At 46.5% G+C, this 72,089-nt stretch overlaps 1 long non-coding RNA gene and 1 other non-coding gene across 2 annotated transcripts; one reads left to right on the forward strand and one right to left on the reverse strand.

Moving 5' to 3' along the window:
• Positions 1-1,446: 1,446 nt before the first annotated feature.
• Positions 1,447-41,558, reverse strand: LOC129385421 (uncharacterized). The gene is made up of 4 exons (XR_008612956.1): positions 41,420-41,558; positions 33,045-33,251; positions 10,618-10,810; positions 1,447-1,475 (listed from the first exon to the last, which is right to left on the reverse strand). It is a non-coding gene; the product is annotated as an uncharacterized lncRNA (long non-coding RNA).
• Positions 8,599-8,787, forward strand: LOC126534966 (U2 spliceosomal RNA). Its single transcript, XR_007600432.1, has one exon. It is a non-coding gene; the product is annotated as a U2 spliceosomal RNA (small nuclear RNA).
• Positions 41,559-72,089: the final 30,531 nt, after the last annotated feature.

The following is a 72,089-nucleotide window of genomic DNA, read 5'->3' on the forward strand; positions in this document are numbered from 1 at the left end:
AATATTAGAAGTTATTGCATAGGCTGTATATACGCCATGGCCCCCATACACCATTTAGTTTTTCCATGTGCGTCTCAATAATTTGATACTGCTGTTTATCATCGGAGTGAAGACATTCATGGGCCAGTATAATATTGGCGCTCTTCCGACGCCATTGGACGCAAGAGCGTGGGGCACAAGGGGTCCGTTGTGGTATCGAACTGTTTCAAATCAGACGACATAATGTTAGTCCTTCATTTCCCGTCATAACACAGCTCAGCCAAAATGGAGCTCGATGTTGTCGGGATGGGTTTAGAGGTAGCAATACGAATGTAAAATGTCAAGTTAAAGAGCGCGTTCAGAATTCAGTTATCGTTGGTGTATAGCTACATTTGGCCCTCTAGTCCTCGTTACCATGATAAACTGAATATAGTCAGACGACCTTGCAATGACCATTTTTCAGTTTCTTATTGGAATGTCTATATCATGTGAGAGCTGTAAAATGGGAGGTGTCTTAACAAAAATATTCCTATCTCTGCTAACATTGTACAAAAACTTCGTATACTCTGTAGCATAAAGCTCTGTTGTACAACGATCATATAGTCAAGTTTAAATTTAAAATCGTACAGGTTCGATTACGGTATGCTGTTGCATTCTGTGTTTTCGCGTATGAAAGACCTAGGGTATTTATCGTTAAATAGTTGGATTTACTCTTCCTATAAAGCAGGCACTCTCATAACCACAGATCTATATTTCTTAGTTCTTTCTTAAGCTTAAAAATGTTTCTTTCACACCGAAGCGCTGAAATTTAGATGTTGACGGAACCTTACCTTGGTCCGAAAATACGACACATGCTTGCAGGTGAACATAACTTATGTGGAAGACTATCCAGTTCATTACGAAAGATTTCACACCAGACTAATGCCGAGCTTAGTATAGCGTAAGATTTAAGGTTCGATTAACGATGCCATAAAAAAGATTTTGTTTCCATTCCGTTAGTTTGCCGGAAGATGTAACACACCAATTGCAGTGGGTGATGCCATTGTTAGGGAAGAAAAAAACAAGAAGAGCACAAGACCAGACGCAACTTCATAAAAGACCCGCCGCGGTTGCTCAGTGGCTATGGTGTTGGGCTGCTGAGCACGAGGTCGTGGGATCCGAATCCGGGCCACGGCGGCCCCATTTCTATAGGGGCGAAATGCGAAAACACCCCTGGGTGCTTAGATTTAGGTGCATGCTAAAGAACACCAAGAGCTAGAAATTTCCGGAGTCCTGCAGTACGGGTGCCTCATAATCAGAAACTGGTTTTGGCGCGTAAAAACCCATAATTTAAATTTTAGCTTCATAAATTATCAACCAGCTAGGCCAGGAAACAGTTATTATATGATTATGTCAGAATTTATAAAATATTTTCTGGATGCCTTTTAATTATCTCTACACTGGGGAACATCACCAGAGTGTACTTACTGTTCTGGATGTGCTCCAAAGTAAAGCCTCTGAAAGAGGAAGAAAACTTTTATCTTTTGCAATGCGCGCAGGATGACTTCTGATGCAACAACTACCATGCCCTAACTTATGCATATTAGTTTACATCAACTATATTCCTAAATCAGTCGAAGTGGACATGACGGGCTGTTTTTTGATGTCAGTATGAAAATGCATAGTTTGCCTTAATGTCAAAGTACTCATGACGCCAGCTGTGTGTTAGGCAACTATACAAAGTAGGGTTCGCAGTTTTTCTCAGCCGCCTAAATTGCAGTAGGCATTCGCTTACTAACTAAAATAAGAAGCTTGAAGTCATGCGCGCATAGAGTGACATAACCACATCTCAATCCATGACCGCGCACACCAGTCATCGAGCGATAGCCAGGAACACAGCGGCAACAACGACAGCTCAGCTGGACGGGCTAACAGGCCGGGTGACACGCAATGGCGACACAATTTTTTAGCGTGCCGATCTTCTCTGTTAGAAACACGCAGCAGCGATGGAAAAATTCCAGTGCCGTTCTTCTTCTTTACAATCACGCCCTCCCCATACCCGGTTCAAGAAGGAGCCATTGCGGCGGCCTATGTTGACGCCGAAACGATGGGCACGCAATAAAGCTTGAAAATGCCTACGGAACAATTTCACGTCCACGGCGACGGTGGCCACTTGGACGCGTCAGTGACTGGACGATGTAGTTGACGGGCGAGGTTAGGGCAAAGACGCGATAAGGACGATAAGGACGATAAGTAGTTTGGAAGAGATGCCAGGGATCGTAGGTGGGACCTATAGTCATACGAAGGATTCGGGCTGGAAGGTAGGAGCAGATTGACCATCGTCACGTCGAAGCTTCTAGCGGGATTGGTCTCTGGTACTGAGCGAGCAAGCGAGCTTCGGACATTCTTCGGTATGCTTAGCGTCGGTAGAAATAGCAGTGCACTCTAAACCATGTGGATGACATGGAAAAATTGTGTCTATGGTACAGGAAGGTTCATGACCATAAAGAACAAAAAATGAAGACAATGTGGTTGTGGGGGTATGTTGGCTTGTGTTGTATTCGCACGTTACGACCGGTATAAGAAGGTCCTAGTTGAAATAATCCGAGGAAACATACACGGACAGCACATGGCCGAGAGTGCAGTTGAACGGTTCTGTCAGGCCATTTATGCGGGGGTAATAGGTGGTGCTCCTGCGATGTATAACGTTGCATTGATTAAGGAGAGACTTCACTACTTCAGAAAAACAGAAGCGCCCTCGGACACCCAAGTGTTCACGAGGAGCTCCGTGGCACAGAATGAGGTGACGGAGTATAACAGAAGCGACGCCGTACGCTGTGGCCGCTGAGAGGGCAGCGGTTTCCGCATGTCGCGTATGGCGATGGAAGAGGGCCATAGAAATCAATCTCGACACGTTCAAAGGGGCGGACAGGGCATGGAAGTGGCTGCAATGGAGCGGCTGGATGATGAGACAATTTGCGACGTTGTCAATCAGGGCACTAGCAGACGTGTGTGCTTACGTAATTGTTCATGCTCCGCTAGTAACACCAAACTGGAAGACGCGTGTACGTCTTCGACACACCGCCTTGTCCACACACTGCGGGTTGGTGTCAAATGAAGCGCCGATATCGCTACGAAGTTGGCACGGGACCACTAGGAGAGAATTGCGCTCATCGCAATGGTAATTTCGGCGATAGAGAAGTTCATCTTGAAATGGGATATGTGGTGTCTCACGGCAGAGGGCACGAGACACCGGTAGTCCGTCAGGAATATTCAGAAGGTTCAAAAGAGGGGCTATGCATTTGCCCTTTTGCTGCTCTGGAGCCAAGTCGGGCGTGTGCAAAAGTAACAGGGCCGGCGTCAGGGGCGAAATCTATCAAAGTCGGGTGGTATTGGTGAACGTGACAAAATGTCAGCGTCAGAATGTTTGCACCTGGAGCGGTGGACAACCCTGGTGTCAAATTCCTCAAGACATAGGGCCCATCGCACGAGTTGCCAGGCAGGTCTTTGAGGGACGACACCAGCAAAGCGCATGGTAGTCTGGGGCGACATAAAATAGTCCACCATAAAGGCAAGGCTGTAATTTGGCAAGAGCCCACATAATGGATAAGCATTCCTTCTCACTCACAGAGTAGTTCACTTCAGCTTTGGTGAGAGTTAGGCGGGTGTAGGCTATGACGTACTCGCCAAAGCCACGGTTTTGTGGTGCTAGCGCTACACCCAGACTGGCACCGCTGGCGTCAGTGTGAATTTTCCTAGGAACATTCGGATCGAAGAGATGTAAAATTAGTGGCGAGGTAACTAGTCGACGTAAAGTGGCAAATGCGGTGCCACAGTTTTCTGACGAACTAGAAAGGTCACTGGTGCAGGCAAGAAGCTGCGTCAGGGGCGCAATAACGATTGCGAACGCTCGTACAAAATGGTGAAAATAGAGGGAGAGGCCCATGAAGTGACGCAGTGCCTTAATGGTCACTAGCTTAGGAAACTCGGCCACAGCTTGGAGCTTACCCGGCTCAGGAAGCAAGCCAGGTTTGGAAACAGTATGACCCAATATGTTTTATTGTGTTCTGGCGAAAAACACTAAGTTAATCTTCCGGGCCGCCTGCGTAAGCCAAATTAAAACTTATTTCAAGCGCTGGAACTGTATCGGGAAGTCGGGTGCAAACACAACATGGTCTCAATAATATAGGCACGTTTACCACTTCAGGCCATGCAAAATAGTGTTAATTATTCATTGAACTGTTTTGAGCTCATTACAAAGGCCGAAAGGCATGGCGTTAAATTCATACAAGCCGTCCGATGGAACAAATGCGCTCCTACTGCGATCAGCGACCGACATGGGCACCTGCCGGTATCCCAAGCAATGATCTAAGAAAAGAAAAATTTGTCTCCTTCTAAGTGTTGTCTATGTGCCGCAAAGGATAGACATCGTTTCCCGTGATCTTACTCAAACGACAATTATCGACGCGAAATCCAATAGAACCATCTTCATTTTTAACAAGAACAATTGAGGATGCTCATGACCTATTTGGTCGCTGAATAACGCCGCGAGTTAGCATGTCGGTCACCTTCTCTTCATTAAACCATCTCTCTGTAGCCGACACGTTCTAAGGTCGCTGCAGCAGAGGACCATCAGACCAAGTTTCGATGGTGTGGGAGATAGCTGTCGCTATCCCAAACCCAAACCCAAAGAAGTAGTGCGGCAATCAAATGAAGCTCTGATTCAACAAAAAGACAGAGAAATTCGCCGTGCTGCTTTGGAGTAAGGCTACTGTCATTGGATGCCATAAAGTGGTGCGGTGAAGAACTCAAAGGCACAGAGTCTACAGTGGCAATGTAAGCGACACTTTCCGTGCGCATTGAAAACTAAGTGAGCCGGCTCAGCACCACCGATGTGCTCGTGGCGTAACAAATGTAACGGCAGTGACGTTGAGTTCCAAACACACATGGAAGTGGCACCAGCACGGAAATCAAACATAGCGAGGGGCAGAACAACGGTTCAGCGACGGGCAAAGTGGTCAGACGGCATAAAAAGTGCACTACCGTCATACAGGGAGTCATACGGCAAGGGGACGATCACAGATGAGCACAGAGGTGTGCCGGTGCCTTCTGTGACAAATTTTACGGGAGGCTGCTCTTCCAACGATGTGTCTCAAAGAGGCGAGAATGCAAGCTCGGCGCTGACGCAGTCACTGCGCCATTATGGCTGGAAAGAAAATTCCATTCGAAGTTGACGTCGTGAGAACAAGAGGTGAGAAGAAAAAAAAAAATCAGAGCCATTTTACTTTGTGAATGTGGATGACCAACGAAGCTGTGTATGTGGGCCCCTTACTGGCGAATTGTCCATTGCCGTGTGTCAAACGCCGTATGCACATATATGGAAGGTGAGGCGTGACTAGCCCCTCTTCCACGATGTTGAGCTTCGGAAGATGATGAGGCACCGAGGGGTATGCATACCTATATTGAGCTGAAAACGTGGCACGATATTTTTTATTAAGGTAGCTCACCACCTTCGAGGAAAAAAATTACAATTGCTGTCCAAAAGTTACAATCATATTTTTGTCTTGTAAAGATTAGGCAGTGTGGAAGTTTAAAATGGTGAAATTGCTAAAAACAAAAAAATGTATTAACGGAATTGTGCCAAAATATGCATGTTGCGCCAACACATAAATACAAAATGGTAGGTGCGAGCCAAACGCGATTTGACAGGCATGTAATGAGGACAATATCCTGTACATCTAATCCCCACAATCACCACGTCTTTAAGCTAAGGTGTGTTATCCTAAAGAGACTGATAAATCTGATATCCGGCAGGTTTGTTTTAACACTATTCACTGTGGAATAAAAGTAAAAGTAAGTGCTCTTTTTCAGTCATTCTGCTCGAATGCACAGTTCTATATATGAAGAAATAGCACACAAAATGTAATGCGCCAATATTTATTAGAAGGAAAGTTATCACTGTTCGCGTAACTGCAAGATGCAAAAAATGTTTTGAAAAAAATGGTTTTAAAATTTGTACCGACTGTCTATGTAATCAAAACATTCAATATGTTAAAATCCACAAGGCTCATAGTTCGGGCTCTTCATGGCAGCGGCACTATGTTCATTTTTAGCGAGCTGAAGTACGCATTTATTTTCTTGCCCGTCTTGCAACTCCAGCTGACTCACGTGCGGGCTTCCTCACACGGTGACAGTCACTGGTCAGGCACGCCTCCATCGTGCAGTGGCCAGGTTCGATGCTTGCCTGCTTCAAAATGTCCATTATGCCCCTGTTTCCGTTACTCAACTGAGTGACAGCATCGTAGAAACGAAACAAATAAATGGGCATGCTTACCTATACACCTTTCGGAATCCTATGCCAAACCGTACGTTGAACACTCGTTACTACTTCGAGCTTTCGCGCGCAGGCACTTCTTTAAAAGTTCATCGGAACAAGAATATACTGTACACTATACAAAGGAACAGTGCACACGGCTTTCAGCTTATGGATGATTTCGTTAAGAAGTCCTCACTTGGGCTTGTAGCCGTCCTTTGTGAGTTATTTCACCCGTTTGAAGCCGCACGCACCAAATATCAACTCCCTGTGGGCAGAGGCCATGACTGGGGCAGTTGTCCATAGAGCTACACTGGAATAGGCTTGCGAGTGTGCCTTCATTGCTATGGGAGTACCAACATTAGCTATGATGGCAATTCCGTAGTAATTTTGCAGCCGATCAATCAAGAAATCAGCCAGTTTTCATTTGCCTCTAAGACCGCGCTCTGTCTTCTTTAGACTATTTATGCCGCAGCCGACCCGTTTGTGCACATGTCCTATACATTCAAGCTTCTTGACGATGTCCTTGCCGTAGATATCTTTCACGGCAGCAATGACTTTCGGAGTCGCCGCCACCATAAAAATGCACGTACTTGTGTTCCCTTGTTGTTTCCGACCTCTTAAACATGTGATATAAGTAGACTGCTTCCATGACGCGAGCAGTACCAGCATAATTGGCGTGACAGTTCATATGATCGGCTTTCCATTCCAAGTATTCCTGGCTTGAAGTACTCAGTTTACGTCTCAATTCGATAGCTCTACATTTGATGGAGTGACCTTTTAGATCAATCACTGCCAGTATCGACAGAAATAAATGACACACACTCATTCAGTGACCATTGTCCGCGCTTCTGCCTTGTATCATTCACTAACCCGGAACACTCCTTACTCTCGGCAAGATCACGCACTTCGCGAGCACTATTAGCCATAGACTTCAATGAAACCATTTGAGCAGCTTGAGAAAGCTTTGCGGACTTTTTCTTGTATGTAGAATGCCAAGGAGGCAGCGGCATGTTCACGACTTTCCACAATGTGACAGCACCTTTCTGTCATTTGCCAAGCTGTCGCACGGCGTAGACAAGGCGGATATTGTTTTCCACTGTGCGGCCAGTCTTTTTTGAAGACTGTGACGAACATTCAAAGCCACACGAACCACACAAAGGAGACACCTCAGCCGGTTCGTTCATCGAGGTTTAGCGAAGTGCTCTTTCATTCCGGACAGGCCGAAGAAAAAAAGGAAACGGAAGAAATGATTTCGATATCTATGATTATGCTACCTTCGAGAGGGTAATCTTGCAGTGGGATGTTACCATCCTGATGTACATTGCCTAGGTTTTGGGCACTCGCAGAAAAGTAGCGTCCATGTGCTCCACGGCAGTCCACGCTTGATATGTCGATACCCTAAGAACTTGCATTGACGGTTCTCTTTCTTCCGGTACTTTGCAACATTTCATGAATTACTACAACTTTCTCCTTGAAAGGCTAGAAATGAATCGGCGAGCTCGAAATGGCGCACGAGGAAGCACCGATGGCACAGACAACCCAGACGCAAAGGCCACCTAATGCAAACGCGTGCAACGTAAACGACATAGTGCCGCAGCACCCCACAGCCCCTGTAGTGAAAAACTTTATATAAATCGAGAACATCATGCCCCACAAAATGCTCTCGAATGCTTTGGAACGTACTTAAACAAATGAACACTACGCAATATGTATACGAAGAGACATTTAGGATGAGATGGCAGATGCTGTTGAAAGCTTCAGTTGCGGGTTCGGATGCTTCTAGGAGAGGTTCGAAAAATAGTCTACTTTTGAACGGCTTAAGGTAACAACATATTTCTTTTTTATAAATACTTTTGAATAGATAGGGATATTCAATATGCTAAATAAAAAAGGAATCATTTTTTTTTTCAAGAGAATTCGTTTTGAAGGTCGTGACCACTTAACGGATCCCAGCGCCTTGAACAGACACCCACGTTACCGCACTCTGAAGGCAACCACTGCTTCGCCATAAACAACGCGGTCGTAGACTGGTTGACATCCCGCTGTGCAGTAATGCTTGTGAGGTCACTCGAAAACCACAAGCAGTCACACACAACACAGTCCACACAAAATTGGTTCCCCACAAACTCCCTCTGAAACTTGGCCGAGGCTCCGGCGAAACTTTTGGAATTTGCGGGATTAGGTCCATACGCACGGTTCGAATTTCTTTCCACCTCGCGATTCTGGCGGGCAAGTTGATTACGGGACCGCCACCACCGAAGAGCCGAAGGAAAGGAAAGAAGATACCCAAGTGCTTGGAACTCCGACAAAAGGAGGGCGGTGTGAACGTAGACTTGGCCGACGAGGTTCGAAGTGTAGTATCTTTTCTTATCAGCTTAATATCTGATGCGCGTTTTATTTCGGGCTAAAATATTAAGTTTACTTTGGCAAGTTGGCGTAGTGCATAACGCCAGCTTTACGTCTGGCCAGCGTCGGCCCAGTATTGCACTATCCTCAGGATCGGCCCATGTATGGGAAGAAATTCTCGATCTACGCGGTTCGACAAACGCAGGCAATTTTTATCACAACCGGGCCATATAAAGCTTCGCTCTAAATTCCATAACAGAAAGCCCCTCTTCAATAACGACTCAGGCTGTGCAGGCTCCTTACAGCTCAATGTGTTGAGCACTAAATATGCATAGCAGAAGATGCGAAAGCGACGTCATCACATTTGCAAGTCTGCGGCAGAGGCGGGCAGGCTGTACGGAAATTGTGGCTACTACGAGTGCTAGTGTCTCTACTCCTTCCACGATCGGCATCAATGGTATTACCAGGGTAAATCGGAGGTCTTGAAGATTTTGCAGGACGCGCAAGTGTCGCCTCCCGAACTGCGGTGAATAGTTTTCCTGGGGCCTAGTGTTAGGCTTCCCTCATGGGCGGGCCATACCTTCGTGGACGTACATTTACTCTGCGCCATCATTTAAGAAACGTTGGCGGCAACAGTCAGGCTAAAGAGAGAGAGAGAGAGAGCACACCAGTGAAATGCGGGTGGCGAGCCTCTGCTTGCACAACTCATCATAGCTCTGGCAGAGGCTCACTACTTCAGGCGCCATGCTGGGGTTCCTTGCCAACAGCATCTGAAAGGCATCGTCGTTAACTCCATTTAAAATATATGCCTCATTTTGTCGCTTTCTGCCATTGTCGCATCGACACGCTTGCAGAAATCCATGACATCCTCTATATAACTTATGAATGCCTCATCGCTGTGCTGCGTTCGGTGCGAACCTTCCGGACTGCAAGCCGTCCAAACGCCTCTGTATAGCTTGTCTTGAACACCAACCTAGACGATGCGTCATATTCGTGGTGGCGGTACACCTTCGCAGCGTCACTCAGATAGAATAACACTGCCCAGTCTCGTATCCTCGTCCAAGCCGTTGGGTTTGCTCGAACTTTCGTACGAGGCAATCCAGTCCTCCAAGTGATGGTCTCCTATCCCGCTGCAACATGCAGGGTCGCGCTGATGCAAAACACCCGAGCAGGCCATGGCAGGCATCGTCGCCGTTCGGCGCTGTGACGGGTATTTCGTCATGAAGGGAATGTATGCTAGAGTACTGCTTCGAAGTTCCAGGTTTCGAGGCTTACCCCGCACTTCCACCAAATGTGACGAGGTTTCTTGCAGTAATCGAGCGATAGCCAGAAACACAGCGGCAGCAACGATAGCTCAGCCGCGCGGGTGAGCTGGACGCGTGACACGCTATGGCAACGAAGCTTTCCAGCGTGCCGATATTCTTCTGGCTGTGAGACACGCGATGGCCATGAAATGTTCTAGTGCTGTTCTTCATTGCAGTACAATTGAATGACCAACAGCGTGTTTTTCTATTGAGTGATATTCGTGCTTGAAGAAAAATAACACAAACAATAACAGAATACAGGATACTTCGACTTTTTGATGAGGACATAACGTCGACAAAAATTGCGCTTGTGTACGCTGAAGTATGTACAAACAACGAGTCCACATACTACAAAGCACTACTTTTAGATGCTGTGAAAAACGTCTATCATCAGTGAAACAAAAATGGCGATACGAAGACTTTGTTAGCACCACTCTAGCTGCATAACAAGACGATGAAAATGAAAGAGAGAAACAGCGAATTTCTTTGAGTTTTAAGGTTGGGATGTGCGACTTCAAAGTAGATGCGCAGCCTAAGCTGACTACAAATTTTACGTATTCAAGAATCGCACCTACATTTTACCCCGAAATTTGAAGCAAATGTGAAATGCTGACATCTTTGGGTGTTTGCCATTATCAAATATCAGAAAATTGGCTAAGCTTTCCACAAGAAAAAAGGCAGGCAGATACTTACCTACATTGTAGTGTGCAGAGCGTTTTCGAATTAAAAGAGTTCTCTTCCATGAATTCGCCTACATTGCTGCAAATGATGTACTTTTCGCAGGTGCCACTGGTTATGTTGTAAAAATATTGATTTTTCTGGTATTGCTCACGCAAGCGAATGCATGGATTTTTTCTTGGCTTCACACAGGCCGCGGCGTCTTCGTCTGAAGAGATGACAGATTATTATATTCGACGACACGCCAAAAGTAGGGGATGCACATAGCGTATAGTACTAACAAGCAGTAAGTGCGAGTTCTAATTTAGGTGTGTTGTGCTCGAAAGTTGAAATAAATCTCACTGCGCTTATGCTTAAGGACAAAAATGAGACGCGTGGTAGAACGAGAGAGAGTACAAAGGCCGGCAGCAAGTATTTTTCTAAAATTGCTAAAACTCGGACAGATTACATTGCAGGAGGGGTGAGGAAGTAGTTGCTTGATAAGCGAGGACTGCGCAGATCGCACCGGATCAGTTATAACACTGCATTGACTGTTTTCACTTTTTTCCTGTCTAGTGTATGCAAATTCGGATTCACTCACTTCAAGGAATCATTTGACACTGCTCATGCCTTTTTTGCAGCAGCAATTGTAGCCTGTGATTGATCGCGAAGAGCACCATGCGCGGCAACCATTGAGATCATAGTCAGCATATGGCTTGAATTAAAATAAAGCAAGCCACATGCCATGTAGGTCTCTGTGCCGAGTTGTTTTTCTTTATTTCTCTAAAGTGTTGTATTTTTTAATAGTGAAAGTGAAAGTTTATTTCTTTTCAACAAAATGAGGGCGCGAAGACAAAAGGCAAGAGCCTGACAAGGTCCTGGTCACCCGTAGAACAGCTAGCATTGTGCACGAGCACTTCACAACAAATTCACAATGAATTTCTCAAGCTTTGTAAAAAGCATGACACAGTAAGTTAATATGCATCAAATTTGTACTACAAAAGGATAAATCGGATACACAACTTATCGTATTATCGTTTCCAGTGAATGCGATTAGCATTCACGGGAAACTTCAACCAGCTTGCGGTATGTCAGTCTGGCTGCCTGTCAGTCAGTTTCCACTCATGTGCTAAGGCTTACAGAGATTAAATTTACGAACACCCGCACGATAAGACTAACAAACTCAAATACAATTCGCACATATTCAAGGTTTCGGATTCATTACTTTCGAGAATACCGTAGGTTACGGTAAAAGTATCTGCTTGACTAAATGTCAAAAAGAGCGCATGGCTTTGGCTGGCCGCAGAGGAACAAACACACTTCTATCTAGTGTAGTCAGTGCTTTATTTCCAGGTGATGCAACTGATGTTTAGCAGTTTTCACACCTCTAAGAATGGTTCTGAGTGTCGCGAATTGCACTTGTGAAACCACCAAGCACAGTTGAGGGCACGGATGTTTCAGTTGCAACTCCCTTCACTTGATCCACTCCATCTTTTATTACTCTTCGTCTTCATCTCTTAAGCCGTATCCCACTACTCGCTAATTCCTAAAACAAGCGACGCACCAGAAGAACAACAGTTTGCCACAGATGTCCCCCCCTCGCCCCTCCCCGCCTTGCGGATAAATGCCCATAGTCAATTCTAGAGGTGGTCAGGCGGAGGGTTTCATAATAAGAGTCGGTTTGATCCTTGTGATAGCAACTGTGTCTTCCCGCCCATTGCGCAGGATTGTGAAATGGTCTTCAGAGCGGTTGATGACGGGGAAAGGACTGTCGTAGCGAGGCTGAAGAGAATGACGAGGCGTGTCAATTTGGACAAAAACGTACGAGGACGCTTGCAGGTTTGAAGACAGAAATATGTACTAGTTCGTGTGAGCAGAGGTTGGCGATAGACGCAAGTTGTGCATTACAATGTGTAGACACTGGACGAAAGAAGATGAATCCGAAACAGTCAGTGTAGATACGGGGTTGATGAGGTCACCGTGCAAACGGAAGGTGCTCTCGCAGACCCTCTCAGCGACAGAGCAGGCGGGTTCTGATCGGATTATTGACCGAAGGCCGAGCAGCACGATTGGAAGGTGTAATACCCAATCCTGCACGTGAGGCTGAGCGGCGAGTGCAGCTTTCCAGTGTTGATGTAGCCCCTGGATGATGCCGTTGAATGCACGATGGTAAGCAGCTGTGGGAATGCTGAGGGATGTAACAACTCCGAGGGATGTTACAGACGCGAAAAGTGCCAACTCACACTCTGTGCTCCTATGAATGGTCACTGTTGATGGCACAACAAAACCGCTAAGCCAGGTAGACAGAAGCACGAGCAACTGTCTACAACGTTATGTCAGGCATCGGAGCTGCTTCCGGCCACCGTGTGTGCCTATCAACACACGTAAGCAAATAAGTACAACCATGGCATGGTGGCAAAGGGCCAACGACGTCCAAATGAATGGGGTCGAAACGTGCATCAGGGAGAGGAATTTTGGCCAATGGGGCTTGTGTGTCGTTGCTCCTTGATACGCTTACGCGCTCTTGAAGTGCGGACATAGGCGCGGATATCAGCGCGTATGCGTGGTCAAACGTAATGTTTGGTGATAAGGTGTTGCATAGCACGTACGCCCGGATAGCACATTGAGTGCAGTGTACCAGCAACAGCACGACGAAGAAGGGCAGCATCGAAAATTCGGGTACGGTTAGCTGAACCTTCCCACCAGAGTGTGACGCGTGGTCGGGAAAGCTAATTTGCTCTAAGCGGAGTGATGTAGAAGATCGGAGTCATGGCAGTTCATCGTCGATTGTTTGAGCGACCGCAAGTGAAGACAAGGGAAGGTGGCTGTGATGGTTACACGACTGAGAGCGTCCGCCGCCCTTTTAAGGCAGCCCTTGACTTATCCTATGCCTGTCGTGAATTTGGTAGTAAAAGCTAGATGCCGTAGCTCTCTAGGAGTATGGGTGACAGGGAAACAACGTAAAGCTGAGACAAGTGATTTGTGGCCGATAGGAATTATATATTGTAGCCCTTCCAAAAAGTACCTGAAATGCTTCACTGCGATGTAGGGCGCGAGGAGCTCTCGTCAGAACGTACCGTATCAGCGTTCAATGTCGTGTAACTCGCGAGAAAAGAAGGTGATGGAGGCCCATGCACCATTACTCCACTTATGAAGAGCTGTTCCTCCGGCTTCCGAGCAAGCGTCCACCATAAAGCTAGTGAGAGCAGTCTGTGAAGGGTGATGCAGGAAGGCGGCTTGTGAAAGTGCGGTCTCAACGGAGGCGAAAGCTTGTTGAACGACCATGTCCCAAGGAAGTGCGGTAGACTAAGCTTCGAAATACAAAGGGGTTCGTCAAGAAACTGCACCAACTTAGAACATGCAGGGGTGAAATGAATGTAAAAATTGATGGGTCAGAGAAGTCGACGCAAGCTTCGTGCCGACTTTGGTGGTGGGTAGTCGATGATGGCCTGAACCTTGTCAGGCAGCGGAGTGATGACATGACTGGTGATGTAATGTCCGAGAAAATTGGTCTCCGGAACGCCAAACTTACATTTGTCAACATTGATGACGAGATCGCAGTAACGAGATCAAGTGAAAAGTTGGCGTAGATGTGCTTTGTGGGTTTCAGCATCGCTGCTGGCGCCGAGTTCAACTATTTAGGAAAAACAAAACGGTAAGCCTATGGTGACAATGTCTATAAAACGATGAAAGATTGGAGATGTGTTGTGGAAACCGAAAGGCATGTGTAAATACTGAAAAAGGCCAAATGGGTTGGGTATACCAGCCTTTGGAATGTCGGCTGGCTCAGCGAGGATCTGGTGATAAGCTTTCACAAGGTCGAACTTCGAATGTATTGTTAGGCCATTTAAAAAGGTAGTACAGTCCTGAATATCCGGTAGCGGGTATTGGTCGGGAACCGCGAGCGCATTCAGTGCGCGATAATCATCTCAGACCGCCAATCATTGTTCTTCTTAGGCCTCATGTGTAGTGGCGACGACCACGAGCTGGATGAAGGACGAATGATTTTTAGTTTCAACATATGCTCAAATTCATTTCGGGCAACTCGAAATTTATCAGGACCGAGTTGGTGGAGGCGGCCGCGAACGGGCAGGCCTGTGGTAACAATACAATGAGTTATAGTATGCCTAGGAGCTTCATCCATCAGCAACTGTGTAACAATCTCCGCAAACTTGTTGAGCAGACCTGCATATGGTTTGGTAGGTAGTTTGATGTGAGTAGGGTTTAGAGCAGTAGCGCGTGACTGAAAACCTTTGACTGACAGACCCATGATGTGATGCTATTTACCAGGTGAAAGCGGCTGATGTCCACGAGCAGATGAAAATGGCCCAAGAAATGATCTCCTAAGATGGCGCAGCGGACGCCTGCTATCTCGGACGTCTGCCTTCTCTTTTAAGATCTAGAACGAAGGTAAGAGTCTTCTCTCCGTATGTTGCGATGAGGAAGAATTGATAGCTTTTAGAGAAGTTGACTTTGCGCGGAGACACCGGTTACATTGGAACGCAGGAATTTTGTTGACCTCCACACCAGTGTCTATAAACAAACGCAGTCCTGTGGTTTGGTCAGTTATATTGAAAAGGTGGCTTAAGGTAAGGCCCCGATCCCCCGCCGCTGTTATTCCCAAACTACCTGAACTTTTCTCAGCATGATGCCTTTTGCAGTAATTTGATCAAACATTTCGGTCCACACTGTGCATACGGTTGAGCTATTACACGAGTGCTTATCAATCCCATTACGTTTACCTTTTCAATGCATTGTCACACGTCATGTCAAGTTTATTTTTTTATTTTTAACATTATGCAGTGCATAAGGTCTCAACGCCATCGCTGCTTTTACGTAATATTTTTTGCTGTTCTTGCTGTTTGTATGCAATGCTTATCTGTTCATTCCTTTCTCGTTCTTTTTTTTCTTTTTGACATCTTTCTGTAGATATGCAAATTTCTTCGTTTTATGGCAATAGTTGAATCCTTTTGTGCATTGATACCTTTTTACCGATTGAACTTTGTGATAAATTATGCCATATGACCCCTCACCCTATGCCTCTTCGTAGGCATGTAAAGTCTTTCTAAATAAAATAAAAATGAAAACTGCGCTCAGGTTGTTGAATGAGCCGTTGCATAGAAGGCGGGAGAGGCTGATGAGTTGGCTGGGGTTGATCATTGCTTGGGAGCGTTACACATTTCCTGACGCAAGTGGGCTACTTGAGGTGCGAGCTCTTTTAATTTTTTCCCGAAGGGCATCCACATCAGGAAGTGGAGATCTATGGACAGCATTTATGATTGTCGGAGCGACGTGCATCATCTCGTCGGCCAGTCGGCGAGTTGCGACAACGACGTATGCTTAACTGCGACGAGAGCCATGCGGATGCTGGCCGCAACACGTTGTAGAAAAAACTCACGTAATAGTGCCGTATCCAAGGAGTCTAGTTTGTCGCCAATCAGGTGTTGCATGTGACGTAGAAACTGAGTTGGGCGTTAGTCACCGAGCGCTTCGTTGTTCAGGAGCTGCTGAATAGGCCTATGCACGGGCGGGATGAAACATCAAAGAGCCTCTTTATTTGTCGTATACGGCGTTTCCCGATGTGACTAGACGAAGATGTTGCGTATCTCGGACATGGCCTGCAACTGCAAAGCTACAAGCAGGAGTTGATATTTGCGAAACTCCGACGTGACGCGATGACGGCGGAGCTTCCTCTCAGATTGTATGAGCCATAACGTGGGATTGCACAGCCATAGCTGCGGTAGCGTGGTGGTAGGTGTAGCTTCTATAACACCCGTAGAAGGTACCTGACCGATTGAAATGCTATAGTAGGAGCGGAGTTGAGGTCGTCTGGAGTCTGGATTTGATCCACTGAAGTAGTCTGGGTCGCCAGTAACTGTGGAACCACCAAGCAGAATAAAGAGCACAGTGGCTTTAGTTGTACGTCCCTTCACTTGATCTACTGCAACGTTTATATGTCCTCTTCCTCATCTCTTAAGGCGTCCCCCACTACTCGCTAATGTGTAAAACCAGCGACGCGCCAGAAGATGAAGAAAGGTTTGCCTTACACTGAAAGGCTAGTGAAAGAAGTGAGGCTCACAAAATACTTAGTATGACGGTGTGCTACGACTGTACGATGCTCCCGTATATGTAAGTACGGGAGGAGGGAAGGAGAAGTGCCGTATTCGGGAAGAAGGGGAAGGCACACACGCGCTGGATGTAAAACAAGTGTGAAAGAGGCTCGTGGTGCTGCTAGCTAATGCGTCCGGCTGCACTGCTTGAGCAATCCGTGTGAAGCGCTTTAGATTCCGCCCAGCAACAAATCAATTATGTGTGTTTTCTTTCTACTGCTACAGACATTATATGGGCACTCCGTCCTCATCACCAGCGTCGACTACGCGGGAGATTCTGTATAATCTTGAGTTGCGGTAACTTTTCGGCCGTGCGCTGTATGCGGTAGGCACGAGGGGAAGGGCACGGGGATGAACCAAGAAGGACAGTGGCTTGGTGCAAGTAATACCCATAAATGAAATGACAATAGCGGAATCTGTTGAAGATTGCCGCCGTTCTCCTACCCTGCATTCTCCCTCGACCCTCGGCCCTTTCATTGCACCAACGCCGTCACGTGGCCACGCGCGCTTTTTTCTTACTCATTTTTTTTTTTGCTTCGGCCGACATCACGGTGCCAAACATTGCGAGTGGCGTACGCAGGCACCAGGTTTTGCGCCTCCTTTGTGCTTTTCTAGCGTAGTGGCGTGTTCGCGATGCCATGTTGCTGTGCCTTATGGTGCAACACAGTTGAAACGGATGGCAAGCGAATCTCTTCTGGATTCCATTTGCCAAGCGAGATGCGGTGCGCACGAAGGCTTAACTTCAAACAATCAGCCCGGCAGATTTCAAGCCAACGCAATGGCCCAGCACTTCCCGCGCAGTTAGATAAGGGAGCGATCCTTTGCTCATCGCTAGTCTCATGTGCTGCTACTTGCCTGTATGCGGCTTCGTTAATTTTCCGCTCCCCTAAGTGCCGCATGTTCTCGCTGCGTTTATTGTCCACTTTCGTGCCCGACTTCGATGAAGTCGTCAAACACACATGCTTTTCGTCGACTCAATCGTACACCATTCTCTTGCCTCTATTTGGTCTGAACGTATGCGAACAGCACCTTTTCTGTGTATTGCCGTACGTTACGAAGCGGTGACGGTGCCTAGGCAAAAAGGGCCGCTTGCCTGCGGAAAGGCGAACTCATTGAGGCGAATTTGGGTTTCGTTTTTAAGTTGTACGTGACTGTAAATGTAGACATATTTACGTAGAATATCTTCTCGGGGTGGTCTAAGCGTGTGTAAGCACTGTGCCACTTGCTCATCTCCTGCAGCCCGCTGTCAATGTTATGAAACTTGATCAGGCCAGTACAAACTAGAGCGTTGTGGCGACACGTACGGGTGTGGACGGCGGCGCGAGGTGCGCTGATGATGTTCCAATGATTATAAGCCGTTATCGCGCTTTAGCGCTTTATCCATCCGCGTTTAACAGTTGACCGAACGTACTCAGGCGACGGCTTCGTATAGCACCTGCGCATGGGCCGCACCTTGGAAGCGATTTGTGATGACGACAAAGAATGCCGACTGCTGATAGGTTCCCGTGCTAGGTTCTAGCCGCTCATTTAACGATGAGGAGAGACGCGCGGGATCGTATCCCGAAAGTTATCGGTGAAAGTACCAGAGTGAGGCGTGGGCTGAGAGCTCCGTGAGCGCTGTGTTCTCACCACTACGTTTGCGTTGAAGCGAGAGGCTTTACGAAGGTAAATGCGCTCGCTGCTGCGGGCGCTAGCTCGAAAGCACGGAGAGACGGTTTTCTCATTGGATAAGCATAAAAATGTTAAGCATTTAACAGCGTAGGAGAATTAGTGCGCATGATCTAAGTACATCTGAGTGATATCACTTATTCCAGCAAACGCTCATACGCATGATGAAGTAAAAAATGTTGGCTCCGCATTTGATATAACCAGGGATCATTACTGTTACAACTCGCTCCTTTGCTTTAGATAAATGGCATATCGTGCGTTGCGGCTGCATTAATTGAGATATCCAATTTTCGAAAAGGAACGATCCCTCGGAAAAACTGCTGGTAACGCTATCTGCATTGCAAGGTCCTTGATTCTAGGGCAAATTAATTCCCGCGTGGCTTTGTCAGTGGCCAGGGCAAGCTTACAGTTCAACTCATCGTTTTCACACGGCCTTCACTTTGACAAGATAGTGCATAGAATACGCAGCGCAGGATTTCTTGACCCCACGTGCAGCATATCCAAGCGGGGATATGATACGCAGTGGCAGCCCTGCACACACGCGTGATCATCACGGCTGCCGTTTCTCAAATCCACAAGAAGAAAAAGAAAATGTGGGGTTGTGTAAAGTACCCTACTAGTTACCGAAGCCGCGTGTGCCTCAGTATTGACGGATCGCTCCTCACAATTGATCGGTAGCTCACTAGTCAGTGAAACCTGTGAGACTACTACATATATACTGCTGGTCGATCATTCGCTCTCGCAACTTAGTCATAATGTTAACGGTTCGCTGTGCACGTAGGCCGACGAGGGACTGAAGCTGCTGAAGCGTGCAAGAAGCGGCGGTAAATCAACCAACGCCAAGGTCGCGCGTGGCGTTGCTCAGTGTCTCACCGCAAATAGTAGAGCGAATCATCCGCGACGACAATCAGACATCCTCTCTTAAGGTTTCGGCAACCAGTCGTAATATAACGTACAAAACGTTCTGATCAAAACGACCTCAAAAAGCGTGAGTGACACGCAGCGGCAGCGTTTGAGTCGGAGAGCGCCTGCTATAAAAAAAAACAAAAACAAAAAAACATTACAGTTCTCCCCGTAGGGGGAGCCGCTGTCAATAGAATATGCCGTTAACACCAGCGAAGGAGGAGCAGAGAGAAGATGGCTCTACTTTTATTTCATTTAGTGGTTTTAGGCGCACGTCGTCTTCTCGCGCGACCAAGGGGGAGAACGGCGAGGGGAGCACAGGGAACAAGTAAGTGCGCATCTCTTCTGGTCCGGCCGCGACTGTGCAAGGCGCAGCGGAGTGTGGCCGCACGCTCCCTATCTGCGCTGGGTTCCAAGACTAGGCACGCTGAGGTGGCTGATGGCTTCGTGTGCGCTATGTACTCGCGTGTCTGGTGTTGGTTGACGCGAGGACCAGCAAGAAGAGCAATTTACGCTCATCAAGTTTGCCCATGCACGCCTGGCACCATGCTTGTTAAGGTGATTAGCAAACGAAAGCTTACTGAAATTTTCACAATTGATAAAACAAGATTTGCTTTGTATTGTTATCAAACACATTGTTATCGCTATCATATGATTCGCCTTTCGCATGAAAGCGATACTGTATCATTGAAGAGATTAGGGGTGCAGTCAGAAAGTGACATAGTCACAAAGCGAGAACATTGCTACGAATCTCAGGAAACGTAATGTAATTCAGTGCCGTTTAACCCGAAGATGAAAACACTGTAAGCCTATAGCATAGCTTATCGCTGTACAGGTTCTTGTTGCGCATCGTCTAACGATATGCGGAGGCGACAACTTCGCGTGACGCAGCACGAGTGCCAACTGCTGTGCCGCAGCTGAAATAGCGCCCTTAATAGTGTTTATAAGAGCCCCGCAATGGAGCGCAAACAGGACACATCAAGGCGTACCACAAGAACACGAACAACAGGTTCACATCGTGGGAGCTCGTGGTTGCTTTAGGTGCTTAAAAGCCATCCTAGGTAATCCAATCATTAGAATTTAAAAATTATTGCCCGCGCCAGTGGCTTAGCGGTTATGGTGTTTTACTGCTAAGCATGAGGACGCCGAATGAAATCCCGGCCGTGGTGGCCGCAATTCGATGGCGGCAAAACGCGAAAAGACCCGTGTCCCGTTGATTGCGAGCACGCTAAGGTCGCCTGGTGGTCACTGATAATCCGGACGCCTCCGATATGGCGTCCCTTATAATCAAATCATGGTTTAAACACGTTAAACTCCAGAATTTATTTAAAGAAATATTTTCTAAGCACCATCCACACCAACCTTCGCAGAACCTAAATGTCTTAATTTCAAACTGCGAACAGCACTGAAAGTTCACTGACTCAGCAGCACACACCACGACATCGCCGTTGAAATCGCTCTGGGTAATGCGACAAAACCGGGGAATCAAGACACCTACCCTATGTCAAAGCAACACATCAATAACGCAGACTCCTTGCCCTTCCTGGTTTGTCCTCTTTTGCAAGTTCTTCATGGATGCTTAAAGTGCTTTACTTTCTGACGTTGCAAGCCAGTGCAACCAGTTAGTGGATAACGTACTATCGGACATACGCCAGAAGTGCATGTTGTACAACACACTTGCAGTGTTACTGATGTTTCGTCGCCTTTAGCCGTTTGTAGATGGGATGGGCTTGCTTTTCTTGGCCGTTTGTGCGGCATTCTGCCTTAAAATTCTCAGCCATTGCAGCTCTATTGCGGGACTTAAGCGTCAACACCGTAGCCCCAGTCAACTACTGCGGTAGATGTGCAAGGAAGACAGTACTGTCGCTGTCAACAAACACATATTCACCGGAAGAACATTGGAGGTATGAAGAGAGCTGCCAGTTGCGGTGTTAGTTTGCCGCTTCGATGATGCACTACATGGAACTGGCGGTAAGCCATCGGTATTTAGGTGCACCCGATAAAGTTAGCGCGATGCCGTTAATGGGCTAGCAATGTTCGTATCATTCCTTAACGATAAAATAGACCCCCCCCCCCGCTCGTACCTAACCACGAGCAGTGACTTGATAATGCTTTCCATATTTTTGACAATGCTCCAAGTTTACTGACAAAATGCAGGCGCTTGTAAACCCATGATGAGCCTTGGCATCTGTCAACGACGGTCTCAGCATTACCGACCGCGTCCAGAGTTAATGGTAATCAGCAGCGGTAATCTGACCGAAAGAAAGTTGTGTGCTGTTATGCATGTACTGTTGTCCGCTTACATCGAAATAAGTTCGGCTTCTCCACAGAACAAAGCGTGGCTCGCGAGCAGGTACTTATCTATTGAGTTCTCCGCATTAGAGAACACGCAGCGCTTATGCAGTGCTCGCTAACTTTCTGGCTCTTATTTCCCGAGAAGTGCAGGTGTGCTTGGGCGGGTTTGAACATGGATACTTTCTCCCTCCTCCTTACTGCTTGTAATGGGCTGTAAACCGCCACCGGATATGGTTTTTGGTAATCGCTCTCGATATGCAATAAACATGAAGTTACTTTGGCAATTCATGCCTCGTCTCTAAAGCCCCCGCTTTTAGGCCTTCGAGTCCCAAGTTATGCAACCGTGGAGACATTGCGCCTTGCGTAAAGATGCTAACTGTGGTTATTTACTTACTGTGTAAACCCTATAAGCGCTACCGAACGCATTAACACACTTAGCTGCCACGAGGTAGGCCTGCTAGAAGAGAAGGTATGCAGCATGTGCTGCGCTGGCTGCTTGTGCTTCCGCGGCCCATGGTGGTTGCGCTTCGTCTTGTGTTAAACTTTCCGCGCTAGCCAATCCGCAAGCCCTTAGGCGGTAATAAATGGTAATGCGGCTATTCCATCAGTCCCTCGCAGCCTTGGCCACCGACCTGGCTCCCCTCATAAGTGGCACAGTCTAGAAAACCCCTCCCTGCCGCCAGCTGCTCCATCTCAATACGCCTGCCTTGTCGCTCAATGTATAGGAGTGCTCAACGCCTCAAGACTTGGATAACGTACTCGTACATTTCTTCATTCTGAACTCGCAGGAATCCGACTGGGTGACTCCTGCTTGAAGTCGGAAAGGATGCCCTGCCTTTTAACGACATGTAAAGCAACTGGTGCCAAGCCAGCCTACTGGATGACGCGAAAGGTCAGGCACAAACACTTTACATCAAATCGCACCGCTAGTGCAAGCCGCGCCTGACTGGCCCGTAGCGTTAGCACTACATATCCGACAAGAACCCAAATGATAGTGGTACATTTACGACAGCTAAGCGCAGTGTCCTACCGAGCTAACCACGCTTCCGCCCTGTCTGCCACCCTCTTATATTAGGACGACTCCAAGTATCTCTCGCGACGACGCTTGGCTGAACAACTTAGGTGCTCACAATGTCACGTCATGGCGCGATGACACTCCGCGTACTTTAGCGCTATCTAAGCTCAACGGCGCAGCAACGAACTCTCACCTGGCGTGTGGTGATATTTTTCCACATGGTCATTGTGGCACGCCACATTTGTCTGCCAATTCAGCGACGTCGTGACGTTCATTGAATGACAAGCGCATGTGTAGCAAGCGTTTAGAACAAGAAAAAGCTACGCTCTTGCCCGTTCACAAACCAGCAAGTCATCTTTCGGTGCCCCGTCGCATTGTGTGAGAAGCAACGCATTGACTATTTACTGCAAAATATCCACGAACCTTCGCTCGCCTTATTCGTTGCACCTCAACGGTCGAGCATGGTCAGCACCTTCATCGCCATCGCAACGCAGCTGTACAACTCAGCAGTGCACGTGAAACAAGGTCGCTCTGACGAGCTCACCAGCCACCACGTTCATGTGGACTCTGATGCCTTCTAGGCTTAAAAATTTGCCTGGAACATTCCAGCATGCCGTACAGTTCACCCTATCTAGCGTTAAGCCACACTGCTCGCAATGTGGTGCACAAGTGTACCTGGATTATGCAATCTTTGCTGCCTTTTTGAGGAGTTCTTATTGCTCTTAATTTATGTCACCGAACTTTTTCACTCGATCGGACTGAGTGTTCATCTGGACGACTGTAAGTGCGGCTTGAGCCATCGAGTTTCTAGGCTCCATCCTGACTAAAGATGGGCAACAACCAGACCCTATAAGGGATGATGCAGATCTGGCAGCAAGGCGGCCCTGTCATCGCTTTGGAAGCTACTTTACACCCTGGCTTCACGACCCTTCACGACCACAACCTGCCTTCTTTCAGCAACCTACGAAGTATCATTTTATTCCAAGAGCGTTCTGGACGGTTAGCTGCGAGGACACCTTTTAAGCTAACCGCCACATACAGATATAAGCTCTTCGCCACTTTTACCTATAGTCGCCACCACTGTAACAACTGACGAACCTGGGAGTGTAGTGGGCTCAGTACATTCCCAGCAGCAGCAATGCAGAGAAAATCTCATTCGGTATGGTAATGGAGCCCTCGCAGCTAACGAATAGCAGTTTCACAACAATTAGTTGATTGGTGTACATCGGGCAGTGTGTATCCAATTTCACCACTACTTGCTTTGAAGCAAGTTCTCGCCTTTCAAAGGTAATCGGACTACTGCGTGCTGTGCAATAAACATTCGGCCATTCCGCCAATTGATCTCTATGCTAAGGTACTTCACAGACAACAACTTCATCGTGAAGCACCACCATAGTCACCAAAATGTGGTTGCTGAGAGGCTGCCTTTACTGTTTTCAGCGGTGTTTCAACAGCCACAGACGCAGGAATTGTAAACACAAGATGAAGAGTGTCGCAATCTTCGCCGCGCCGCATAGCCGCCTTACCACCTTAGCCGCATAGTCGTCATTATCGACGATGTGCTCTACTACCAGAACCTTGGTGCAAGTGCCTGTACATCAGTGGTTCTTAACAAAATGTGACAGGCTGCACACGAAGTGATGAATGACTGCAGTGGTCTTATGAACGTTACTCCAACCCTAGAAAAGCACTCCGACGGCACTGGTGGCTACGCATTACAGCTACGGTGGCCAGCTATGTAACCTCATACCGGATCTGCAGGCGAAAAATCTAGCAGATACTTTGTCGGCAAAATGGCACTGACGCCTGTTTTACACATTCAATCTTTAGTAATCGCTATCCATTACATCTCAGCGCCAACCACAACCGGAAAGAACCACATGTTAAATGCAATCGACTTGGTCACACGAGTTATTTTCCCAGCTGTCGTATCTTCAAAACCAACTAAAGAAGTTGTTGCTCTCTTGCAATTTTTAATCCTCAATTTCGGATATCTGGATAACTTCTTCTGCAATGACGACTTAAGGTATGGGTCTCAATAGTCCCTACAGGCGAATGGGGGGTGAATACACACTATTCGATTGCACACAGAGCCTCTGGCAAGAGCTTTGTTGAACGGAGCGACGGCAGCTTAACTTCAGTTCTGCACCAGTTGTGCGTGGATGACCTATTCATCGGAGCTAGCAAGCTCGAGAAAGCTGTATTTTTCATCAACTGTACATACTGCGCAAGCAGCCAGTTTTCATGGCTTGAACAACTTTCAAGTGATGCACCTAACCTTTCACAGCAGTGTCCGCACTCTCCTTTAGCTAGGAATTTGCATGAGCGACCCCTATAACTTCCAGAAAATTAAAGTGCGGCCATTTGCAACGCCCTGAAATATCCCAGGAGAAAAGCAAGCGAGCATACGATCAAATAAACAGGAACCACGTTATCCGCACTCGAGAGTTTAGCTGGGTGATTCGTCAGCAGCCCGTTGTGAATGCCACAAACGAAGTTAGCACCGAGGTATAAAATATTTTACCAGATCAATAAGCGTAAATAATATCTGACATTTATGACTTCTCGCATCTCAAGGCAAGTACCACATGATCAGGTTTGCGATAAAGCAGTCCACATTTGTCAATTAGAGCCCTATGTTCCACTCTTTGTAGCACTACGTGTGATGAATCTGCCCTCTAGCCCTGCTTGCGTGAGTCAAATCGGAACTACATCTTCCTAACCTTTCTGCGTTCCTATGCATCACTTCTCTCTCGTCTTCAGTGGTCACTACGACAGCTACATTATTTAGCGCAGCACTTTGCTCACTTTGAAAACCGACAGTGGATAAACCATGCCCCTCACGACCGCCACAAAGACAACAAGTGCCTGACAACCTAAAAGTCTACAACCTGTTCCTAGTGTGGAGTGCAAACTCTACCTGGCCCAAATTGACTTGGTCATTCGAAAGGGGGCCTGAGCTCTGCTACCACCACTACGTGGATAAATACATTTCTCGGATGTGAGCAGACTGCTTGTGCCACGTCACTCATTTGTCTATGTCTTCGAATGGAGAAATGAAGCAGCATTGGCTTCGCTAGCTGCCACGTGCTATGTTGCCGTTGCTTTCCCTGATGCCCGCGCTTCGTGTTGTTACCGCAACACTTTATGCGGTAATAATAGCTATTCTGCTCACTACGCCGTGCCCTGTCAGCCTTTGTTACCGACTCTTTTTCCCTCACAACGGTTATAGTAGTATTTGCACTAGAAATTATTTAAAGACAGAATACGCCAGGCTCTAGAGCAGCTACTTTGGAGTAGCTTTCTGATGTATTCCCTGAGTCGGGTGCATTGCTGTAGCCTGGACGAATTGGACTCCTGTTTTGACGGTAGCATACTCCTTCAGTTGTCACCACCAAATAAAGGCGGGGCTGTGGTTGTGCCTGAAGGATTTTACCATAGACCTACCTGTTTGTGCCTGGGCTGCACTTTCTAATCTTCACGCAGAACGGAGGTAGGCCTGTTTCCACGTTCTCTATAGAAGTATTCAAGTTATCGTCGACGTCGAGGAGACGCTTGAGATACTGAGCATTTGTACGGAGGCTTGAGTGTACTTAGGTTCCCAACGCTCAAAGTCCTTATATATATATATTTTCACAATAGAAGATCAGCTGGTCACTACAAACCACCCATGAATGTACTTATAGAGTCCGAGTAAGGTCCTTTCTGCCCACTATAACCTTGTGGAGACTGTGCTTTATGGTTTTTGATAGACTTTCCTCATGGCCGTTTGACCTCGGATAATGTTGGGAGCTAAGGTTTCAGATGGATGTATCAGCTTACGATAAACTCTTTCAAACGTGCTGCTTTGAACAATGGTCCGTTGATGATCCAGTTCATCAGAATCACCGAATCGCGCGCGCATGGAATTGATTGCCTTGATGACTGCTTCTGTTTATGAGGATACCATTGGATGTGATTATACACATATGATGAAGTAGTGAACAATATCCAAGGAGGTAACTTTAGTTTACGGGGTAGAAGGCCTCAGACTTAATCATTGGTGGGGCAGTTCGGTTGGTGGGTTCACGGTCTGTAAAGTCTCGTTCAGGCTCTCTTTGATGCCAGCAGCCATGGCAGTGTTTACATTGCTGAATCACCAGCTGAAAGGCTCTCTTCAGTCATGGCGAGTACAAGGATTCTGGTTCACTGTCCTTGTAGAAAATATTGCCGCAGTCTACTTCGTGAACCTTCTGTAAAGCATTGTTTCGACAGAATGTAGCGAAAAGTAGTCGCTGTCGTCGGCATATCAGGCCATAAGACAAGTGAAGCTCGCCTTTTCAGTGAGCGAATGGCGTTGCTGCCATGTGTCAGCCCTCTTGCTTGTTTCCTCTTCCAAGTCAGCCCTCTTCAATTTGTTTGCAGCACAGGTTCATCAGCTGTTACTTGTCGTATTTGCTCCTGTCTAAGTGCTGAGGCTTTTAATTCCGGAAACAATGCTATTACCAATACCATAGGCACTGTCGTCATATGCTTCGATTTGCTCCTATCGAAATTCGGCAATTAAAAAAAAAACCTGCAGTGTTGTGACTGTCTTTGTTTCAATATCATGACAGCAAAGTGGTGCTTAATTCAACAGCAAATAGAAACATAAAAAATAACTAAAGAACTATCGCATTCGCCCTAGAAAGCACGCGACGGGAGATACCGGGTTTTATATTGTCGCGTATACCCTGCCGAAGTATACACGCTGAATGGGGATGCAGGCGTTTGTACTTCACGAAACCTCACGAAACCTAACCGTTGACGCGCGATGCTGAGACGAACCTCGTTCTCTTCCTATTCAGTCCCCTTGCTGTGCCACACCATGTGGCACTACCCCCTCTTCAAAAGAATAAATAAAAGAATGAAAACATACATAAGCTTGACGTGAGAGCGCCGAGATGGCCTAGGACGAACACATAGGCCATAGTCACAATCACTGTGGTGTGCGATGTAGTCACAAGGCACTGAGGGACGAGCAACAACAAAAACTAACCTAAGCGGCTGAAAACGTCGAATTTTAGGGGCTATGGTACGGTTCCAACCGCACAACATGCACAATCTCAGATTGCGGTTGTCGACGTCGGGGAGGCTGGCTTCCGTCAAGAAGGACTTCGTAATTCACGTCACTAATTCGCTTCAACACTTTGTAAGGTCCGAAGTAGCGACTCAAGAGGTTCTCCGATAGTCCTTTTCGGCGTACAGGACTCCAGACCAAAACTTGATCGCCAGGTTGGAACTCGACTTGCCGATGGCGGAGATTGTAACGTTGCGCATCGGTGCTCTGTTGTTTCATTATGTGCACTCAGGCAAGCTGACGGGCTTCTTCCGCGTGCTGCACGAAGAGTTCGGCATCTTGGGCGAGATCGAGCTGATCGATGTTGCCGCATGGCAGCATTGCTTCTAACATAGTCTGCACTTCACGGCCGTAAATGAGGTAAAACGGCGTGAAGCGTGTTGTTTCTTGCGTAGCAGTACTACAGGCAAACGTTACGTATGGGAGTATCTCGTCCCCCGTCTTGTGCTGTACGTCTACGTACATAGACAGCATGTCAGTCATCGTTTTGTTCAGTCGTTCTTTCAAGCCATTTGTTTCGGGATGATAGGCAGTGGCAGTAGAGTACAGCGGTGGCGTAGAGGTAGAACACCCGCCTCGCGTGCAAGAGGTCCGGGGTTCGAATCCCGGTGCCGCGCAATTTTCCACCGGATTAAAAAAAATCCGCGTGTTGATAAAATTGGATAAACAGGCCTGGAGTGTGGCCTGATCCCGGTGACCAGAACCGGTAACGCACTCCCTCACCAGAGCAGGATTGGCCACCCTGGTGCAGTACTTGGCCACAACCTCCTATATGAACACAACAATCAAACCCCGGCCCCTCAGTCCCCAGCAGCTGCGAAGCAACTGACCACGGCGGCGGGCAGATCTGCGACGCTGCAGAGGGTGCTAAGAATCCCTGGCTCCGGACAGGCCGCCATTGGAATATGAACCTGGCAACGTTTAACGCTAGAACATTATCTAGTGAGGCGAGTCTAGCAGTGCTATTGGAGGAATTAGAGGGCAGTGAATGGGATATAATAGGGCTCAGTGAAGTTAGGGGGCCAAAAGAAGCACATACAGTGCTAAAAAGCAGGCACGTCCTGTGCTACCGGGGCTTAGCAGAGAGACAAGAACTAGGAGTCGGATTCCTGATTAATACGAACATAGCTGGTAATATACAGGAATTTTATAGCATTAACGAGAGAGTGGCAGGCCTTGTTGTGAAACTTAATAAGAGGTACAAAATGAAGGTTGTACAGGTATACGCCCCTACATCGAGTCATGATGTCCAGGAAGTCGAAAGCTTCTATGAAGACGTGGAATCGGCGTTGGGTAAACTCAAAACAATATACAGTATACTGATGGGCGATTTCAATGCCAGGGTAGGCAAGAAGCAGGCCGGAGACCAGTCAGTGGGGGAATATGGCATAGGCTCTAGGAATAGCAGAGGAGAGTTATTAGTAGAGCTTGCAGAACAGAATAATATGCGGATAATGAATACCTTTTTCCGCAAGCGGGTTAGCCGAAGGTGGACGTGGAGGAGCCCGAATGGTGAGACTAGAAATGAAATTCATAGATTCAAGATTTATACAGTACAAGTGGCAGTTACGACGATAATGGAAGAGAAAATACTCTAGAGGAATTTGAAATCTCACAAGTAACGCCGGAAGAAGTAAAGTAAGCCTTGTGAGCTATGCAAAGGGGGAAGGCAGCTGGGGAGGCTCAGGTAACAGGAGATTTGCTGAAGGATGCTTGCAGATTGTTCTAGAGAAACTGGCCACCCTGTATACGCAATGCCTCATGACTTCGAGCGTACCGGAATCTTGGAAAAATGCTAACATAATCCTAATCCATAGGAAAGGGGATGCCAAAGACTTGAAAAATTATAGACCGATCAGTTTACTGTCCGTTGCCTACAAAGTATTTACTAAGCTAATTGCAAACAGAATCAGGAACACCTTAGACTCCGTAAAGGCTACTCAACAATAGACCATATTCACACTATCAATGAGGTGATAGAAAAATGTGCGGAATATAACCAACCCTTATATATAGCTTTCATTGATTACGAGAAACCGTTTCATGCAATCGAAACCTCAGCAGTCATGGAGGCATTGCGTAATCAGAGTGTAGACGAGCCGTATGTAAAAATACTGAAAGATATCTATAGTGGCTCCACAGCCACCGTAGTCCTCCATAAAGAAAGCAACAAAATCCCAATAAAGAAAGGCGTCAGGCAGGGAGATACGATCTCTCCGATGCTATTCACAGCGTGTTTACAGGAGGTATTCAGAGATCTGGATTGGGAAGAATTGGGGATAAGAGTTAAGGGACAATACCTTAGTAACTTGCGATTCGCTGATGATATTGCCTTGCTTAGTAACTCAGGGGACCAACTGCAATCCATGCTCACTGACCTGGAGAGGCAAAGCCAAACGGTGGGTCTAAAAATTAATCAGCAGAAAACTAAAGTAATGTTTAACAGTCTCGGAAGGGAACAGCAGTTTACAATAGGTAGCGAAGCACTGGAAGTGGTAAGGGAATACATCTACTTAGGACAGGTAGTGACTGCGGATCCGGATCATGAGACTGAAATAATCAGAAGAATTAGAATGGGCTGGGGTGCGTTTCGCAGGCATTCTCAGATCATGAACACCAGGTTGCCATTATCCCTCAAGAGAAAAGTTTATAACAGCTGTGTTTTACCAGTACTCACCTACGGGGCAGAAACCTGGAGGCTTACGAAAAGGGTTCTACTCAAATTGAGGACGACGCAACGAGCTATGGAAAGACGAATGATTGGTATAACGTTAAGGGACAAGAAAAGAGCAGATTGGGTGAGGGAACAAACGCGAGTTAATGACATCTTAGTTGAAATCAAGAAAAAGAAATGGGCATGGGCAGGACACGTAATGAGGAGGGAAGATAACCGATGGTCATTAAGAGTTACGGAATGGATTCCAAGGGAAGGAAAGCGTAGCAGAGGGCGGCAGAAAGTTAGGTGGGCGTATGAGATTAAGAAGTTTGCAGTAACGTGGCCACAATTAGTACATGACAGGGGTAGTTGGAGAAGTATGAGAGAGGCCTTTGCCCTGCAGTGGGCGTAACCAGGCTGATAATGATGATGATAATGATGATGGTGATAATAGGCAGTTGTCCTTCGATTGGTTGTGTAGCTGAGTTTAAGAACGTCTTCAATGAGCTGCGCTGTAAAGGCTTTGCCTCGGTCTGTGATGACGTGCGATGGGGCGCCATGTCGTAGGACGGTGCTCTGTATGAAAAACTGAGCAACCTCAGAAGCTGTGCCTCGAGGCAACGCCTTTGTCTCAGCATACCGCGTTACATAGTCTGTGGCGACGATTATCCACCTGTTGCCAGAAGATGACAGTGGAAACGGCCCCAGAAGATCCATGCCGACCTGGTCGATAGGTTTGCCAGGTGGGTGAATCGGATTCAGCAATCCCGTAGACTTCACAGCTGGCGGCTTTCGGCGCTGGCATTCACGGCAGGCTTGGACGTACCGCTTAACGCACTCGGCAAGTTTCGGCCAGTAGTACGAGTTGCGCACTCTATCAAGCGTTCGCGTAAAACCCAAATGGCCAGACGGAGGCTCGTCATGACAGGCGAATAAGACTTCAGCACGGAGGTCTGCTGGAACGACCAAAAGGCATGTCTTGTTGGTGGCAGCGGAGTTCTTATAAAAGATGCCATGTCGTAAAGAAAAAGACGACAATCCTCGAGCGATGTGCCGGGGTATTGATGGGTTTCGTCCTTCCATATGTTCGAATATAGGTCGTAGTGAGTCGTCTGCGCGCTGCCGTGTGGAGAAATCAGTAACGCTTATGGCCCCAAGGAAAACACCGTCGCCCTCAATGTGTTGGTCGGTAGTGTCGATAGGGGCACGCGAGAGTGCGTCAGCGTCTTCGTGTATGCGGCCCGACTTGTACACGATGGTCACGTCGTACTCCTGCAAACGTAGACTCCACCGTGCCAGTCGTCCAGAAGGGTGCCGCAAATTTGCAAGCCAACATAACGAGTGATGATCGGTTACAACTATGAATGGGCGGCCGTAGAGGTAAGGTCGAAATTTGGCTAGCGCCCATACGACGGCAAGACGCTCTTTCTCCGTAGTGCTGTAGTTGGTCTCTGCACGCGATAGTGTGCGACTTGCGTAGGCAATCACTCTTTCAATACCTTCCTGCCGTTGTACAAGCACCGCACCAAGACCGACGTTACTGGCGTCTGGATGAACTTCCGTGTCCGCCTCCTCGTCAAAGTGGGCCAGAACTGGTGCTGACACCAGACGCTGTCGAAGCTCGGTGAAAGCAGTCTCTTGCTCTGAGGCCCAGACGAACGATAGATTGTCCCTCGTGAGTCGAGTCAGCGGCTCCGCCATCTTCGAAAACTTTTCGATGAAACGCCGGTAGTATGCGCAAAGGCCCAGGAAGCGTCGGACACCTTTCTTGTCGGTCGGTGTTGAAAACGTGGCTACAGCGGCAGTTTTCGTGGGATCGGAGCTAACGCCTTCCGCTCTGACCACGTGTCCCAGAAACATAAGCTCCTTGTAGCCGAAGTGACACTTCTGAGACTTAAGGGTGAGGTTAGCCGATCGGATGGCTTCGAGAACTTGCCGCAGTCGTTTCAGGTGGTCGTCAAATGTCGCCGAAAAAACTCCACCAAATTGTCGCGTATACCCTGCCGAAGTATACACGCTGAATGGGGATGCAGGCGTTTGTACTTCACGAAACCTAACCGTTGACACGCGATGCTGAGACGAACCTCGTTCTCTTCCTCTTCAGTCCCCTTGCTGTGCAACACCATGTGGGAATATGAAGATGCGAAGCCATGTCAAGCACGACGATCTCCTTCGCTTAGTAACAAACGAAACTATATATAAAAGAATCCGTGAAAATCTGCGTTCGAGTAACTTAAAGTGAGGCTTCACGTGTTTCTTGTGTTCAGCGTGGATTTCCTAAATACGCTACGCTACATTTGACTAGCATAAACGCATTGAAGCATGACGCCTTAGCTACTACACGATGCTTTGCCAAAATGATGCGCATATATTTTGATACATTACATGCATACATACATACTAAATGAACCTGTTCTGACATAGTATTATTCTATAATTTATAGAAGAAATGTCTTACGCATTATATTTGTTTCCACAGGATGTAGGGAAAAGTGGTCGCTGTCCGCGGCATATCAGGCTGTAAGAAAAGTGAAGCACGTCCTTCCAGGGAGCGAATGGTGTTGCTGCCATGTGTATATTGCCATGTACACTTATGGCCGTCGCTGACATCTCATTTTCTGTAATTTCAATGACCCGCTTTGCGACGCACCCAGTTTATTGGATATAATAATTGAGCTGTTTAGAAGCCGAAAGAAATTTGGATAGCTTCATACTTACCAGGGTTGCAATTATCAGCACACTCAATGCGAGTGTCGTAGACGCCATCACGCAAGCAGCCGTTCCACATGAAATGCTGGCAACGATTCGCCGTCCGGTTGTAAAAGTATTTTAAGGCCCTTGCTGCGCAGTAGTTCTCAGTTTCAATTATTGGAGCACTGCACCCATAATTCATGAACCTCCGTCTTCTTGCTTTCGTGCCGCCACCTGAAAAAATAAACGCAATACGGCAGCGTAAGGCTGCGCGCATATACGAGCTTCAAGAAACACCTTTGATTATGAACATCAAAAACCTGGATTATTTGGTGAGAGGAAAAACATAGAAGTTGCGCCCGCAATAGCTACAACCACCTGTGTTTTTCTAAAAGCATACGGAAGTTAAGGGATGCATTTTCATGCAAGCGCTCAGATGTTTTCCAATGCTGAGCACTCAAATTGTGGGCCAGTGCTGGCCAGCATGGCAGATACATGTACCTTAGGTACTATACTAAGATACTTTCAGTACATTGTTTCCGTATCATGATAAATTCAGTGTATCAGTGTCTGTATTTGCGATACATCCTACGAAGTATCCTACATTTTCAGATTCAAGATACAGTTAGAGCAAAGAACACAAAAGCAACTGAGGCAAGCAAATACGGCAGTTGCAATTTATTCTAAAATTCGACACTTTGTCACTAGCTCTTATTTAGTTAACCAAACACGGGTAAGAAAATTGAATGCGGCGCAGCACTAGCATTACCAATACTTAAAATAAGGCTATACAATCGTTCAATGGTAAAAATACGTGGGACGTTCCAACTGCAGAATACAACTCAAGCTAGTGCTCATAGCGTATCATTTTGCTGGAAACTTTTTTCTTAGAACCATTTTCAAGAAATATGACTGAACACTTCGTAAAATCTATTGCTGTTCCCAGGTCTACATATGTTTCGCACAATGGAGAAACGTGTAATCCGGAAGTGTAATAAATATCGCTTTAGATTTTGGGTACTCAATGCATATTGCAAGTGCTGACCTAGTCACTGCTATATACCTTGACATACATTCCATTATAAACTTCGAAGCTGCAGAAGCATGACAGTGCAACCTTTATTCCATTTCTTCTGCTAGCCGTTATCGAACATCTGCCTTTGCGCATGTGCGCTGTTATGCGTCATTCGATTTGAAAAACTGCATTTTCAGAATATTCAATGCCATATGCCCCAAACTTTATTAGCAAATGACGACTGCAAATAATTTACATAAAATGAGACAGAACAACATGACAGCTATCACAATATTCGAACAGCAACAGAGAATGACATAGACGCTTTAATGATATGCTAGGGATGTTAGCCTGGCTGACAGCAGCGTGAGGTTGTGTATACAAGGAAATGCGCTTTGTACTTTCGCTCTACTCTGTCTCTCTAGTCGTTTTCACTCTTTCAGACCCCGGTGCATTTCATTTTAGAGCGCCACACTTTGGCACCCGTTCCTGCGTTGAGTGTCGGCGTTGAAATACCTCGTAACCTAGCGAACCCGGAGCGACAGAAGAATGCGGTGAGCGCGAGGAGGCAAGTGTAGGAGGAGGCTGCAGTGAGAGCATGAGGCTGCAGCGGAGGATGAGAGGAGGCAAGACGGACTGCGCATACGCTGAGTTGCCGGCAGCCACGGCATCTTCAGCCGTATGGGAGGCCTCACCTGTGTTTCAGAGGGGGGAGGGCAGAGTAGTGTAAGGTGGGGAGGGCTGCGCTCGCCCATGGCGTCAGATCCTGAGGTCAGTCCACGGTACCACCTTGTGCGAAGGGGATCACTGCTGCTGCAATGGGCGATTGCGACTGGCTACACGGAAAGTTGCCACCGCTGACACTCGGGGCATGACTTCCAGGGGACCAAGGGCCGATGTCGTCGTCGGTCAAACTAAAGCGGGATAATAAAAGCGTAGTTCCGCGATATACAGGCTGTGCGACGACTATGGCTACGTTATGGTCCTAGCGTAGCACGCTTCCTCTGCGTGGAAACAAATCGCAGCATGAGTGGACGTCTGTTTTCGGTGGCTACTGTGAAGAGTACCCACGCGAGTACCCACAGCTGTAAACCAGTTTCAGCGGCGTGATCTGTGTTCTTTCTGTAATCTGTGATCTGTGGTCAGTGTTATTTCTTGCACCGCCATATTGTAAGCGAAGGTTACCTACGGCAGGACGGCATCCCACGTCTTGTGCTCGACGTCGACGTACATTGCTAGCATGTCGGCGAGCGACTTATTCAGGCGCTCCGGAAGAACATCCGTCTGCGTGTGCTAGGCAGCTGTCCGCCAGTGGCTTGTCTGGCTGTATTGTAGAATGGTTGCGGTGAGCTCCGCCATAAAGGCCGTTCCTCTGTCGGTGATGAGGACTTGTGGCGCCGCAGGTCACTGCAGGATGTTCACGACAAAGAATTTCGCTACTTCTGCTGTGCTGAAGCGGGTGAGATAGCCCGTCGCCACAACGATCCACTTGTTTCAAGATGTTGACATCGGAAAGGGTCCCAACCAATCCATTTGAATCTGTGGAAACAGTTGGCAAGGTAGATCGATCGGCTGTAGTAAACCCGCTGGCCTCGTTGGCGTTGTATTCGTCGTTGGCACTCACGGCAAGTCTTGATGCAATGGGTGACGTCGGTGGTCAAGCGCGGCCATTAGTGCTTCTCTTGTATTCTTCCAAGTATACGGGAAAATCTCAGATACCCGGCTGTCTGATCGTCATGTGGGGCATGCCGGATTTTTGATCAGAGGGCTGCAGGTACAACAAGCACGTAGTTTGTACGAGTTGGGGAAAAGTTCTTTACCAGGACGACATTTTGCAAGAAGAGCGAAGACAATCCGCACCTGGATATCCTCGGGACAGAAACGGTCTTGCCTTGCAAGTACTATGCAAGGCTTCTTAGCTCGGGGCCCGCTCAGTGCTGCTCGGTAAAGTCGGCTGAGTTTAATTTTGCTAAAAAGGTATCGTCATCTTGGTCATCTTTCGGCAGCAAGTTCACGCGAGCGCGATACAGGCCGTCGCCATCAGTGTTTTCGTCCGGACTTGTAAATTACAGTGATGTCATATTCTTGCAGTCTTAGGCTTCACCGTGCCAGGCGTTCTGAAGCGTCATTTAAGGCCGCTAGACAACACAAGGCGTGATGATCGCGTACGACTTTGAACTGTCTGCCATATAGGTAAGGGCGAAATTTTGCTGTAGGCCTTAATGTCGGAAGGCATTCTCTTTTGCTTGTAGAATAATTGCTTTCCGCTCTTGACAGCAACCGGAGTGAGTAAGCTATCACCCACTAAAGTCCATCTTTCCCCAGGACTTGGACGGCGCCGAGACCTAGGCTACTGGCTTAAGTTCGGATTTCCCTGTCGGTGACTTCGCTGAAGTGCGCAAGTACGGGTGGCGACTGCATGCGTCGGTTAAATTCTTAAAGCGCGTCCGCCTGCGGCATTTGCCACTTGAAGACTACATAAAATTTAGTTATATATGTCAGCGGCGCAGCGACGCGTGAAACGTCCATGAGAAACGCCTGTAGTGGGCGCACATGCCAAAGAATCTACGCACTGCCATCTTGTCGACGGGTTGCTGGAACTTCGCGATGGAAGTTGTCTACTGTGGGTGGGGGCGTAGTCCATACTTGCTGATGGCGCTTGTCAGGAACAGTATCTCTTCGTACGCAAAGTAAAACATTTTTTGGTTTCAAAGTGTGTCCGGCAGATTTGATTGTCTTTATTACTGTTTCAAGGCGTCTCAAGGGCTCGTCGAAGCTTGCAGCTAAAACGACGACGTGATCTAAGTAGACGAGGCATGTCTGCAACTTCAACCCTGCTAACACCGTGTCCGTCAGGCACTGGAACGTTGCAGGTGCTGAGAACAGCCAGAATGGCATGACCTTCAACTCAAAGAGGTCGTCTGGCGTGATGAAGCTAGTCTTTTCGCGATCCCGCTCGTTGACTTTTATTTGCCAGTAACCTGTCTTGAAAGTGGTCGACGAGAAGTATTCAGCGTTGCAGACCCGATCCAACGCGTCGTCTATCCGTGGAAGGGGGCATACTTCTTTGTTCGTAATCTTGTTCATTCGACGATAATCAGCGCAGAAACGTTGGGTTCAGCCATTTTTTACCAATACTACAGGAGATGCCCACGGGCTTTTCGGCAGCCGGATGATGTCGTCGCGCAGCATTTAGTCGTCTTATAGCATCCCATTCTCGAGTTGAAACTCGGTTTGGGCTCTGGCAGAGTGGTCATGCACATTCTTCGTTTATTATGCGATGCTTTGCAACTAGTGTTTGACGAATCCTCGAAAAGCAGTCTTCGCATCGTCGGAGGAGACTTTGCTCTGTTCCTCCTTACTGAATAGGAGACCTGGACTTATGTCGAAATCTATTTCAGGAACTATGGTCCTCTAGGTAGGTGCCGCAAAATCCGAGAGGACAAAAACATTGCTGGTTTCCAGGATTTTCAACATGCATGCGATCGTCGTGCCCTTGTTGACGTGCTTGAACTCCTGACTGAAGTTGGTCAGCAACACTTTCGCTTGTCCTCCGTGTTGTGGAGCGATGCATCTTGCGACGCAAATGTTACGGTCGAGCAGTAGACGTTGGTCACCATTGATGACGCCTTCTACGCCTGTAGGTGTTTGGTAGCGAACGGAAATAGTAATGCTGGAGCGATGCAAGATGCTGATAATGCCGTCAGGAACGTATAGGTGCGGTGGCTATGAGTGCTCTCCGACGGTATTGCTTGATCTTCGAATAGCGTTATCGATGAGTGTCGAATAGCGCTATCGATGAAGTCGATGCGTGCGCCGTGTTGGTTCAGGAAATCCACGCAAATTACTTCTCGTGAACTATGTTGAAGGATAACGAAGATGGCAGGGTAAGCCCAGACATGGACGCTAATTTTTGCGGTGCACATTCCAGTCAGCGTTATTTGATGTCCATCAGTGGTCCGAATTTGCGGGCCCACCCATGCAGTCCTAACCTTCTTCAACTGTGCGGCGATGGGTCCACTCGGGCTCTAGTTGGGTCCAATCGGCTCGGTCGATGGGTCCCCTCGGGCTTCTAGCAGAGCTTCGGCCTTTTCCTCGAGCACGACACGTGTAAAGGTCTACGAGAAGCCTTTGCTGAACATGTCCCATGTTGTCAGGGTCGATTTTCAGTTCTCAAACCACGTTCTAGCGGGGACTTCTAAGGCGAAGTGTACATGCCGCAGCTTGTCGTCGGAGTTCCAGCTGTTGAATGTGATGATTCTTTCGTAAGTGTCAAGCGAGGTTTCGGGATCTTCAGTCGATGATTTATGGAAGGTCGGTGGCTCCCCTGCGTTGTTGCAGCACGATGGGAGACAGTTGGGCTGCCATTGGGGTTGACTTCGCGACAATCTACCTGGTCGCCTCAGGCAAACGTCCGTGCTCCTGGGCAGTATTTGCAAGCTGCGGCTACTTCGGTGGTTCTTGGCGACGTTGGTGGTGTCTTCCGCGTTAGAGCTTGAGTCAAGGCTTTGTCGGGGCGTACATGCACGCAAAATACCTCCACCAGATATTACGTAGTAGTGGCGGTAGAGAACACAGTAGCCATATTGTTAATGACGAAACCAACTTATTCCTCGAACCTTTGCCCACAAAAACAGGCTACACTTAAGGCACAACGATTGCCGCGAGCACAGTCGGCCGTCGTCGAAATCTGAACAGCGGGTCAAGCGCGTTGGCTCTTATACACTAGTCATTGAAGGTACCAGAGTAATCTCGGGTGCGCGCATGTCTTCCAGAGAGTTCTGCACCAATCGTCGCGCGTACATGAAATCAGATTGCGCAAGGTTTAGTGACAACAAAGAGCGGGTAGAACTATCAATAACTTTTGAGAAACTTCTGATACCCGCAGGCGCGTCCTGCGCTTTGCGTTAGCATTCTTATTCGATGGAACGTGGTCACCCGATAAAGAAAAACATGTACACGTGTCAATGTCCACACACGAAATGAAAACACGTATAAAGCAGCGCTCAAATTCCTCAATAGGAAGTGTCGTAGTCGTCGATGAATTTTTATCCTTGTAATTTTTAAAACTCACAGTCTTCGACAAACCAACTACCTCCTTATTTACCTGCATTTGCGTGCATTCGCATGACAACAATAGGCGCTGAAGACTCTCTGCGCTTTTCGCACGCTATGGACAAATAGCCAAGGGCAAATTTTCTCCGATAACACCACGTCCACAGGATCAGATGAGGACCAGGCACTATGACCTCTGTTTTTTTTAAGTGAAAACACTACATGGGTCATGACGCGAAAAATCCGGCGTCCTTCTCGACATCGGCGTTGCCAAAGTCATCAAACCATCAACCTTTAGCAGTAGTGGAAGCCCACGACTCTTGGTGGGAGTCCAAACCGCAACTTAAACAATAAAGGGGCAGTCAATTAAAATAGTTCATTATTGCGCTCGCACCCGTGACCTTTGCTGGGAGGCGAACCCTCGGCCTTTGGTGGGAATCGAACCCACTACGAAAGGTAGTAATTAAAGCAAAAATATTGACATATACGCAATCATCATCATCACCATAATCATCAACATCATCATCAGCAGTCTATTTTATGTACACTGCAGGATGAAGGCCGCTCACTGCGATCTCCAATTACCCCTGTCCTGCGCGAACCTGTTCCAGCTATCGCCGGCGAATTTCATCCCCACACCTAGTATTCTGCCGTCCTCGACTGCGCTTGCCTTCTCTTCGCAATCCATTTTGTAACCCTAATCATCCACCGGTTATCTAACCTGCGCACTAGATGACCCGCGCAGTTACATTTTTTCTTTCTCAATGTCAATTACAATATCGGCTACACCGCTTTGCTCTATGATCCAAACCGCTCTCTGTCTTTAAACGTTATGCCTAACATTCTTCGTTCCATCGCTAATTGCGCGGTGCCTAACTTGTTCTGAAGCTTCTTTGTCAGTCTGGAAGTTTCTCTTCCATATGTGAGGACCGGCAAAATTAATTACATATAAGTAATTGAGGTATCCAAACCCCTAAATTAACTCTATCTAATTATTCCTTGCATATCAAAGATGCTGACAACTTTGAGTGGGATAACTGTAGTCTCGAGGGAACACTTGAACAAGCTTTCTGCGGCTGTTCTTCAGCGTTGTGCGGCTGTTCTACAGAGACAAACACTTGCGGCATCGCTAGCCCTCATTGGCAATATACCATTGTCGGAATACCTACCTCACAGGACAGCGTATGTATTGTTGCAATTATTAAGGACAGCAAGGCTGCACTAGTGACTCGAGTACTGCAGCGCTGTGCTGTGCTGTGAACAGCACAGCCTCCTGTGCTGAAAACAGCATTATTCTCATGTGCTCTCTCTCTGTTTCTCCATTTTCGTGCGATCAGACTTCGCTGCCTACTTCAGCCGGTTTGAGGTTATCTATCTATCTATCTATCTATCTATCTATCTATCTATCTATCTATCTATCTATCTATCTATCTATCTATCTATCTATCTATCTATCTATCTATCTATCTATCTATCTATCTATCTATCTATCTATCTATCTATCTATCTATCTATCTATCTATCTATCTATCTATCTATCTATCTATCTATCTATCTGTCTATCTATCTATCTATCTATCTATCTGTCTATCTATCTATCTATCTATCCAGCCCATTTCCCGCAAACCTGCACATCTGGGCAATAATCCATGATCTACTGGGTGGCACGTCGGGCTGCCGTGCTGACTGAATAGGTTTCAAAACTAACCGCTGTACCAACTTTGGTCACTTTGTATCTGGCACTGTGTATGTCGCACTGTGTACATACGTGCGATTCTTCAGCGTGTAAGTTTGACGCTGACACTGGTCACTCGAGATGCGGGACTGGGAATGTGGCCAGCGTATGTACGGCGCTTCAATGATTATCCGTCGGGTTAACTTGCAGCACTGAGTCTCTACAGTCCGTGGTCGTCTTAAATGAACTTTAGAATAACTTGTTCTTGGGCGAGTTGGTGTATAGTAGCAAACATTTTTTGATTGTGCGAACAAACGGTGGCAGAGAGAGCAGACAAGGACACGTGCAGTCCTTGCCTGCTCTCCCTGTTATCGTTTGTTCGAGCAGTAAAAAAATCTTCAGTGAGCCTCTTTGATACTAACTTGGGTCACTGGGTATAAACTAGTAGCTGCCTGCCCCTCTTCAATGAACGTCCTCGACGCCAATTCCAGCAGCTGAGTACTTGATGGGAATGGGTCCTCTCTATAATCACAAAAAAGGCTCAAATTTCTCCAATGCTCAGCGGAATCGAAACCACAGAGAGAACGGATTTCATGGCTGCTCCAATAGACGGCCCCGCGTGTTCTAGAATTGAAAAACGCTTTCAATTCCTCTTACCAGATTGCCCAGCAACGAGAACGGAGGCCACCAAAATAAAAATGACTATAACGTGCATCTCGTTCAATGCGGTAAGGAGGCTTAGACGACTGGAAAAATGTGGTTCCCGAGCCAGTCCTCTTTGCTGCGGCACTAGGTGTTTTTATCCATCTGATAGCGTCCTGAGATTGAGCTTAGGTAAATACCAACAACTGGCTCCTCTAACCAAAGACGCGAGTAAAGGCTGCGGTTAGTAACATTTCTTGGAAATGACCATTTTCCATCGAGTCTATTGCTCGATAACAAATCTGCCCTTCATTTTTTTCTACTTTGTCGTATGTGGACCTTTTGTCAATCCTGTCATGTGCTTGTTTACTTCGGATCAAGAGCGACATATGGGCTGTGCCGCAGTACATCAAAACATGTTCACCGCTCAGTAGCATAGGTGTCGACGCGAAAACGAAAATATCATGCAGGTGCGAGATTTCACGGTCGCCAAGTGTGAACAGAAAAGGTAATGTATTAATATTTTGGTAGCTGCTGCCAGGACGAGACGTTTGAAATTTGACTGTTTTTACGCTATGATTCAAGCTTTAATTTCTGCAAGCTTAGTTCGCTTGAACATGTGGTAATATTTTCGTTTCTTTTTGATCAGTCGCCTGCTACATGAGTGCTACACGATGTCAGGTGCCTATCGTCCTTGCGGCGACCTAGAACAAGATTAATCGTTTGCCACGCAATTTCTGGGCGTTCTCTAGAAACATTTGCAAATAAGTCCTCACAGTACGCCGCCTTTGCCTTTCTTAGTTCAGCATTTAGCCTGTTTCTAAATGTTTCCAATGTTTGTAATGCTACTTCACACCGCGCGCGCAAGAAATTATACAGATTGGATTGGATTGGAAAAACTTTAATAGAAGTCCTGCAGGACGCACGTCAGCGCGCAGTGGGCGTCTCCCACGCAGGGACCGACAGGGAGTACCTGGCGGCCGCTGCGCGAGCCTGCTGGACGGCCCATTGCGGATCTTCTAGGAGCGGACTTCGTATCGTCCTCTCCCACTTGTCGGAGGTAGAGTCGGGCGGAGCGTTTCTGCACTCCCAGATTATTTTTTCTTTTGATCATTTTTGCAAGCTCATCAGTAACCAAAGGCTTTCTAACTTTTTTGGAATGTTTAGCTGTCCTTATTGGAAAATTGCTGGCGTACATATGGGTAAAAGTTAGCTGAGTGAAAAGTCGGCTTAAAAGAGCGATGTATTAATAAAAACGACTGCACTCTGAAAAAAATCTTCTTCGTGCACGTGCTAAATTGTCCTCAGGAATTAGATAAAGTAAATTGTGTTTGCTTCTGTCGCAGTGAGGGCAGCCTTTCCCTATCATTGTTTTCATGTGATATGTGAAAGCATACGGTGCACTGCGCTCCTGAAAAAAAGATTATTTGAAGTTAGTGCAATACTGCACTGTCTTATCTGAACGGACGTATTTGTGAGCACTTGAGAAATATGAATTAAATGTTGCATATTGCCACTCACAAACAGCCTGACTTGCAGACTGCAGTTTCCTGCACCCAGCAGGAAGTTTTAAAATTTTCCAGAAATAGAGACACGATTGCATTGACAATAAGGACGAACAATACAGTCCCAGTTCCTTAAGGATGCACAATGTAATAAAATATAGTATCAACAGTTTGACGCAACAGACCATAACAGCACGCTACTTTCAACTCACAAGTTTCATTGGGTAACAGATAAACATACAAAGGATCCATGCATAAAAGGCGAGCACACAGCAACCCCCGCGTCAATCAAGTGAGCAATTCACTGAAATGAATCCGTAAACCAAATTTCAATTACACAGAAAGGAAAACACCACACTGCCACGTTCTCAGCTCATATATTTAGAAAAATTGTGCAAATTTGACGCACTGGGAATTGATGTTATGCAAAGCACTCCGCAGATAGCTGTCTATGCAGTATTGTTCGGGGTTCAATAAAAGGTTACCTGGTGGACCGATCTGGAGAGGGTTATTTCTCCCAGATTAGCCCATGTGTTAGTCAGCACTTCAAAGACCATCTGTGGTTATTATTGACAAGAACTGTCTACAAGCTTCCCCGCCACAGCAAAAAAGTGTCTGAAAAGCATTTTCCCAGAAAACTAACCTAACAAAAAAGCCGATACACTAATGTCCATAAAACATAAGAAACTATAAAAGAAGTTAGGGATAGAAATGTCATAACTGTTTTTGTTGCTTTTTGTCTTGGTGATCTTAGGCTTTTAAATTCACTTGCTGATGGGCTTTTGATCACTTCGTTGTCGTGGTGGTTGCTCTGCAAATGCTTATCTAGCATGGCTCATCTAAAAATATGGAACGCAATTAATTGTGTAACATATTAGGCTAACATATATAAAATCGTTAGGGGAAAGCATTACATGTTTATGCGTCTGTGTTCTCTTTATGCTACGCATTATTTGGCTAATTTATGTTTTGGTCTTACTTTCTGGCCTACAAAGTCGCTGGTAACAACCCCTCTGTCGTATCCATTCGGCATCTCTACTATAAAGCAGCCCTGCATACACCTTCTGAATTCATCTTTTAGACATCTCCAGTATGGAAGTACATAATCCTGCTGGTATACTTATTCTACAGGTTTTTACTAAAGTTCTTACAAGCAAGAACTGCTTAATATCTGATTATTTAGATGCGTTTAACTGCAACAACACAGTAACTGTTTCATGCTTACTTGAAATTTAGCTATTTTATTCAAAGCACAGTTAAAGCCTTTGATGTGTAAAGTTTTTTATCCCTTCCTTTCACGTGATCTTGCTGGTTACCTGGTTACGAGTCATGTTTAGATGAAACTTTCTAATGGTTAATATCTCCTATTTGCGTAACGCAGAAAACTACTGGTGCACTTATCAGTGTGGTTACGGCTTTCTCAAACGTGACGATTAGGCTACTGGCTGTTATCAATGTGATGGCATTCTACATTCATTTTTAAGATTTATGAAATTTTCAAAAATTGCCTGTAGGAGATAGCATAATTCGTGCCCATGTGCTGGAATATTTGAAGAGCCGGCTATACTAGAATGAGAAATCGAAACACATGTTCAACTAATTAGAAAATGTTTGCTAATAACTTCTTAATTATTTACTTTATGGTACATTACAATTTACGAATTGTGGCCACCTTGGAAGACGTATCCGCTTGAAATGAACTTCAGGATAACACCAGTATGCAAAAATACATGGGTGACCCAGTTACATCTGTGCATAAGCGCATAAAAGAGCATTTTCTTGAAAACTGAGTGAAACAACAGTGCAGTTTCACGGCACGTATGATGGTGCATATCTTCGAACTAGCGTCATTCTGGAAATAAATTCCAAGTGGATACGCCTTGGAAACTCACTGGCTACGATTCGCAAATTGCAACATGGGCTATGAAGTCATTGGTTCAAAAGGTAATGACTCAATTTCCGTTAATTAGGTGAATATGTGTTTCGACTTCTCGTGATACTTAAGGCTGCCTCTTTGTCTAATCCAGTTCAAGGACTAGAATTATGCTATCTGTGACAGGCTATTTTCAAAAATTCTGTAAAAGCTAAACAAGTATCACCCTTTACAAAGACGCATTGTGCGTTTAAAAAACCATGCTTCAGTGAACCTTACTGCATCAGCCAATGGCCGTTGTAACCGCCTAACTGATCATCCCGAAGACCTTTTGTAGCTTATAAGCATTTAGGAGCACACGATTTTCTTTAAATCAGCCTTTTTTTACCAGATAGCATCCATGCCTGTTTGGATAAACACAATGGTGCATGAACTCAATAAAATAGTACTGCACGATTAGATTTTTCTTCTACTCACAGTGTCTAGCGATGGGAAACAATCGTTAGCATCTGAGATAATTAATGTTCATACACGTAAACATCAGAAAACCCTGGGACAACTGCCAAGCAAATGCAATCATGCGTCTTGCTTACAACAAGGTAGAGCACGTGCTCGGCCTAGTGACAAGTTTACAACTGCTAAGCAAATGCAATCATGTGTCTTGCTTACAAGTCAGAGCATGTGCTCGAGCTAGTGACAGGTTTGTTCTAGTCAGGCCAACACGCGACTTGCGCAAGAGGTACATTTCGCATGCATGAAGATATTTTATGAGGTTGTTGTGATGTGAAAATATGACATAAAACTTAACCCTTTAAACTATTTCATGAAACACTTAGGTTTCCGAATTAGTTTAGTACAAGGTTTGCAAAGGCACAAGTTTTTTAATTTATCACATTTGGTTTACAGCACCATACAAGAAATAGCTCAACTAGTACATGTGTGCGACCAGGCTAGTTGATATTTATTCATGATGTTTGACGGGGCCAACTTGGACAAATGGTCCTGAAAGAGGCGACAGCACTTGTCTCCGTTTGTCGCCTCTTTCACTGTCCTTTGCGCAAGTTCACGCTATAAAAATCATGGAGTAAGTATCACAGCCCGAAAAAAAAACGACACTAAAGAAAATTTTCCTTTCTACCGCAAGGCAATGTTGTCGGTCAGGCATTATGGTTTCTTGAAGACTTGAATTTTTATACAAAGTCAGACCCACCAAATAAAGTTTGCTGAGAAATAAATGAAGAACAACAGTAACACCACTCAAAGCACACGCATCAAAGGACTCAGATCATCACACAGTATCTTTAACTGCAAATGAACTTTTTTTAAACAAACTGCATTTATAATTCGTTGGCGCCTATATCCTAATTTCTCACAGCGGTGGGAAAATCACAAGGTAGAAAAAAATGTGTTTGTGCAATTTCACTATTTCAACTATTATGAGCAGCAGCAAAAGGTCAAGCATAGAAAGTCTCGCTCTTCCTCTGCATATACAACATTCGCTTCAATTTGTCATGTCCACTCTCATCATGATGGCAACAGAAACAGGAAGACCGCGATGTGGTTTAGAAAGTAGACGAAGGAGCTGATATCCTAGATGTAATAAAGAGTAAGAAAGGGAGCTGGTCAGGTGATGTTGTGCAGATTTGAGACATAAGTACCTAGCCCTGAAAAAAGACAGCGGACAACAGCAAGAAGCACACAGGACAGAACTCTAGACTTCAATTGAAATTTTTACTACACAGACACATAAGATTCATGGGATGCGCAGAACCTCGACTCACGGAAGCCATATTGAGTTCTCGCTTTCCACCTATAACACAGGAGGTATAAGAACAAATTGAAGGGCAGTTTAATTTCGAAGCACGAACATTCTTGTTGAGGACCAAGGACGGGGTGGTGCTTACACACCTATCACCCATTTTCTTATTGAAAGCGCTTCGAATGTTTTCCTATCGACCTGCCTCTCGAGCCGCCTGACCACACGAGTGTTTTGAAACTATTTGCTGCACGAGCACCTAGGGCAATGATCGGCCAGATGGCCACCAGCAACTGACAGGTGCCCTATGTTCCTTCAACCTGTCGTTTAGACACCGACCTCTCTGGCTTGAGGGAACATGGGGCAGCTGTTAGTGCCTCAGTGCCTAAATCGCGTAGTCGCGCGTTCATCCACAACAGCAAGATAGGTTCTAGAGCAAACGAGCTGAAATGAAAACAAAGGATAAGCACACAATCGGGATGGTGGTGGTATCTTTTCTTCTGTAGTTCTACCGATGGCAGCACAAGCAGTGCAAGCTGCCTGTCCCATTGCTTACCACCTGACCTTCGACAAAAAAGGAAAGCATTGTGTGCGAGTACACAACGGACATTTAATACCGATGTCACACTGCACACATTTGATTGTGATCTATCCCGATCGGGATCGAATTTCTGGTCGCGCTTGGCTTGGTTGCTCATTCTAGGAATTGGAGCCAATCGTGGTCTCAAATTTCGATCCAGAACGGGCTCTATTGTGATCGAAAGTGGGCGTGTGACACGGGTCTGCGCCCACCTTAAGTTACAAAATGAACGAACTAGCCAATCCAAAGTATTATTTACCTGCCTGCGGCGAATACTAGCGCGCAGCAGGACTTCATGCTCTAAATCTTTATGTGCTGTCAGAAATAGGTGAAGGTACGTCAACAAAGAAAAATTCGATTTTTTTTTTCTTTTTCACATTCAGTACCCTTGAGCTCTATCTGTAGTACACCTAATTTACTCGCATTTATTGCACATTACGCATTTTTTAAAATAAATTACCCCGAAATTACTGCCACATTGACATACCGCAGTAACGCGACATCGAACGTGGTTACGAACGTACCTTTTATGAGAGCAGTCCGTGTGCATAGCAGATGTCCCTCAGTGTGTAGGCGAAGCGCTGTCACGATGAGTGCACAGGGCATGCCATTTCGTCTACGTGGTGGATAAAAGATGCCGAGGATGAATTCCGCCGAAAAAAAAAAAACGCGCACCTCATCTCCGTTCAGGACAAATGGAAGCGGTTCTCTCCTTTGCCTCGAAATACGGCCGTCCTGGGCAAAGTAAACGCAAGGCCACAAAGGAACACCGACGTTGCGGGCCCCTACATTCTTTCTTATTCACGCATGTCACGTCACCCTCAGTCCGGATGCTCACTTGGCGTCGATGAGCACAACAGTACGTTAAAACAACGAGGTGCTGCAACTAAACGCAGCCAAAAACAATCTAATTACAACTCCAAGTATGTCACGGAGCAGACACACATGCACCCGGTGACCTGCCACGACACTCAGCAGCGTAAGTGGCAACACGCGTCGGTGACGGTATTGAAATTTCGTTTCCCTTTGAAAGCATGAAAACAAATATTCTTTTAAACTACGTGCGGATATTACATTCTAAGCTATTTATTTTACTGTACCTCTAAATCAATTTCACGGTTCCTAGGTAGTTTCTCTAGAACTTTGTCTCTAAAGGCAACCTGATTTCAAATAATATGGAAAGGCACGGGTGGGCTGGTACCTGTGTGTAACCAAATATTAAGGACAAGTAAATTAGTTTTTCTGCTAGGATGTTTACTTATAGAAAGAGCGACGCCTTCTCATTGCATAAGGTGCTGAGATGCTTGCGACTCTTTCTGTTCTTTTATCCACCGAGAGAGAGACAAAAAAACTTTCATTTGCGTTTTCAAGATGTTCACAATACTCGTATTGCTGAAGTGGCATGCTCACGCTAATTTTAGATAGCTTGGATGAACGACAGATATAGAAGAGCTTGTATATTAGCTTTCTAAACGCAGGGAAGTATAGAGGAAACTGATAAATTTCCCATGTGCAGAATTACATGACAACCTTAACCTTTTAAGTACAGAATGTCCTTCTTAGTTTCTTTGCATGGTGTCATGAGTGGGTAGCACCAGTGTATCCAGTTCTCGTTTGATACATAAATTTTTGTAGCGGTTCAGCGAGCAGAGCCAATAGCCGAAAAAACGAAAGGACAACATAACAACGCCCCCCCACGGTGGACAGCACCGTGAGTCGTCCTTATACTCTGATGTCGGTCCTTCTCTTATTGCAGTAAGACAAAATACCAGCTCGGCGGGTATTGAGGAACACATACTCAAAATCGATATATATAGTGCGTGCGATAGACAACTGTTTTCCAACCCAACTACTTTCGACCTCAAACTACAGCTAGCAGAACAATTTAGCATTGTTCCTATTCAACAGCTTCGCCTGTACCATCGCTGAACGCCTCCGCCCTGCAAGGATGCAGCTGTGGTAGGGGCTATTGAATATTGAACAATTAATTCCTTCTTTGCAGTGTGGCAGCTGTGATGACTGATAGAGTGACTCGCGAAAAACATTTAGGCTCCCTCTTCCTGCCTAGATACGGGCAACTCTAGAAATGACGACCATTCTGCCCCCGACCAAACATCCTCGTCCCCAGACTGCGCACCTCCGATGTGCGGTCCTCCCAAGACACGTGGGTTTCTGGTGAAATGTCCCCCCTGGCAACAGGAAATCTATCAATACTAGCCTATCCCACACGCTGTGGGAATTTGTCCAAGCAAAGATTTCTCGTCTATTTTCGTTCATTGACGATGTCTGGCATTGATGTGGACGGCCTACGACAGTCGTGATGTGATGTTATATGTTGACACAAATAGACACGTGTTTTCTCGAAGCGTTGTAGTGCACCACTGTTCGCAGCTTGCGAGAAATTTAACACTCATTCTTTCACATGGGCGCATCGCGTTGCGGCTGAAGCGTTGATTTGCTGGACAGTCGCTTTCGTGTTGTCGTCTTGACCCTGTGGTGCTTTAGTGCGCCTTTGCGTCTCAACACCCTCCTTTACTTATACACATGTAAAAACTTCCAAATGATTATTTTTCAGAAATAGCAGGAATGATTCGTAACACACCTTAAATTAAAATCATTACTGTTTGTCCGCGACTGTTGTCATGTCTAGCAGTATTTTTCTTCCATTTTGGAGACCCTAAACAAACCATGCTTTCTGACAGCGTGCTTCTTTTCTCCGGCAACCATCCCTTGTATGCAAGCTGCCACGTGCGAGAAGTCGGTAGTATTAACCCATTTCGTCTGGGCGTTGCATTTAGGCATTTTCTTCTTTCTTCTTACTACCATGCTTGCTCTCCTCTGGGCTGTTGTATGTTACTACAAAAGTAAGCGCTACAGCTTCTGCAATGCTTTTCCGGAAGGGGGGTTAATGCGTAATTACAGACGTCCAGAGGGCATTGCTTCCAAGACTGGGGTGTTTCAGTTTTCATTGTGACAACCAAAGAGCTTCAGAGTGCACTGTAGTGACACCCACCAAGTTCCCGCTCAAATCGCTCACAGACGGCTCATCCGCGTCCCAATCATGCACATTGTACGCGCTCTCAAACCACCCTCCGACGCGGCTTGCAAGGCAATGATAGCAGCAGCAGCAGCAGTGGAAATGGCGAGGGAAGAGGCAAAAAACGCTTTGCTTTAAATTTCTACAAAACGCCCCTGTGCACACTGTCACCTGCCCCCCAGAGCACTGGTGTTTCAACAGAGTTTCATTTCATTCTCTAAAATGTTTCTTTCGTGTACTCCGCATGCGCGCCTGTCCTAAACGTGTTGTGAGAGGAGACGCGCGAGTCTCGCGCAAGTCTGCAATATGCCAACACATCGCAAACGTATTTGGCAGGCAGGAAATTGCGTGGCACTTTAAAATTGCGCCGACACTGGCCCGTGGAGAAAGATCAGGCCTGCCAATGCCCCGCAAATTTTTTCAATATCATTCTATCTGCAATGATTGGCTTCATGCCCTATTCATGCACGCATTCATACTGTCGCCACCTCGGGAGGGCAACTATTTGAGTAAACAGCACTACTAGTGGGTACTTACAGGCTGTATGCATTGCAAATTGTACGTTGGTTCTCTATAATTTGTCACATTCTTCTCCCTTTCTTCTTGCGCACTCCGTTCTGGCAGGTGTTTGTAAGCCAGCAGAATTTTCCTTTCTGACAGCTATTAACTTAACGGTTTCTTTTCCTACAGACCGCTTCGCGAATTGACGCGGACGTGAAGCCATGAGCGTTTTGCACGACACTTTTTGTGGATGCCCTTTGAGCCAAGAATTGTGGCGGGTGAGAAGGCTCAAGTTTGCCCAAGGAAGCTACCTTGTTTATCGATGTTAAAGAAGCAGAAAGGAATGGGGCTATTGCCTTCACGAAAGAATGTCAGGTGGGGTCCGGGTTCCCCGAGTCGGCGTACCTTTCGTGCGCGTTCGCGGTTATACTGTTTGGTTCGTGGCGCCCTCTTGTACGTGTTCTGTTATATTTGACATAAAGATGGACGACCGCATTGCTTGGAACAATCGAACTGCATGCTGTAACATGGTCTATTCATGTTTCTGGATTTCTGGCGCCCTAAGAGCAAGAGCTGCACTAGTTGCGCGTTGGTGAAAACGATTTGAACACTTTTCTTTTGGTTAAATAATCAATGCTAGAAAAAGTATGTGCGCGCTTTTGGGTGCCGCGGAATTGTGTGGCACCTACGTTCCTATGACAAATAGATAGTAGCGTTTCAGCAACAGATATTTAGCAGGCCATTCTTAAGATTGCTCATCAAAACTGACCGTGATACGGAGACAAAAGTAAAGAAAGAAGAATGGTGAAGAAAGCAATTAATAAAGGGAAAATGAGAAATCCACCCAATATTAGCAATTGCTCCAAAGGAAAGCCATACGGGTTCCGCAAAAGGAGCCTCGCAGTCTATAAAATATTTGTCCTGCTCGGGGCTCGAACCCGGGATCATCGCCTTCCCGCTGCAGCCGCTCTACCATCTGGGCTTGCTTTAATATAGCTAAATACGATTATGCGTGTGTGCGTAAGCTATTGCAAAATGCAGTACACCCCAGAGCCCATCTATTCAATAATCCAACACGGAACATATGGAATCTCGTGCGAAGGCCATCTTTTTCTCTATAAGTCATATAAAGTCATCGGATATGGTAGTGATTGGAAATCGTTTTTTTTTTTCTGGAGGCAAGTCTTCGAAGGGTCAGAGTATACCACTGGCGGTCATTGCTGCACAGAAAGTGCATTATACCGCATGACCCACGTTCGACATTTAAATGTCCGCGGCCGAGGCAGGTTTAGGCCTCTGTGAACAGCGAGTGCTTCCGTTCAAAAGTGACATTCTGTCAGTTGAGTATTGGCCGCCTTCAACTGCGATGAAGAGCGTCTTGTGAAATACCGCGGAACAAAGCATTTCCCAAAAGATTTCCAGAGTCTCTGAACAGAAAATTTTAGCTGATGAAAGGGCGAAGAGCATAATTGGAATGAATGACAGCCACTTTGTTCCGTGATAGCTTGACCAGCTTTACTGAGACAGCAAGAGGTCAATGCCGGAAAAATACGCATTGAGTGTAGACAAGAGCAATGCACCTGAATATTAAATAAAATATGACATATATCCAAAACATGCCAATATTGAGAGTAAACCAAAACCCAAGAAAAAACGCTACATAATAGTACGTAGAACGGCATCTGTTCAGAATACAGTTGTTGGGTGAATAGCGTGTTTGAGGAGGCTCGCAGTGGTTGTCTTACGAATTGTATTCTTTACAACCTTGGCTTCTTTAACGTGACCCTAATTCTATGTACGTGAGCGTTTTTGAGCGAATGCCTTTAAATGAATCACGAGCTCTGAAACTACGTTACGAGGGAATAATTTGGGAACTCCATTTAGAGTAGACAAGAGAAGTAGGAAGGTCGTATTTTACAACAATTTAAAATCGCTGCTCAGTTCTTTTTCAATGACTTCATCTTTGTCAAGGTGTTGCATTGTGGCTAAGAACTTATAATTGATGACAACTTGAGCGCGGCATGCTGCAAAGGTTTGGAAACAATTTACCTTATAACGTTGCAATTTACGGGTGATTCCATGGCTTGATCTAACGGTGGGCAATGCTTGTATTTATGCAACAAAGCGTAATGCCTTTTTATAATGGAGTGTCTAGCCTAGGCGACAAATGAAACTTTCATGACTATGTCGCAGCAACAAAACCGAACCTTGAGGATCGTAAAATTGTGAATGCTAGTTCATTATGTGATTATTCCACCACACAGTTATGCGCCCAGCGTGTAATATAGGTAAGCTGTGGAAATAATTATATATAATAAGTGAATGAATGAATAAATAAACGAATAAATAAGTAAATACGCCTGCGCATGATCGCGGATGTCTCAGTCTCTGCCTTCAACTTTTAATTCTCCAAGTGAAATGTGATTATTAAGAAACTATGTCTTTAGGATTCATTGCCTAAAATAGGGGGAACAGATTTGAAAGTCTCAACTGTAGTTCATGATTTCTAATGAACGGTTGTAGGAATAAGGTAACTGTTGTGTATCGAACGATAATATAGAACTTATAGTTTGTAGTATCTGTATCGCTGCATTATTTTATTCAATGTAAGATCTTCCATTAACACTACCACCGAACCGGAACCTAATAGAGGCACAAGCTGACGGTGTTTATTTGACGCCAATCATTTATACTAGAGTCCTGGTATCCAAATTCCATCGTCGACACAAGAACATCCTGAGGCCAGCTCCCACACGAGCCCTACGTGTCACCGGTGACAGCAATGTTAACGTCACTGGGATGTGTACTGCCCGCATGAGTAACACTGGGCGCGCCGTTCCAGTCGTCTTTATCTTGCTGAGCAGTTCTCCCCATAACCTGAATTTTCCACTTGACTTTCATGTGACGCACTACAGTCTAAGCGGCTGTTCTGCCAGTAGTCCATATCTCGACCTTTCTCTTCTGCCAGATATTCGTGACGGACTCCCCAAACACGTCACTACTACGGCCTTCGTTCGCCTGCCTAGTAAAGCCTGAAGGTACATAGATTTCAGCTCATCTTTCCCCATGCCCTAGATGATCATGTCGTCGCATCTATTCCTAATGCCCGTCTGATGCGGGGTATTATCTGGCCCCAGCTACTCTCTAGTTCCTGCGACCGCCACAAAGAGTGAATAACCAAACACGGCGCGGCCCACCATGAAGCGTACAAGTGGAGCTACTGTAATTTGGTCCCATACTTTAAATTGTATTTTTTTCTGCTAGGGATGTTCAACGCTGCTAAATATTGCATCTGTAGAAGTACACATACAATGTGACAAACATAGATAGAATGTCACCTTTTACAAAATGATCTGAATGGTGCTTTTATTAGATTTTGTTTATTAAAGTTTGTGCTTCATTACTTTAATAAAAGCTTTGAGCCCGTTCACGAGCCAACTCTCGCTCACCGTCGCGGTAAGCAGCTTCTCCCTCAGGAGTATGCAATACTCGCGTTCTTCCAATGTTTGTAGCTAGGATGGAATGTTCGGAATCAGTAATCCAAATCTCCGTATACTGGGCGCAAGGCCCGCTACGGGAGATGCGGGTGCTGCAATTGTTTTGACGATTCGTTGAATTAGTCTGACGAATGTCGTGGCTGCCATCACGTCTTGCGTCAGCAAGAAGTGCCGGCAGCCACGCACTCCTAGTATCACGTTTCAATCGCACTGTTCGTTGACCGCAAACCGCCAGCATAACATTTGTTTCTTTCGGGCAGGGCGGAATCAGTCGTCGATAAATTGGATGCTGATCTGGCTGGATTGCCGAAAATGCGCCGCGTGAAAACTATATAAAATTTGCGTATACGATAGCGTTCTCACAGGGGGAAAGGGGCTGGAATGACCCCCTACTCCCTGTTGAGCTCTGCTTTTCCTCTCCGGCTTTTTAGCGGTATGACAACGATGGCACAGAGTCCGCATAAACAGCTTCGCAGGACATGGCACGAAAAGAACTTTATTTGAGTCCTGAGGGACTGAGATCTTGGGGAGCCAAAGCCGAAGGCTCCCGAGGATCAAGTCGGTGGCTCCGCCCACGATGGCACCGGGAGATGAAGTCCCGCCGCGATGTCGTGGGCTCTCTGCACAGCATGGAGTTGAATGCGTAGATTGCTGCTCTTGAGGGATTCCTGCCATTGTCCTTCCGTGATGGGTGGAGAGGCGCCAGTCATGAGTCATGACCACATTTGGGGTAGGACTGTGAGTGGTCAGGATCTATCTTCTTAAGGGACCGAGGAGTGGGATACGGAGGGGTTTGCAGAAGTCTGAGTGTGCTAGCCTGATGTTTTCTTCAATTTGGGGTGAGGCGGTGGGAATGTCTTCCTGCCTAGTCGATAATGGGAAACAATTTCGTTGAATGTACATAATGGATCTTTGTGCATGTTGACCTCGTTCCAAGCCCGGGTGCCTACGACAGCGCGGTACGTGAAATCGCGTGCTCTCCGGTAGGCCTGGTCATCCAAGCGGGTTAATTGAGCTATCTAGATGGGCTGGGAACCACGAGATGTAGTATCTTCCTTCGCTGCTCTCCCTAGTTCTCTGAAGTTCTTTGTTCAAAATACTGTTCGCCTGTTCAGACACGAGGGCGGACGAGAAGCGTCTAACCACCGTGCACGAGTCCGAGAAAACGAGAGCGCGAACTTTTGAGCTGTGAAAAGCCAGAGTGATCACCGCTTCCTGCGCCACATCGGCAAATTTCGAATAAACAGAGGCTGCATTGACCAGGTCGCCCCCCGCGTCTACCCCCGAGACAGCGAACTTATCCCCACTGCCATATCTGGAAGCATCGACAAAGAGGGCATCTAGTTTCTGCTGATTTATTTTTTTTAAGGATGGACTTGGCTCTCGAGAATCTTCTACCCTCGTTATGCACTGGGTGGATGTTTCGTGGGACGAGGTCAACCATGATGCGAGTTCTGGTTTCCCGGGTCAAGCTAACTTTGGTCGCCGCTTCATGTCTCAGTTGGATTCCCGCTTCTTCTAAAATCTTGGTCTCTGTCTTAGCGGATGTAAGTGTCATTATTCAAGCCGCTTTGGACTTCTGTTAGCTCTTCGATGGTGTTATGGAGTCCTAGCTCCCGCAGCTTCTCAGTGCTTCTGGACTGTGGAAGGCTGAGCACGCGCTTGAGGCCGGTTCATATTAGGGAGTCCAGCTTGAATTTTTCCGCTTTTCTCCAATTAAGGTACGGCGCCTTTTAGACAACATGACTCAGGAAGAATGCCTGATAAGCTCTGAGCGAATTCTTCTGTTTGAGACCGCCTCTTTGATTTGAGACGCGGGCTACAAGTTTTAGGACATTACTAGGCTGTCCAGTGAGCCTGTTGAGGGCTCTCGAGTTACAGCCCTTGGCATCATTGAGAAGACCTAGAATTTTGACCGAGTCCATCCTCGGTATGGGATGCCCATTCTTAGCTCGAATTTCTATCGGCAGAGTTTCCAGAGGCGCAAGGCTTCTGATTCCTTGTCTGGACTGGCGGTTTAACAGTACATCTGATTTAGCGGGGGAGAGTTCAAGGCCCGTGTTTGAAACGAAATCTTCGGTAGCCTCCAACGAGCTTTGTAACGAGTGTTCGAGCATGGCTAGCGATACGCCTGGCGCCCAGATCGTGATGCAATATAGTTTGGTGACAAGTCTCTTAGAGCATATTGCCTAAGAGACTTGTCACCAAACTTTTGCAGGAATGCTCTCGTCGATAGCCATGGTAGCAACGCACACGACCTATGTTCTAGGACCTTCGTTCAACAAAATAATGATGCTTGCTGAATGCACGCAAGCAGTTGCTGCTGGGAGTTCTGTACTTGTAAAGCGCTTCGAGCTGACGGTGTCTGTAGCTTATTAAAACGCATACGAAAATCATGAACCAATGAACGCAGCTTCACACCGCCATCCAAATCTTTCTGTGGCAACTTTTTGAAAGTGTCCTCGATATAAATTGTTATTGTACAGTGCGTAGTTGTGTATGCTCTCTATATAACGTAAAAAAAAAACTTCATGCCGTTTCTGGGGTCAGAATTAGAAAAAAAAAATTTATCCTTGAGTTAATTCTCCTCTGCTTACAGGACATCAGGCAATTTCAGACTGCCTAATTGCTAGTTGTTTATATGTCTTGAAGTGAAATTGTTGGAAATAAAACGACTTCCCTCCATCTTCTAGCAATTGCTCCATCACTTTAAGAAATAATGTGGCAGCGTGTTCAATGCGGTTGAGGATACGAAATGCTTTATGAGTGCATATTGATTCATGGGGTCAGAGACGATAAAGAGGCGTAAAAAATAACCGACGTCAGGCTGTTTCCCACCATCCTCTTTGAAAGAGGAATGTCATATCTTAAACCTCTTAATGAACCACTGAATATAGGAGCGGTGATGTATAGGGATGCCATTTAGCAGAGTGATCCCAGGTCTTTCCCACTTGTCTGCGCCCATTGTCGCTGTTTTGCTAAACACGACTCTGTCTGCTGTGAGTGGGTGCATAAACTTTACGCGCGATATTTACGCTCCCGCCTTGTCATACGAGGGTATTTAAATGCCACTGTCCTGTAAGTGTCACAACTTGGAGACAGGCAGGCATGAAGGAAAAATCAGTGGCATTCGTCTCCACTTTTCGCGCTGTTTTATTTTTGCGTGTAACACGACAATGTTCGCACTATGCAAGACACTTCATTTCAACGAAGTATTGAAAAATGTTGCCAACAGCATTGGTACATCCTATTAATAAAGAATTCTACACAAACCCCATTCTAACAATAGGTGATATCTTGCTCCGGTATGTGCGTGGTATGAAGGTGCCCTCTATTTTGAGGATGTGTTGAAGCAAAGAAAGACACTGTGTGTCTTTCGTACATAATCTGGAAGTACATCGTATGATGTCAGAACTGTCACGCTTTGGTGCTGCACGTTTTTACAGCTAGTACCGGCGTATACCCATGTGAAATATGAGGTAACCATGGGTCTCGTTGAGATCTGAGGATGCTGCTGTTGTGCGAGGCATTCTAAAGCTATCTTTAGGGATCAGTGACTGCAAGCATGTAACTATAGCTTCGGTGGCGGCTTGAGTCCCAGCAAAGCAGTCCTGTGTCCAGCTGGCTGGCTATAATTTGTGTTATGTTTGTTCATTTTGTCGTTGGCGCTGCCAAGAAGAGCACCCAGACCCTGTATTTATTACAATGACATTCACGTATTTTCTAAATGTGAAATAGTATCACCAGAGTTCTTACCCGTTGTAGTTGGTGCTATCCTGCTATCCCAGGGAGACCCTCCCAACACGTGGAGCAGCTGTCTGCAAAAGACCTTCCTCTTAAGGAAACGCCGATCATCTCGTATAGGTAAATCTGACAGAAGTAAAATCAAAAAGCACGTTATTAACTGCAAGATACATCATCACAACGTCATCGTGCAGTGCTTAGAAAACGCAAGGCAGTGGTGTAGACATATATATAGCCGTTTCCTAAGACCGCCCACTGAGAGAGAGAGTGAGAGAGAGAGAGGGCTCTTTATTGGAAAAACAGAGAATTTTGCCGGCGCGTATATAACAGCTGGCATGCTACTCTGTATAGGGATGGGGAATGGGATTAAAAGATTCCAGAAAAGAGTGGGAGAAAAAAAGGATAAAAGTAAATATGAAATGTCCGAGTGGACCTGATACTAATATTTACAGGTGACATGGCGGGTAAATTTAGGCTTTTGTATAGGAAGGATGCAATTTTTAAAGCTTTCCTATTTGACCAATTTCTGTCAGGTATTTGAACAATAATTCCAAAACCCGTCGCTGTTTTGAAGGACCGGGCATTGGACCTAAGATGCTCGGCAACGTTAACGGTTCGTGGCGAATCATGTCCATTTGGTGCTCAAAAAGTTGTCTCGTCGCGGTACGCGGGGCATTCTAGTAATATGTGCTCAATTTTCTCTAAGTTGCGACAGTTATCAAAGTATGGGTTAGTGGTAAGTCCTATGCGGTACAGATAATTGTTCGTGTATGCCACGTTCAGTCGAAGACGATGGTACAATGTCTCTAAGTGTCGAGGAAGTGGTCGTGGAATTTTCGGTCTCATTTCTGGATCAATGTAACGTAGGAAGTTATCTTGGTGAACCGGCAGATTCAAGATGCGGTCTTTTTCTTGATAGGCATATTTTTTTGCCATGTTTGAAGCGTCGGCTTTGGTAAAATATGTTCTTTTGAACTTGCGGTATTGGAGTCCATTTCTGGCAGCTTCGTCCGCTCTTTCATTTCCCGAAATGCCGGCATGGCCAGGTATCCACTGGAACTTTATGCAATGCCCAGCAATCTTAGCCCTGTGGTGAAGATAAGCGATGTCAAATGCTGCTGGTTGATTATTGCAACGCTTGTGCCTGGTCCACATACTTTGTAGGGCTGCTTTTGAGTCTGTGAAAATCACCCATGTCTTTGGCGGCTGCTGTCGAAGTACATACACAAGGGCCTCCTTAATGCCACATAGCTCCGCTGAAGTAGATGATGTCGCTCGCTCAAGACGAAACGAGAATCGTTGCCCTGTAGAGGGAACAAAAAGTCCGCATGATGAACGATGTGGAGTGGTAGATCCATCTGTGAAAATGTGCGTTGCGGCTGCGTATTCTTTGAGCATATATTCTAAAGCTATCTGATAAGTCGCTGCTTGAGGCATTTTCTTTTTCGCACTGATTCCAGGTATATATGGCACGATTTCCAGTGGGGACAGTGTCCATGGTGAAACGTTTCACGGTATAATTTGTGACGCCTGAGCAGGAATCGAAATAGACATGCTTCCAACGGCCTGCCCAAAGCTAGATGTAGCATGGGTTCTGGAAATATCCTTTAAAAAGTGAGTCTTCGTATGAATGACGTGGCAGAGGTGTATCCGCAGTGTATCCGCAGTGGATTTAGGTAGGCCGATATATTTGCTAGCGCTCTCTGGAGGCGTTGTTGGGTGGTACTGCGGGAACGCGCCGCACTTCAGATACAGATGTCGTCCGCATACAGTGTGATTTTGACGCCAGGGGGCAGGTTTCTTTTCAGATGGATGCGGACTCAATTAAATAATACCGGGCTTAACACAGCTCCTTGTGGCACTTCCTTCTCGACGGCATAAAGCGCCGTGGGGCCATCCGGGGTACACATCAGAAGTTGGCGTCCTTGAAGGTAGTCTTCAATCCATGCGTAGAGCCGTCCTCCAAGACCAAGGGTTTCCAAAGCGTCAAGTATTGCTTTATGATAGACCGAATCATATGCTGCCTTAATGTCTAAAAATAATGCAGTAGGTATGTTTCCAGAGATCAATTCCTCTTGAATTGATGAGACCAAGGCAATGACATTATCAATTGCGGATCTATTTTGCCGGAAGCCATTCATTTCCTCCTGGTAAACTTTTGCAGTTCCCAGGAATCAATTTAGTCGTTTGTAGTTCATTTTTTCGAATAGCTTCCCTACGCAGCTAAGCAGTGATATGGGTCTGAAGGAGGCGTAATTTGTTGGCTGCTTCGCTGGTTTCAATATAGGAATGACTTTCGCAAGCTTCCATTCCGTAGGAACCTCCCCAGTTATCCATGAGGCGTTGTAGTACTCCAGAAGGCGTGGCGGAATGTGTGGCATAGATTTGCGAGCGCTTCATAACTCACGCCGTCATGGCCAGGTGATGATCGCTTGTTTACGTCGCCGATTGCTGCCGTGAGCTCTTCGATGTTGAATGGTAATTCTAAGTCAGGAAGGGTAGCTCGAGGTGGACTAGGCTGACGACTTGCAATTTGCTGCAAAGGTTGTGCCCCCTTCGAAAGGAGCCTGCAGTAATGCTCTGCCACCTCTTTCACGGATGCGCGCTCATGTAATGAGAGGGCGATAAAAGGATAACGCTGTTGAGGCTCTTTGCGAATGCCTCTGACGACTCGCCAGATTTTGCTCAGCGGTTGTCGTATGTCCAGTGTCGGTCCAGTTTGGTGAGGTAACGTCGTATATGTCTTTGTGCCCGTCGACAAGTTCTGAGGTCTTCGATATTCTTAGTACGTAGAGCCTTCCTTTCGGCACGCCTTCGAATGGCACATAACCTTTCAAATTCCTCATTTGTTGGTACATTACAATGCTTAGTGGCAGAGCGGGTACTTTGTTTCAGGCAATGAGCTATTGTCGGTATTACTTCTCTATTCGTAGTCGAGGCTGTGATTCCTTTGTCTACGGCTGCTGTGTAAGCTTCCCAGTCTACCGACTTCAGTTTCACTTTTCTGGGCGACGTCCGAAAATGAAGGGCAGAGATAAGGATCGGGTAGTGATCACTACCTCGAGTCTCGAAATCTGTACACCATCCGAACATAGGGCCACTTGACTTGATACGAATGTGAGGTCAATGCAGCTAACAGTCGTCGGATTTTTCAGGTATGTTATGCTGCCATCGTTCAAGGGCTCTATATTGTATTTTGCAAGAAGCTTCGCCAGCTTGGCACCCCGAGCACATGTATGTGAACTGCCCCAGATCTCGTTATGCGCGTTGAAATCGCCACAAATAATATGTGGAGACTGAGTGTTTGTCAACAAGTTTTCCAATCTTGTCACGTCGAAAGGTGATCCTGGTTCCAAGTAGACGCCGATCAGGGTGAACACTTTGGATGCAATCACTGTGGTTGCGCAAATATATTCGTTCTTGTCATGTGGTGCTACGTCAATTGCAGAGGCAGGTATGTCGTTGCGAAATCCAACGAGCAGTCGGCTAATTCCATTTTGTCGCCTTGAATGATGAAAATAATACCCCTTTATCTTAAAGTGCTCGTCCACGCGAGACTCGGAAATGACTAAAAAAGGGAATCGGTACATTCGCGTAAGATGCTTAAAGTCTGCTAACTTCGAGCGCAAGCCACGAGCGTTCCACTGGAATATAGTACATGTGGGGAAGTGTTTGTTGGTGGACACCGCTTGTGAGACGATTGTCGGCGAAGCCATCGTTGCTACTGCGAAGAATCACGGCTTTGCGCCGTGAAAGAAGACGATACTAGCGGTTCCAAAGCCAGGACGGCCTCTACTTCAGGGATGCTCTTAAACGATGGGCTGGCACGGAGAATAGCCTTGATTGCGGCGAACATCATGTTAATCAGCATACTTGATATCTCATTTGCAGTGTTACCATCTAACAACTTTTCTTGGTTCTTCCTGTTCTTCTGCTGCGACTTTGAGGACACTTGTTGCTGTCGTGGGCTTGAGGTTATATCACTTGAGCATTTAATGGATTCGTTGCAGTTGAAGGCCTTTGCTGGTTTTCTTTCACGACTGAGGCGTAGGACTTTTTCAAAGCCGTGTCGCTGCACTGCACCGTGTCGTGTTGCTTTTGATTTGTAGATGTATACATCACATCCAGATTCGGTGGTGGTTCTCGTCGTTTCCGCACTTTTCCTTGGATTTGCTCCATCGTCCGTGCAAGAGTGGCTGATTTCTTTTTAGCACACCCTCCGTGTGACGAAGCATGCTCAGCTCCACAGTTTGCACACCGAGGCTGGGAGCGTCACGTACACTCGTTATGCGCATGTGGACCAGCGCATATCTTGCAGCGGATGGGGCCTTTACAATATTTCGCTATATGTCCATGTCTTTGACATCTGAAACATTGAGTAGCAGACCCCATGTATTCCGTCCCGGGATAACTGCAGAATCCAAGCGACACTCGGTTTGGTAAAGGGGCGTCCGTAGAGAATTCCAGGATGACCGAGCGTCTTCGGGTTTCCGTTACTACGCCATCTTCGTTAGGGACGTAGAAAACTTGCCTTTTAGCAGATATGACTCCTTGTTCGCTCAAATACTCCTTGAGGTCGTCATCTGAGTACTCAACAGGAACGTCCTGTATCCTCCCGTACGTGGCAGAGTAGGAGTATGGAACTCGAGCTTCTACAGGAATACCCGATAGATCTGTCACTGTGAGGAGACGATTGGCTGCAGGAAGTATAGACACTGTCACCATGAGGCTGCCCTCCTTGTTGAGACGGTGGCTGAGTATCTTTTCTTGGGCTGTTGTCACGATCGCAGAAGCCAGAAGATTTGGGTTTACTTTCCACAAGCTGCTGTCAGGCTGAGTTGGCTTGAATATAACAGGAACACCTGCGGCTCTTTTCTTTTTGTAAGAGACAACAGTGAAGGCTGTCTGGTCCATCTCTTCGTTGTCTCCTGCAGATTCCCTTGTGTCGATGTCATCTTCACGTAGCCTTTTCCTTGCTTGCTCATCTTCTCTGTGGTCTACAGAAGCAACGTGCTGACCTGACTGCTGATTGCTTGCGACGGATGCCATCAGAGCATCACGAAGGGCAGCCGACGGCGGAGGCTCGGCGCGCTGCTTCGGTCCGGTGCGTTTCGGGAGCCGCTTGCTGTGCTTCTCGCGCAGGACGGTGACCCCCAGACCGGCGTTCGGTGAAAGAGAGGCACAAAGAGTAAAAAGGAGCTCTACACTTGCTAAAAAAGACTTAAAATTACAGACGGGCGTTCGGAAGCGAGCCTATCGCTTGTCGTCTTCGTCTTTGTCCCACCGCCCACTGAATTTTTGCGTTCCATCATTAACGTAATGTGTTCTCAGAACCTGTGGCAGTCGTTTTGTATGACGTTTTGCTGAGTAGTCGTAGGTGTTCTTTAAAACTGATGGTAGCGCTAAAAAGGACGGACACACGATGAAAAGACGACACGACGACCAGGAAACGCTACTGACAACTGGTTTATTTTCCGAAAAAGTTCCATATTGAAAAGAATCACAACACATGCACACAACCGAACTGCACCAGCCTTCTTTATCGCAATATCGAAAACATGCACGCGAAGTGAAATGCGTGTATGTTTTCGATATTGCGATAAAGAAGGCTGGTGCAGTTCGGTAGTGCGCATGTGTTGTGATTCTTTTAAATATAGAACTTTTTCGAAAAATAAACCAGTTGTCAGTAGCGTTTCCTCGTCGTCGTGTCTTCTTTTCATCGTGTGTCCGTCCTTTTTAGCGCTACCATCAGTTTTAAAGAATGCATAATCAACTAGCCCAGCACCAAGTTTTATTGAAGTCGTAGGTGGCCAGTGAACAACATTTGCACCCCTTTCATCAGCCACCCATTGCAATAAGATTGATCAGCCGTAGAACTAGCTGGCGTGCGCTGCTGTTCTCGCATACCCTTGCTACCAAATGTGACAACCCTTGTACAATATTTGTATATCATTTTCTTGTTATTTATTTTAGGTGTACCATTGGCCTCTTCGAAAGTTCCCCTCTGTGTGTAGGTGCCATAGTATGGCGATAATATGAACGCGAAAGCTTTCCATGGCTCATGGGACAAGAAATCGGATGTACGCCGTTAGGGCAGCAAAATCCATACAGATTCGAACCACCTACCTTTGGTTGGAGTTGAAACCACGATCTGTGGGGTTGTTAATTAAGGCCCAACTAAATAAGATAGTTACTTAAGGTATTCGTACCCGCGAACATTGGTAGGAGTCGAACCCATTCGAAGTATTGAGTGAACCCGCCACACCTTCAAGTTAGATTCCAATTGACACCATGAAGGTCGAGGGTTTAACCCACTACCTTAGGTGTTAATGAAATATAACACAATTAGGACACGGTTAATTAAGACATAGGTAATTTAGCCGCTTGGACCCATGACATTAAGTGGGAGAAAGGGTAACAGGATGTAACACAGAATTAGAAGGAAAATGCCAAGTGACATATTGGATGTCTCGTTTGCTCATATGGAAATGTTTTTTCAATATATATATATATTGTAATGAAGAAGAAGAGCACGAGAACAAGGGCAGCCAGATCGTCTCTTCCATGCCTGCTATGCAGCCAGTGAGCCAGCCGGATCGCCAGTGCTTAGCACGAGTGTGAGCAAGGGGGAGCGATCAGAGAAGGCTGTCATGGAAGAGAGGGCCTCGTCAGCCACTCATGGGCGCCTGGTCAATTCCCGCTGCCTCTTCAACTCGTCGTAGCTTTGGCACAAATTTATAAGCTCTGCTACGGTGCGCGGCCTCTTGGTGATCAACACTTGGAAAATGTCATCAGCGATGCCCTTCAGGATGTGCTTCAATTGGTCATTTTCGGGCATAGAAGCATCCACACGTTCGCATAGGTCGAGAACCTTTTCGCTATAACAGGTGAATGTTTCACTGGGTTGTAGTGCTCGCTCTCGTAACCGCTGCTCGGCGCGCAACTTGTGGACGGCAGGGCGACCAAAAACTGCAGCGAAACTGGTCTTGAACGCGGACCATGACCGAAAGTCGGCTACGTGATTTTTGAACCACAGGTGATCCACTCCCGCAAGGTAGAATATGACGGCATTTAACTTGGCGGTATCATCCCATCGATTGTGCAAGCTCACCCGTTCATACGTAGACAACCAGTCATTGACGTCCTGTTCGTCTGTGCCGATGAAAACCGCTGGATGGCGTTGCGGGACAGCGCCAGAGAAGGCAACGGGCTGGCGGCGACGTCGGCTGGGGAGAGTCAGGCATTACGGGAGGCAGAGTCCGAGACCGGAGTTCCAGAGTGTAGGTGTTCTTGAATACCCCGCACCTTCCACCAATTGTACTGGGTGTACTGAACAGTTCCGAGGGTAACGTCTGTTCGTAACCGAGAATGCAGGTGACGCAGAGCAGGAACAGCGGGTTGCCCGAACGGCTCACACTCGTGCTAAGCACTGGTATATATATTACACTGTAGTATGAAAATATGATACATCAGCCCGTGGCGATTATCTCAAAGAGCTACTTCGCGTTAGCAGGACATGTACGTCTCGCTCCTTGGCCAATCCTCCCCCCATTTTGAGTATTCATAGTATGGAAATCATCGTCATATGCAATACGTGGCATCACCTGAAAGAGCTAGTTGACGTTGAGTGAGTGAGTGAGTGAGTGAGTGAGTGAGTGAGTGAGTGAGTGAGTGAGTGAGTGAGTGAGTGAGTGAGTGAGTGAGTGAGTGAGTGAGTGAGTGAGTGAGTGAAGAAATTTTGAGGACGCGAACTCGTCGCGCACCCGGCTAGTCCCACGTCGGGACCGGCAGGTCTGAGCCACTGGCCCGGTCTCACTGCACGCCCGACAGCAAGGGTTTGCTTGTCTAGAGCGGGGCTACGCAGAAGCGAGTCCCACTCCACCTTGATGAACTTGGGGTCTGTCAACCCGCACTCCTATATCATGTGCGCTAGAGTGGAGGTCTGTCCGCCGCACGGGTAGGCGTCGTCGCGATATACGTCGGGATAAGCCTCCTGTAGAGCGGACAGACACAGATATGTGCTGGCCTGTAGGAGTCTAAAAGAAACGGTTTGCGCCCTATTCAACTTGGGATGAGGGGATGCAATGACCGTTCTTGACATGTAGAAGAATTTAGTACCGTCGTTGTGAGTAGCGGGAGCGTCCCCTGTGGCTGTAGAGCGGAGGGGAATCGGCGCTCCTTAAACAGGAAGCGTAGTCTGTGAAGTCACGCGCAGCCTCGTGAGCAGACCGATTGAGCTTCGGGGGAGCACCCTCGACAGACTCTACTTGAGTGGTAAAGCAGTGAATCGAATGATGCGTGATAGCATAAGGTCTCGAGCCACTAAGAAGACGAGCAGCTTGCTTGGCGAGGCAATTCTTCTGAAAAGCCCTAAGTGTCGTTTTGGAATCGCTATATATTTTCGACCGACGACCGTCTAGCAGGGCGAGAGCGATGGGGGCTTGCACGGTGACTCCGGGGTCTGAAGTGCGAATCGAGGCGCTATTGGAAATCTTGCCGCTGGAGTCGACCCCAATGACAGCAAGGATCTTCCCATCGGTGTACTCAGCGGCGTCGACGAAGCTTGCCCTAATGTCTTGTTGCTTGATCTGTTTGAGGATCACTGCTGCTCTGGCCTTGCGTCTGCCTCGTTGGGGATGGGATGGACGTTTCTGGGCACAGGGGCCACTTCGAACTTGCCTCAAATGCACCTAGGGATCGGGGTGCTGACGATCGGGAATCCCGCATGGTGGTAACCCAGCTCTTCGAGGATGCGTTTAACTGCCACTGTGGTGGTCAGGCGAGTGAGTTGCGTGCGTACTTGAGCTTCAGCAATCCCCTCGGCGGTGTTATGTACCTTCAGCTTGAAGACATCCTCAGTATGGGTCCTGATGGGTAGCCCGAGAGCCCTCTTGACTACGCTGCGGATGAGAGCGTTGAGCTTGTCTCGCTCCACTCTGAGTCAATTTTGCATAGAAATCATGTACGTTAAGGGGCATAGTAGGGATGCATTGATCAGTTGATACGGCACAATATGTGCCACACTACTTTCGGCCAATTCCCCTGTTGCAGTCGTGTGCCACACCAATGAAATCATCATCACAATCAACACACGGCCACGTTATTTTTTTGTTAGCTATACCGTGGTGAGTATGTGGCCCAGTATAGAAAATGTAATATTCAACCCCTTGTGATCGTTTAAAATAGCTAATTATTGTTGGTACGATATATACCACCCGCTTCACGGCCAACACCTCGTTGTGGGTTTCTGCCATTGAATAAAATTTATCATCATAATCAACACGTGCCACGCTTTCTGACCGGTCTCCTATAGTGGGTGTTTGCCATAGCTAGGAAATCATTATCAGAATCAAGACACGGGCGCGCTTCTTGGCTGGTTTCCCGTTGTGGACACCTACCATAGTATGGGAATCATAATAATCAACCCACGGCGACCATAAAAGATAGCTACGTGTTGTCGGCACAATTTTTATCATCCTTGTATTGACCTAGTTGTCAGTATGTACCATTGCACGGCAATCATTATCATTATCAGCACCTCTCGATCATCTGAGAGTGCTAGTTACTGTTAACACAAAACAATTGTACGTGCTTGCTGTTCTTATGTTGGTCACTATGATAATAAATAAAAGAGAGCTTGTGGCCTGCTGGTTAGAGCGTTGGACTACGTCACTATGTGGCCGAGGTTCGGATTCCATCGCCAGACGCGCTTCATTTTCTTTTAAGCGAATTCGAATTATCTTATCGAGAGATAGTTTCAGATGAAATCATGTAACCATAGGCAAAAAAGTATCGCTCTAAATTTGAGGATCAGAGGAGAACGAGGAAAACTGCATTTTAAGGCTTTACAAATTCCACGTATGCACAAACATAGAAATAGGCATTTATAGGCATATTAAGGTGTAGGGCCTATATGTTAAAAAGGAAGAAGAATGACGTGAAGAAATAAATACACGTTTACTTAAGAATACGGTCTTTATTTATTACATTTGGAGTTAAAACGCTTATGCTGCTCGACAAGTGTATGCACCTGAAGCCTGCAATTGAATTTATTTCGTGGCAACAGAAATAAAGATCTAATTCTTTCTTTTCGCGGCACCAGTAATCGTAAGAATACAATTGTTACCATGGCGCTTGCCTTTCCATTGTTCTGCCCGTTGATTCTAGTGAAGTGATGACAACGCCAGCCATACCTGTCAACGTCAAGTCATCGCCCCTGTATTTCTTTCGTTGCCAGGCTATGAAATCGTCATTGTAGCCCTCAACACAAAACGAAACGGAAAAAAATTTATATTGGGCACTACATTCTTATCGCTAGAGGTGATTAAACCATCACCAAACGGCCGTATTTAGCACCGGACGAGACCACACAAACGAATTTTTTTAGTGCCAAGCATGACAATTTTTAACAATGCAAGAATGAGAAAAAGCAGTGTATTGGATTTATTTTTTGGGTACACCTTATGTTGTGATTATTGAAAGCTTTTTCTTCCTACGCCGCCGTAGAAACAGAGGAAGTAAACTTATTTATTCAAAACTTTGTAATTTTACCCTTCCTTAATATGTGCCCCCTCTTACGAAGAAGACATTCGGGCAATCTGGTCGAACAGTTTCGTATTCACTGTTGTTCGGACAGTGTTTAGATAGCTCCTCTTCACAGCCAGTGTAGTGACCACCTTGCTTGTATGACTCTCTAAGGCGATCCTCCCAGACGTGCAGCTCACACCAAACTTCATCTACCAAAAGGAAAGACAATGGATCATCCTCAAATGGAGCTAACACACACACTGTAGCAACAACGTATTATCATTTGCCGTAGCTGTCCGGCTTTTCAGGAAATTCGTTTGTCGGTAGTCGCTCCGCCATATGTCGTGTATACATATCGCCACAGCAATTGAACACGAATTTATTTGGAAGACGGATAAATGTTCCTAACACGCAACTTCTGCAAGACTCTCATTGCAGTGCATTTCCCAGTATATGAAAAGAAGCCTTAGGTTGTTTCAATGAGACGTACTGCGGAGCACAATGTGACAGACAACTGTTCTGAGCAAATGAAACCTAAAAAAAAGCAATTGCATACTTGTGTAACATTTTCTCGTCGATTATGTACCAATAAAAGGATATCAAGACATAAATAGTGCGTAGGGAAAGAAGTGATGATCATAGGTTCCACTTTAGACAATCTGTCTTTGAAGTGGGGATCTCCCATCGTCCTACATTACTCATGTTGTCAGTGAAAGCGAGAGCCATACAATTTCTCCAAGGCGTTATAAATGCCTAACCTTTTCTGCCTATTGTCACTAAAATGAGCGCAGTTGGAACCCAGGAGCTTGATCAGTGGGTCACAGTCTGTCGCGAGACGTGCCAGCTTATCAAGAAGCATATAGCCGTTCTTCAGTTTAACGATGTTTACAGGTTTACAGGTGCAACGATGTTTTACAGGTTTCTCCACACAGTCATGCTGTGCGCACGGTAGTAGCAACAGACATAACTAAAGCTTATGACAATATAGACCATGAAATCATTATATCTAACCTCATCGACCTGGGACTTCCACCGCGGGTGATAAGATTCATCTACTCATTCCTTCAGAATCGCACATTTGCGATTAGAGTAGATGGAAGGCAAGAAGGATACTTCACATCGAACAGAGGAGTCCCACAAGGTTCGGTTCTGGCTCCTCTTCTCTTCAACGTTGCTTTAATTCCTCTAGCCTGGCAACTACATCGGATTCCGGATGTGAAGTTCTTAATCTATGCGGATGACGTCACTTTGTGGTCCGTGCATAAAGATATATCTAGACAAACTCAACAGCTTCAAGAAGCCCTTGATGTGCTGAACAACTACGCTCGGAAAGCAGGATTGGACATTGCCGCCCAAAAATCAAGCTATGTTGTGGTGGCCAACAAAAAGGACGCACAAGAATCACGCAGCACCCCTTCACATTTAGACTCGGCGCAGTGACAATCCCTGAAGCTTCTGAGGTCCGCATACTGGGTCTCGATATTCACCAATCCGGCAGTGGTGCACACTGGCTCCGTAAAACCAGACAGAGTTCGACAAAAACACTTCACCTTATTCGTCGCATTGCAGCAAAAGCAGCTGGAGCTCGTACTGACGTAGCTCGACGGTTGGTGCGTGCAGTCTTGCAGCCACGAATTTTATGTCAAGCACAATTTCAACGGCTGACTTTGGCACAGCTGGCACAGTTGGAGACGATTAATCGCGATGCTATGCGCACAATCACAGCACTGCCCCGCATCACTCCGATACCAACCTTACAGGAACATGCCCAGCTCAACACAATTGCAGAGCTAATTTTGCAACGTGAAAAAGCACGTGAAATAAAAAAAGCAACTTATTCCGGCTGTCGCTGCGTTGCATGCTCATTTTCACCGCGGCTCTCGGATTGACAATCAGCCCTATCCAATGCCTCCCTGGGAATTCACCAGCATCACAACTAATAAGCCAACGAAGTTACGACGCAGCGATACAACAGGTATTATTGACGAACACAACAACGTCGATGCATCATGCGTTAACACCTGCAAAGTCTATACGGATGCTGTCATTCTCCCAGACGGCGGAAGGACATCATTCCTGAGTACTACGCATAATTTCATCAGCGGCCACCAGCGCTATTTATCTACGGAAGCCAGCGCTCTAGTAATGGAACTTCAAGCCATCCACGACGCTGTGCAAGATGCGACATCTAAGCTGCCTACCATCAAGCAACTAGATATCTTCACTGATTCTTTAGCGGCTATTCAGGAACTCAAGAAGGTTGATAAGGCGATGGAAATCTGCGAGAGAATACACACTATGAATAGTAAGACAGCTACTTGCGTGACTGTACACTGGATTCAAGACCATTCAGCAAACCCTCACAACATTGCTGCTGACCAGCAGGCACACTGCCGTCCTAATCCTGATCCTCCACCTATTCCCCTCCCACCCCAACCCCGTAACTCGCTGCGAGCCCGTAAAAATGTTCTCCGGCAGGACACACGCGCTCTTATCCCACCGTGTGTCTGCTCCCTCCCCCTTCATCTTACTAGGGCGGAGGAAGTTGTGCTTAGGAGGCTTCGGGCCGGGGTGGCCCTTACACCGGCTGTTGTCTCAAGGTGGAACTGGTCGCATTTACCACTGGGTGCTACGTGTCCATACTGCTCCATTCCTTTGGTGGAATCAGATGCATACCACCTAATATGGACATGTACGGGTTTACAATCGGAACGCTCGCGTCTCCTACTGCAAGCCGGCCTCCGCTACAGTGTGACAACCAGCTATGACCGCTGGATACATGACAACAGATTCCACAAAACACTGCTTCAATTCATACACAACACAGGCCTCACAGCACACATATAATACACATATACGCTCCAAGAATTATGCCTTAAGGGCAAGCCTTTATCGCAATAAAAAAAAAAAAGAACCAGTGGCGGTAGCACAAGTATTTCTTCAATTCCCGCGGGCTGCTGGGCTTGAGAAAATAGCAAGAAATATCAGAACCTGAAAATCCGGAGTAGTTTGTTAGAGCGTAGACAGCTAGAAAGCTGCGAGGATTCAATGGTTGATATTCGCGCCTTTATTTGAGCGTACTTGAGTTACTGCTACATATGCTCAACATCACTACCATAAGCTAGTTAGTTTTACATAGATTCATATATATTTTCTGTATGAAATGTGAATCCCAGTTTTCAGACACGTATTTCGTTTCTGAATTTGACACTTAGCACTATAGAATTTTTGTCGCCGTGGTTCTCAGACGGCTGGTTTATAACCTTTAGCTTGCAGATAGACATGCTGCCACACTTCAGGAACAGAGATCAGTGCTTGCGAAGCTTTCAATGAGTAAAAAATTTTGGCCACGACGTGGATTAAGGAACTGTCTTTATCTTAAAATAGTGCGAACAATAAATTGTCGTTAGAGTGGCAAAATAAATCCTTACGCATCCCATACCTGTCGGCAAAATGTTTATTGTGGATTACTACGAGGGGCTGGGGGTTCAATACCAATGGCTGTAAACGCCTTTAACTATGGCTAGACACCTCTTTAACCAAAATTGGGCATTCCGGAGGAGCTCTGTATGTCTGAATGGCGCAATTTCCACCGCGTGTCGACTTGTTGTGCACGAATCGTGGAATTCGCGCCCTTTGCCTAAAGCAATGCGGGGTTGTTCATT

The sequence above is a fragment of the Dermacentor andersoni genome, chromosome 7 (genome assembly GCF_023375885.2).
Source record: "Dermacentor andersoni chromosome 7, qqDerAnde1_hic_scaffold, whole genome shotgun sequence".
In the NCBI taxonomy this organism is placed as follows: Eukaryota; Metazoa; Arthropoda; class Arachnida; order Ixodida; family Ixodidae; genus Dermacentor; species Dermacentor andersoni.